The 72089-nt window shown below is 34.4% G+C and overlaps 4 protein-coding genes across 7 annotated transcripts; all 4 read right to left on the reverse strand.

The window, feature by feature from the left end:
- Positions 1–18051: 18051 nt before the first annotated feature.
- Positions 18052–19763, reverse strand: LOC131858545 (disease resistance protein RPV1-like). The gene is made up of 2 exons (XM_059211818.1): positions 18330–19763; positions 18052–18177 (listed from the first exon to the last, which is right to left on the reverse strand). The coding sequence occupies exons 1-2, from the start codon at positions 19761–19763 to the stop codon at positions 18052–18054; spliced, it is 1560 nt and encodes a 519-aa protein (XP_059067801.1).
- A 6-nt stretch (positions 19764–19769) lies between these two features.
- LOC131074486 (disease resistance protein Roq1-like) lies at positions 19770–21264 on the reverse strand. The gene is made up of 2 exons (XM_059211253.1): positions 20163–21264; positions 19770–20069 (listed from the first exon to the last, which is right to left on the reverse strand). Exons 1-2 carry the CDS (start codon positions 21254–21256, stop codon positions 20048–20050), a joined length of 1116 nt encoding a protein of 371 aa, XP_059067236.1. The 5' UTR covers positions 21257–21264; the 3' UTR covers positions 19770–20047.
- A 14057-nt stretch (positions 21265–35321) lies between these two features.
- LOC131074488 (disease resistance protein TAO1) lies at positions 35322–39590 on the reverse strand. Of its 4 annotated transcripts, none has more exons than XM_058011111.2 (5): positions 38706–39590; positions 37552–38572; positions 37059–37403; positions 35691–36918; positions 35322–35602 (listed from the first exon to the last, which is right to left on the reverse strand). In XM_058011111.2, exons 4-5 carry the CDS (start codon positions 36738–36740, stop codon positions 35363–35365), a joined length of 1290 nt encoding a protein of 429 aa, XP_057867094.2. In that variant the 5' UTR covers positions 36741–36918; positions 37059–37403; positions 37552–38572; positions 38706–39590; the 3' UTR covers positions 35322–35362. The 4 variants fall into 4 exon arrangements, with proteins under 4 accessions (XP_057867094.2, XP_057867093.2, XP_057867096.2 ...); XM_058011110.2 differs by having other exon boundaries at positions 35691–36954; XM_058011113.2 differs by having other exon boundaries at positions 35322–35593; positions 35691–37403.
- Positions 37654–38070, reverse strand: LOC131858546 (disease resistance protein L6-like). The gene has a single exon (XM_059211819.1). It carries the CDS (start codon positions 38068–38070, stop codon positions 37654–37656), a length of 417 nt encoding a protein of 138 aa, XP_059067802.1.
- Positions 39591–72089: the final 32499 nt, after the last annotated feature.

Genomic DNA, 72089 nt, shown 5'->3' on the forward strand with positions numbered 1-72089 from the left:
GTCATTTCATGGCCCCATTCGAATGAATAAGTAACTCACAAACTTGAAATTGTAGTAAAAATGGTTTAAATACCAAATGTGTCATTAAAAATGTAAACCAATTTTTTTATGAATAGAAAATTAAGGTGATAATAGAATTTAAACCCATGAAATATAAACAAAAAAACTCAAACCCTAAAACCCTAAAGAAAGCATTAAATACAATAAAAATAGCAAAAACATTACTCAAATGTCTTTTGAAATGATGAAGCTAGAGCGAGGAGGTGGTAGTTGGAAAAGCTTGGTGGCAAGAGGTGATAATTGGGTGTTTATTCTTGAGCCAAATCAATATTTTCCACTACTGCAAGTAAATTCGTGTTCATAACCATTTTTTTAAATAAATACTACTATAAAATGGGGAGCCATTTGTAAATGTGTGCCTGTTCTGAAAGGGTCCTTGTTTAGGTAAGGATCCTGAACCATTGGCTACAAGAGGGTGTTAGAGAAGAAATAATACAAGTTATCTTTTGCAAGAAATATCAAGTGGAGGAATTTTGTGGCTTAGGTGATATTCACTTGGAAGAGTCCTTTTGGAAAGAGTTTATCTATAATATTCTTTTTGATGTAATGTAATGAGTTTCTAAAATTGAAATACATTATTTTATGTTGATCAACGTGAGGTGGTGTTGTAATAGTAGTTGTGGCTCATCATACATGACATGTCTACATGGAGCTATTGTGACAACCACTAGACAAGGTATATAAATGAAGAACTAACAAACCCCATTTGTGTTTAGCACTTTCTATAACCATGATCATTAATGAAGGTGCACTTACAATAGTACTAGTCAATATGTATCCTGATCTAAAGGCTAGATAATGTCTTTAAAGAAGAAAAAATGTACTACAAGAAATATTAAGTGAAGCTATGTTTGTATGTGCTATTGCAAGTGAGAATTCGATAATGATGGTTATATTATAAATATATTGTAAAGGTTATAACTATTGATTCATAGTGTTTGATAGTGGTATAGTTACAAGGAGATTATAATAGTGACAACACCATAATTGGTGATAATTGTAGTATGTTAACATATATGTTTGATATATGGCTACATGGATCTTAGTATTTAATATATCAGTTGTATCATTAAATGGTTGGTATTACCATGAATATATTTCTATATAACTATTTGTATGAATATGTCAAGGTTACAATGTAATAAACACTAGAGATAGGTGTACATTGTTGGTGTGTAAAAACTTGAGTGATTGCAAAAGAAGGGAATGTTGAACATTGAAACTCCATAAAAGGTTTTCCAAAGACCTTGTTGTATTGAATCATTGTTGATTCTAAATGATACAATTGTTAGTGTCTTTTGGTGGTAGGTATTCTCTTGCAAGGGTTCATTAAAACAATGAAAATTGATTTTTGTTGAATACTATAGTTGTGTGTGCCTTGATAGACATGCATGGAAAATGTGGAACCATACACAATGCATGTAAATTATTTGACAATTTATCTCAAAGGAATTTAACCTCATGAAATACTAATTCTACTATGTATAACAACATCCTCCCCATCAATACCAGAATGAAAGCTTTAGATAAGAGATGTACTTCCATAAAAGTTTGATGTTTGCGAATTTTGTTTATCATTAAATGGAAAATTCCTTTATCGCTTGAAAAGCTTTTCTTAATAGTCAATTCTATCACCACCGATATAGCTATATAGTGAAATATTTACACACAAACTTAATAAACTCACTAGCCAATTTTGAACATGAACATTTATTTAAATGATAAGGCACCCCCTTTGTATTTCTCTTATATACAATTAAATTAACTCTTCAAGATTCATATTTTGATTGATTAAATTATAATAGATTATTCCACTCATATGAAATTGAATGTCTATTTTTAAAATTGATTATTCTTTCCAATAAAATATTATTGAATATCATACAAAAATATAAATATTAATACATTAACAAGATTTACTATACATAAGAAAATGTATAAATATTAATAGATTATCAAGATTTATTATATATAAAAAAATATTAAATATTTTTAAAATATATTATCGAAAATTACATTGAAAATTAAAATGCTATTAAAAATACATAACTAGATCAGCTATTGGATAACAGTGGTTGAAATTTTTACTAATTCATTTATATATTAACAATATTAATTTGATAAAAGCACCTGTAAAAATCCAAAAGCCTCCGCAACTCTCTCCTCTTTTACCTCTTCATAAAATATAAATCTATTTCTACTTAAAATATAAAGTATTTGGAGATTCACAATTCACAACAATACATAAAAGAATGCAGCAGGAATAGGATGGCCATTTGAGGGATGGTTTACACTTGATTTCGTACATATAATTGTTTCGTAATTTTTTTATTTTTTTTTGAGAACTATTTTAAAGAAATTAAGGTGAATATTTATTTCTAGTTGTTTCTATATATTATAAATATCTAATTGTACACTACAATTATAATTTTTTTACTTAATCTTAAAAAAAAATTATATAATATAATAGCTCTTTTAAATATTACTTATAGTTTCAATATATTATCTCGTATAGATTTTAATTTTTTTATGATTAATGTATAATGTATAATTAAGCAAAGAATAAAATAATGCTAAAATATAACATAATAATATATTATATTAATAAAATATAATAATATGTAATGTTAAAATAAATGATATAATTTATACTACATATTATAATATACTAATTTACTAGCTTATAGATATTTAATAATATATATAGAATAAGCCAAGAGGTATCCTTCTAGAGCTATTTTTTTATTAATTTATCGGCATTAAAATGCAATAGGTGCCTCGAAAAGGATACCTTTGGGCTTATTCTATATATAAACATGACATAAATTAATTTCAAAATATATATTGTTGTATAATTTCAATTCTAGATCTAAAAATATACTTAGGATTGGGATCAAAATAGTAGCCCTATTTTATTAAGGATTTGGGTTCATTTTGGTTTACTATTAGGGTTAGGGTTTTATTTGGTTTAGAGTTACAATTTGATTAGGTTTATTGTAAGAGTTAGTGTATTGATTCAATTTAGGGTTAGGGTTTGCTTTGGGTTAGTTTAATTTTGTTTCAAGTTAATTTTTATTAGGTTTCTTGTAAGAGTTAGTAGATGATTTAATTTAGGGTTAGGATATGATTTGGTTTAGTTGGGGTTAGGGTTCAATTTAGTTTAGTGTTTCAAGTTAGGGTTCAATATGGTGATAATGTTACTCTTTGATTTGGTTTAGTGTTAGGTTTAGGGTTTGATTTGGTTTATTCTTTAAATAGATTTAGGTTTCAAGTTCAATTTTGTTTTAAGGTTAGGCTATAATGATTTAGGGTTAGGGTTCAATTAAATATATAATTAGCTTAAGAGTTTGGATTTGATTTGTAGTTTAGTGTTTAATTTTGTTTCAAGTTAGGGTTCAATATGGTGTTAATGTTATTATTTCATTTGGTTTAGTGGCAGGGTTTGATTTGATTAGAGTTAGATGATTAAATATATATAATTTCAAATTATATATTGTAGTTATTCTATAATTTCATCTTTAAAATTCAACAACGAATAGGGTTCAATTTGGTTTTCTATTGATTATAGAATTAAATTGGTTTAAGAGTTTGGATTTGATTTGTAGTTTATTGTATAATTTTGTTTGAAGTTAGGGTATTATATGACGGTAAGTGATATTTTCTAGAGTTAGATGATTAAATATATATCATTTCAAATTATATATTGTAGCTATTCTATAATTTCATCTTTAAAATTCAACAAATAATAGGGTTCAATTTGGTTTTCTATTGATTATAGAATTAGATTGGGTCAAGAGTTTGGATTTGATTTGTAGTTTATTGTATAATTTTGTTTGAAGTTGGGGTATTATATGATGGTAAGTGATATTGACTATAGAATTAAATTGGTTTAAGAGTTTGGATTTGATTTGTAGTTTATTGTATAATTTTGTTTGAAGTTAGGGTATTATAAGATGGTAAGTGATATTGTTTTGTTAAATTCCACAGAATGTACATTTTTTTAGTTTGTGATATTGATATTAGGGTAGTTTGATCTTGAATCCTCTTATAGCATTGGTTAGTTTTTTGATGCATAAACTATATTAATGATCTCGTCAAGCACATATTGACAGTAAGATATATATCTAAATTGTAATTAATATTAATGATCTCAAATGCATATTGTTCTTAAGATAATAACATGAATTGGAAGACTTGACATAAATTAATTTTATTTTAATTTGTTTTTGTTTAAATCGAGGGTTCAATGTGATTTAGTGTAGCATTTGATTTGTATTTCGGATTTTTTTTTAGTTGTGTTTACAAAATCTTTAGTGTTATTAAATTATAACCATTATGTTGGGATCCAAGAACACTGAGAGTTGGGGGGGGGGGGGGTGAATCAGTGTTCTGCCATTAAGATAATATTTTATCCTTTTATACCATACACATATAAATCGGTAAACAAATAAACATATAACTTGAATCAAATAAACCATCCACATGAATGAACACCATAACACATAGAATTTATATGTGGAAAACCTCAAAGAGGAAAAACCACGGTGGGATTTGTGACCCACAATATCAGTTCACTGGCCATATGAAAAGATATTACATATAATGGGGACCTACACATGCAGAAAGGCACACTGCCTAGAGCACACTACTCATCACTAAAGAGTCTCACTGACTACAAGCTTCTGTTGAAGTTAAACCATGAAAATAAACTCACAAAATGCATCTGCTATGCCAAATAGAGTTATGGTTCTAGCTCTGCTCTATACTGGATCATAAGCCCTGAACACTACTACCGGTATCACCTTCCCTCCAAGAGTGTCTTACAAAACATTTATAGATCATTGCATGATATAACATTCGCATACAAATGATCTACATACACATTCTTCGCATCAACAATTCTGCTATTATTCTTCTATGTCACACTTATCAAAATGACCTAGCAAACTAACCTATATACCCATTACAAACAATATGCCTTATGTCGGCTTACAATAAATTACAAAAGATATTCAATGTCGGCCTTGACAATAATTACAAAATAATTTTCTAAATAAATCTTCGTTGATGTCGGCTTCCTTGAAGTACTTGATGCCGGTGTCAGTGTCGGTGTAACCCTAGATACTCCAATGTTGGTGTCTGCCAGTAAATGCCTCCTAATGAGGGTATATGGCTTCCATCTGGTCTTGTTGCCATCAATGACAACAAAATGAATCTGATGAGTGTCAATTGCCAACAATCTCCCCCTTTGGCATTGATGGCAACACTCATGTGAAAAATAGATTCCCTATTGGTTCAACTGAAGTATGCTCCCCCTAAGCAATACACTCCTTCTGATATTCTTATGTCCTTCCCATATGTTCCTGTCTAATATTTTTCATATATATACACTCCCCCTTTGGCATAAATGGCAAGGAATGGTGAAAGAATTAAAAGAATTGAAAGAATTTAATAAATATTGTTTGTTTTACCAGAGCTTGACTAACTTAAAAATATTTGGGTAAGTCGTATCCAGCAACTGTAGGTATGTATCCCAGCCGGTTTTGAAAGTTTCAGATATGGATGCTAGTCCACTTAGTAAATGTGTCAGTGTTTCCTTCTCTTTGACTTCTGTCGATGTGGGTTTAGCAATCATGTCCATACACTCTCTTTAATGTATACCAAGTGAATCCAATCTAGGACTCACCAATCCTCTAAGACTCCTTGCTCTCTTAATGATTTTATCTCTCTCCTTCTCAAAAGAAAAAATTTGGTTCTCCAAGGACAAAATTTGTCCATCAACAGATGTTGTCAGTGAGGTCAATCCATCAAAAGAATTAGCAATATTTGCAACCTTGACATGTAATTCCTTTAGTCTTCTATCTACATTTGTTGTAAGAGTTTCTATGTTACAACAAAGCCTGTGGATATTTGTACACTGTTTCAAGCAATTCTCAATAAGAATGAGTTTAGCTTCAATTTTATTTTTCTCTGTTTCAGTGATCTCGTCAAAGGCAACTTTATTAGCCACAGTAAATATTTCTAAAGCCTATCGGTCTGATATCTACTGTAGTGATTGAAAATTGTTAGATGCTTTGTTAGTGTTTTAAGCTTGCCGGAAGGGCTTGCTTCATTCTCAATCTGACAATTAGGGATTAATTTATGCAACACTATAACTGATTGATCTATTATTCCCTTATCTACAGATCCTTCCTTTAATAGTTTCTGAGTAGCCATCATCATTAATTTTTAGTTGGACTCATCTCAGTGACTAATTTCTTATCAACTTGAGACGTGTCAATTGCCAAAACCTTTGTTGGGGAATCAATATGAACTGTCGGTGTAGACTCAATTCCCTTTATCTTATCTTCTTTAGCACTAGTGGCTTCACCACTTGGTGCAGTGTCAATTACTGCCAGTGAAGTATTATCCACAATATTCACAATATCTTATACATTGTCTTCCTCAAAAATAGTTTGTGCCGGTACAGACTGTACACTTTCCTTTATTGCCGGTTGTGTCTGTATATCTATAGTTACTACCGGTTTAGTCAAGATTGGAGTTGAACTTTCCAAAATACCTTTCCCTTTTTTTTTATTTGGAATAGTGGAAGTTGTTGCCTTAACAAACTCTTCATGAGATGTAAGAAAGCATGGATTCTTCTAGAAGAATTTTGTCCAACCCTCACTAGTCTCATTTATCACCTCATTAACTTTGCCCATCATTAGGCTTATTTGTCAGGGTTTACTATTGAAAACTGTCATATTAGTAACATCAATACATCTCTTCATTTTATCATTACTAATAGAACCACATAAAGTCAAAAGTTCTACCTCTTTGATCTCCCTATCTCTCTTGACTGCATCAAGTCTTCTAGCATCTATTTTATTGTACAATGACAGAGGTATTTCCTTCAAAATTTCTACTAAGGATTTCTTATAGATATCTATATGCAACAAAATTGCCTCTTCTATCTCATTTTGCTCACTTTCTTCTAAATCCTCATAATACATAGATACCTTTTTCAAAATTCCATCCTTTGTAATTTCATCAATTAATTCAACACAGGTCATTTTGTTCTTACCGGACTTAGTATCATCATTCTTCTTCTTTTTGCTTGGGGTTGCCAGAGTAGATGTAACCGGTTTTCTCTTTTGTATAGGCTTCCTTGCCGGAGGTGGCGGTGCAGTAGGTTTAGTTGCCTTTCTAACAAGTCTCCTCATAGGCTCCACCTTCTTCTGCTCTATCGGTGGTTGATCTACTTTCTTCCTTTATACCCTTCTGAAAGCTAGAGGTTCATTGTCCTCAGGGTCAGAATCAGAAGTGATGGTAGAAATGTAAGCTTTAGGCTTCTTTACTTCTACAATACTAGCCATTGTTGGTTCTGCTATCGGTTTGGATCCAGAACCCAGTTGAGTGTCTATATTATGAATTACATCATGTATATATGTTGACATCTTGTCTATTTTTTTCTCCCTTCTCTTCCTATTGAAGCCATTTTTTACTTCAAAGGCCTTCTCTTATGTCGTGCCAAAATGCTCCGTTTTGTCATCCAATGGGGCATCTAGTAGCATTTTTGCATAGAGGTCCATAATGTTATCATCCACCTCATATCCAAGTTCTATAACCCGTATGTTCCTTGGTTCAACTGCTTCCATGAGGGTTTCATCTATCTTCACCATGAAACAGATATCGGTGGAGTATTTCTCCACAATGTTCTTTGATAACCTCTCCCTCTGCCTCATGTTTTCTTGGAATGTTTTAAAATAACCCCAAAGTTTCTCATCTCTGTCTATACCAAGACCGATGATTGCTTCCTTGATTTGCCTACCTACCGATATGTCATTTTTATAGTCTTATGTTGGGTGAATCTTCAACAATGATAAAATCAACTCTCCAGCTCTCTTCTGCTCCTCTAGGGGAATATGCAATATTTGCAATGAATTTGCCAACCCCTAAGGCCTATGCCTCAGTTACCAATGGAATTTCTTGTCGGTGGAGTTACTAGTGTGGTTGCATTTCCACTTGGTTCTTCAGATTTTCCAACCCATCTCTTGGTGTGATCTTGTTGTATTTCATCTACCTTCTGCTTTCCTTTCTCATTATCTTTATCATTGCTACTCGGTTGAATCTTGCTTCTGCAGTACTCGGCAATATGACCTATTTTTTTGCATGCATAACATGTAACATTGTTCTTTTGAATTGCTTTAACATATCTGGTGTCATTCCTTGACCTACAATGATTAGCAAAATGTCCAAACTTTCCACACGCATGACATTTAACTTTCATTCTGCAATCTTATAATCTATGACCATATTTCTTGCAATTTGTGCATTGACTAGGAACAGAATTGTAGTTTTGATTTGCTCTATTTCTACATTGTTTAGCCATATGCCCAAATTTATTACAAACAAAGCATCTAGAATTGAATTTATAAGCATTAGATTTCCTTACCAGTTTCCTTTGTTCTGACGAGTTCTACATATCGTTTGTCTGATCTTCATTTGCAGTATCGGAGCTTTCACCTTGTACAAATCCAAGTCCTCTAGAATCATTAATCTGCCTTTGTCTTTTCAATAAGTCATCCAGTTGTGCAACACTAATCCTCAATTTTTCTTTATACTCACTTGCAGTAGTCAAATCATCTCTAAGAGTATTTATTTGTTGTTCAAGCTCTTGTTCATTGTTCCGGGAGTGTGCCAAATTAGTTCTCAACATATTATTCTCATGAGTCAATCTGTCACATTCATCAAATTTGTTCTTCAAAGATATAACAAGATTATCTTCCTTCTTCTTTCTGTTCTCAATATATTTTCATAACCTCATAGTCAGGTCTTGCATTTCATTCTTCATGAGCATGTTTGCTTGACTTAGTTTCTAACATTGTTCCTTAAGTGCATTTTTCTCCTCATCATCCGAGTTTTGCAAAAGTTTCTTTCTCTTGGCTTGAGCTGATGATGACCTTTCTTGCAAGACAAGGATGAATTCATTTGTAGACAATTCATCTTGCAATTTTAAATTCTTCATCCTTTCAACATCATATTCCTCAAGAGCCATCTCAAGTTTCTTTTCCATAGCCATGTTCAAAGATTTCGGTTTCAGGATCTTCCTCAAGCTGTTAAACTTCTTCTGAGGTACCAAGATCTGATACCAATTATTGGGATCCAAGAACACTGAGAGGGGGGGGTGAATCAGTTTTATGCCGATAAGATAAGATTTTACCCTTTTATACCATACACATATAAACCAATAAACAAATAAACATATAAATTGAAGCAAATAAACCATCCACATGAATGAACACCATAACACATAAAATTTATACATGGAAAACCTCAAAGAGGAAAAACCGCAATGGGATTTGTGACCCACAATATCAATTCACTGGCTATATGAAAAGATATTACATATAATGGGGACCTGCACATGCAGGAAGGCACACTGCCTAGAGAACACTACTCATCACTAAAGAGTCTCACTGACTACAAGCTTCTGCTGAAGTAAAACCATGAAAATAAACTCACAAAATGCATCTGCTATGCCAAATAGAGTTCTGGTTCTAGCTCTGCTCTGTACCGGTTCATAAGCCATGAACACTACTACTGGTATCAGCTTCCCTCCAAGAACAAAACATGTACAGATCATTGCATGATATAATAGTCGCATACAAATGATCTACATACATATTCTTCGCATCAACAGTTCTGATATTATTCTCCTATGTCACACTTATCAAAATGACCTAGCAGACTGACCTATATACCCATTACAAACAATATGCCTTATATTGGCTTATAATAAATTTAGAAAGATATTCAATGTCAGCCTTGAGAATAATAACAAAATGATTTTCTAAATAAATCTTCCTTGATGTCGGCTTCCTTGAAGTACTTGATGTCGGTGTTGGTGTTGGTGTCGGTGTAACCCTGAATACTCCAATGTCGATGTCTGTCAGTAAATGCCTCTTAATACCATTATATGACTTCCATCTGATCTTGTTGTCATCAGTGACAAAAAGTGAATCCGATGAGTGTCAATTACCAACACATTATTGCACTACTACCTCAATATGATATGTGGTATAGTTGTTTGGCTTATATTTAATATAAGTCAAACAATTATTTTAACACTTTTTAATAGTACGTGGCAAACATTCATGAAAAATTGTAAAGAAATGTTCGCTATTTAGTTGTCAGTTATTTCATATATATTTTTTGCACATGGCTATGAAAACTATAATTAAATCCAGCATTTTTTTGAAAATGATATATTTCACAATTAAAATTGTTGTCCTTTCAACTTAAATAAATGAGGATTAATATATGTCATAAGTTATGTTAATTTTAGCACAATTAATACAATTTAAGTTAAGGATTAGAGTTGCCACCATTACCTCACTATGACATGTGGTATAGTTTGATTTTTGTGTTAGAGATATCCTTTCAACTTAGAATACGCCTTAAATATTCGTGAGAAGTTATAAAAAAATGTTTGAAATTTAGCTATGAATTACTTCATATATTTAAACCCACACATTATTGAAAACAATATTTGTCACAATTAATATTGTTGTCCTTTTTAATTTACATAAATGAGTAAACTTATGTGTCATAAATTATGTCAATTTTAAAACAATCAGTATAATTTAAGTCAGGTTGTAATTTTTAACATTTCAAAAAAAGGAATATGCAATTAAAATTATAGAAGCTTCTTTAAAATATAATTGTAAAATCAAATGAAACTAATTTAACAACCTATGTTAAATAATTCATTGCATGTGGCACTTTATTCTAGTTTGAGTCACTATCATTTTGAGGTTGAATGATAGTTCTTGGAATCAAATCTTGCTCTGTAGGATTGATGATGTCAAACCAAATTAAATATTGCTCGTGTTTTCGATCTCCTTCATGATTCTAGTGAAACACTCTAAGACAATTCTTGCACATTTGTCTAGAGGGGCTTCGAAAATATTATTTGAGTTTATCGAGGTGTTTGGGCTCTCCACAATGATCTATGATTCATTTTGTGAAGCATCCATATTTTGCAATATTTGCTGAAAATTAAAAATATTAAATTAATGCTAGACATATGAAAGTCCTTTGAAGCGATTTTCAAATGTCACCAAATTATTAAAATTATGCAAAAAATTATAGACAAGGTTTACAAAATTATTTCATAAAGATATAGTTATATTTTATATTTGATTAAGATACAAATGAAATACAAGAAAATATTTAAAATACACTCAACATTAGAAACAAACATAATGCTAATAAATTATTCCACATAAACATTTATGCATGGTAGTAAATGTCAAACAAAATTTATGAAATATTATAAAAATTAAACATAGTCACATTTACAATGCTCAATAGTTTGACAACTTTGTCAATTAATTTTTGCATAGTAATTTCAGTTGGCTCTCAACCATGGATGCACCGGTATCAAATGTCTACCTTCAGCATCATCAAGAATGGTACAAACTCTAATTGTTACATTGGACTTCACAGTGTACAAGGTAGGTATAACACAATTTGCATGTATCAATTGAAATGATGGCGTAACCTGATACAATGTGAATCTTATGGAGTACCCTAGCTTAAGAGTAGTAAGAAACCATTCTTCAGGTGGGCCCGTGTGGTAACTAATTCGTGACAAACCTTTTAGCAATCTCATGAATCTCATATTGAGTTGATCAGTTAATGTGTGTTTATCAATTTTCGTTGTTTGTCTAATGGTGATCTTCCATTTGCATCCTACCAGGTACAAATCTCGTATCTCATGGTATAAATCTACCGACCAGCCACGAAAGTCTATAATCTCAATCTCTAGATTATGAAACTCTACATCCAAACCCATTTTGACATAACATTCATATTGAAAGTTAAAAAATAGTGCATAATTGTCAAAATTTATTACTTTAATCCCCGTTCCACCCTGGCTAACTTTTTTGACCATTTTATCTCTGATTCAATAGTGCGCGCTTAATTATTTTATACGAAGAAGGACATTAACTGGAAGGCACGGATGATATTTTGACAACCATTTGGACACTCATGATGAACGCACATAATCTGACATATTCCTGACGTGCATTGAAATTATTATTAGCTTCATAGTATGTTAAAATTGGAAAGTTTAATTATTTTATAAAATAATTAGAAAAATTCATGTAAATGATAATAAACATTCAATAAATGCATGTTATCAAAGTAACTCAAAAGGGAGCATTTCAACATATTTTTATTCATTCATTTTATCTTAACTATAAAAAATTATTATAATTTTTAGTTATAAAAACTTTATTAGTTTTCACATTACCATTAATCATGAAATTTTATTTATTTTCTACATCAAATAGAAATTCCCATAATGATAGTAAACATTTTTTTTAAGTGCAAGTTAACAGATTAGCTCAAAATGAAGCTTAACAACACTTGTCTAAGCATTCAATTTTGTTCAAAGAAACTAAAGAATGATACAAGGATGCATAGGTGTGTTTGGCAATTGATATAAATTTGAAAGGGTTACGTCAAGTTTCTTCTAAAACTTTGAGTTTGTATTCATCATCTTTGCACTTAGCAAGTTGTCTACCATTTTTCATTTTCTCATAACGGTCATATGTGAACAGGGGCATCATTCTTAGACTCTAGAGATTTTACACAATAAATTGCCACAAATGTCAACCCTATTCTTTCTCTAGGTCCTATATCAATTGTTTCCTTTGAAGAGTTAATCCTTGAAATTTATGTCTGGTTAATGCCCATGTCAATCTCAATGGTAGTTGAACCGTTCTGCCTTTCTGAATAGGTGTTACTGGAATTGAACTCGGAAGATGATCTTCAAAAAGTAATCCAGAATAGTTATCAAACTAAACCATCACATAAGTGGGTGGTTTAGGTGGAGCACTTCCTGGTTTGTAGACAACTCTCGAATATATCCCAACGCTCCATTTACAAGATCAGCTTGAATCCAAAGATTTGAAGTCAACATGATCCTTGAATTCTTATTGATCAATAATTCTAGTTCAAGTTTATCATTTGAACAATCTTCTACTATATTAACACTCCCTGCTTGATGCAGGAGCACCGCTCTAGTTCTTACCGATTGGGCAGTTTTCAATGGAATTGTTTGAGATCATGGCATTTCTTCATGTTTGAGTGTTTAGCATTGTAGTTTTGGGTTTATTCCCTTGTGTTTGTGGTCTATATCATATTTGAGTTTCACAGCATTTGGCTTCGTTTCTGGTAAGATGTGGATTTCGGTATTGTCCCGATTGATGTGTTCTTACAGGTTAGTCTGGCAGCGTGTTGAGGGAAGATGATTTTGGGTTGTGGTTGATCTTCATGACTTGCAGATCGTTAGAGGTGTTCCTTTGGGTCTTGGCCAATATTCCTAGAAGTTTGTGCATCATTTTATGTTTTGGATTTGTTCTTAAGTGATTGAGCCGACATGTTACCGTTGCACGTTTCATAAACCAGTTGGTCTTTGGGCCGACTTGATTGAGTTGTAACTATTTGCTGATGGTATAAATGGAAGCTTGTGAATCATTTGAGGATATAGTAGTAAGAAGATTGAAGATAGGGCTTCCAGATTGGGCGAAGATGTAGAACCAATGAGAATCTGATCCAGTAGCACTGAAGTTGGAAGGTTGAGGTCTGAATTAGGATAGAACTGACAGACTATTACCGGAGGCCGACTTGATATGTAGATGATCTACGGATCTTGTAATTGCATTGTAAGCATCAATTGTATCTTGGACTGTCATCCAACATGTGGCATGTATAATTCTTCAGATTATAATAAGATTCATTCACATTGTTTACTGGCTATGTGTTATGTATAGTTACTGGTTGTTCTTTATGTTGTTCCTGGCACCTTGTTACCGGTTACCGATATTTTTTGCATGGTTTATGTCTTAAGCTGTAAGGTTGGGTTGTCCTTCATTAGATCTCCCTCCCTTGACTGCGTCAAATGGTATTAAAGCTAGTTCGTGAACCTATTGTTGGACAGAGTGTTGTTTGTGCACCGGTTGGTTGGAGAGAAGATTGAGGTAACTTGTGGACTTGTTCAGATCGTCGAATATGATGAAGAGAAAGGTTTGTAGGTAGACCACCGATCCTAGAGCTTGATCTTGAGGCAATTAGTGGGTGGAGACTTGAATAGATCACCGATTGAGGCAGGCTCCAGTTTGGACCGATAGATCATTGTGGAGAGGCAACTAGAAGCTATGGTTAGATCATTGAATCCCCTGAGGCAGTTGTAAGTACCTACTGACCGATCTCTGAACCAGAGAAAGTGATGGGACTCACTTTTTAATTAACCCTAAGAGTTTAATGCAGGAGCACTGGTCTAGTTCTTACCGGTTGGGCAATTTTCAATGGAATTGTTTGAGATCGTGGTATTTCTTCATGTTTGAGTGTTTAGCATTGTGGTTTTGGGTTTATTCCCTTGTGTTCATGGTCTTATCATATTCGAGTTTCATAACTTTTGGCTTTGTTTCCGGTAAGGTGTGGATTTTGATATTGTCCTGGTTGATGTGTTCTTACCGGTTAGTCTAACCATGTGTTGAGCAAAGATGATTTTGGGTTGTGGTTGATCTTTGTGACTTGCGGATCGCTAGAGGTGTTGCTTTGGGTCTTGGTCGGTATCCTTGAAAGTCTGCACATCATTTTATGTTTTGGATTTGTTCTTAAGTGATTAGGCCGACATGTTACCATTGCATGTTTCATAAATCGGTTGGTCTTTGGGCTAACTTGATTGAGTTGTAATTATTTGCGGATGGTATAAATGGAAGTTTGCGAATCATTTGAGATTATAGAAGTAAAAAGATTGAAGATAGAGCTTCGAGATTTGGCGAAGATGTAGAACTGGTGTGATTCTGATCCGATAGGATAGAAGTCGGAAGGCTGAGGTTCAGATTAGAATAGAATCGATAGACTGTTACCGGAGGCCGACTTGATATGTAGATGATCTGCGGATCTTGTAATTGCATTGTAAGCATCAATTGTATCCTGGACTACGATCTAGCATGTGGCATGTATAATTCTTTAGATTGTAATAAGATTCATTCACATTGTTTATCAGTTATGTGTTTTGTGTTATTACCAGTTGTTCTTTCTGCTATTTCTAGCACCTTGTTATTTGATATGTGCCTTCTCCTCCCGAAAGCTTGAGAATCTTGTTCCTTCTAGTTTGGAAAAATCTTGTATCAAAATTCTCAATTTTGAATGCACCATAAAGACTCCTATATTGAATGTCACCACTCTTGTTGGTGCAAGTAATAGAACAGGAGAAGGGGAATCTGGCATTGTTGCATTCTCAAGAACCTAACTAATGGCACCAATTAGATATGACTTTCTCGTCCCTATTGTTCCTTGAATTATCATGAACAATGGCACTCCAATGTGATTCCTCTAGTAGTGTGTCATAATTATGTCAACTATTTTTTGTTGCTTATTACTCAGGGTTGCGTAGTTGATACATTGGGGTATATCATCATCTATTAGGCAGTCTTGATTTTTCATGTTAATTATGAAATTGGTTGCCCCTTTTGTGTACTCTTCACCTTAGTAATCGACAGACCAATTTGTATGCCTATCAATGTCTCTTCTACCCAACATATCTATTTATGAAAACTGTATATTTTATCCCCAATGCAACCTAGATATAATTTCCCATTCATGCTCTAATTTCCTCGGATAGTCTCATTATCATCAGTTTTAGAATCAATTGTACTTCCAAAGTTTTCTTCATTTGTTATTCATTCCACGTGCCAAGGATTGTAATTGAATGATTCCCACTATGCAATTATAGTTTCATCATTATTACCGATATCTCTTTCTATTTCATGGAATGGTTTGTAGAGCATTAACTCTGATAAACAAAAGTCAATCCATTTGTCTGACCCATGTTGAGGAATGCAAACAAACCTAGGAAAAACTCTCACAATTGTTTCTCTCTCTCTTGGCTCCCATTTGTTGTTTCTTCTTCTTTTAGGATTATACATCCATGATCTAGTTGCATCAATTAAGGAAACACCTTCCATACACAATGGCCTTGTTCTGTATCCAGCTATGAAAGACTTTGTCCATTCTTCATTTCTTTCATCATTGGTTATAGTCACTAGCTTGAACACTTCACGTGAAATATTTAGGTTAACAAATTTTCTACTTCTTTCTACCAATGGAAGTTCTAGTAGCATGTGACATGTTCCTTGTGCTTGGATGTCCCTTTCTATCACCATCTCAGTCTTAAGCCTTTTGTATGCTTGGGCAGCTAAATCATCAGGATTTTCCATGTTGGAGAGACACATCAATATTTGATGGTATGTTTCTACTAAATAAGTATATAGTCTTTTATAATGTTAGTGTTGATTTTTCAAAAATCAACACTAACATTATGAAAGACTATACTTATATATTATAACCCTTTCCCTAACTTCATTTATCAAATTAATAGTAATCTTAATTGTAACCCTAACCCTAGTTCTAACTAAAACTAATTTTAACCCTAAGCTTGATTCTAAAATTAACAATAGCAATTCTAATTGAAACCCTAACCTTGATACTAACACTAATATGTGAAAATCGATAATGTTTAAGAAAGTAAAAAGAGAAATGTAATAATTTGGAGTTACTTTCTGAGGAGTCAATTGAAGACTACTTAATATCAATGATAATGCAGTTGTGAAAAACAAAACGAGATGTGTACATCTCAAAGATGCTATTTCATTAAACATTGACTAAACATTTCCTCTATTCTCATCAATATATTCACGAATTTCTAACCCTAACCCTATTGAAACCCTAGCCATAATTTAACCGTAATACATACCTTAATCATATCTCTCATTCTAATTTTAACCTTGACCCTAATTTTCTCTTTTGTTAATTGGTGAATTGATATATATAATTTACATTTTTCCAATTGCATTATTTTGACATGTTTTGAAAATAATTGTACATAATAATCATCCAAATGATTTTATAAAATTTTTGAAAAAATAATATAATTGTAAACCGAACTAAATAATTTTAAGAATACAACAAAACTTTAACACTAATAAATTATTATCTATTATAATAATAGAATATTATTATCATTTTAAATAATACCATCTTTGATCTTGATAATACTATTAATAATGACATATTGGTGACAGTATTAAAAAAAATTTAGAAACTAATTTCAACAATAATATGAATGAAGTACATTTTTTTACTAAAATCTCAAAAGAAACGTTATGTTATGTCTCCACTCAGCCTTGATGAAGTTTGGTAAACTATACTACATTTATTCTGAATTGTGTTGGCCTTAAGTATTATAACTAAAGTAATATTACTTCTAAAATTTGTGAGAAGTACTGGTTAATATATATGGACTTTGGATGTCTACTATAAATTGTCTAAAAGTTAAATTATCCTTTATCATGGCCACCGCATGTTCTATAATTACTTTCAAAAGATAATCAAGGAAGACTTCATGGTGCCAAGTATCCACTGTGTTCTCACAAGAGACAAAGCTGATATCATTAATAAATATAGCCAAGAAAAAGAGGAATAAACAAATTAGCGGGCAGGATTGGTTGATATTATTTCCTAAAATATCCATGAAAAAATATTTAATATATAAAATGTTATAGAAAATTACATTAGAAACTGGAATGCTATTGAATAAAGATACTAATATAATTAACAATATCAACTTGACAAAAGCACCTGTAAATGTCTGAAAGCCTCCACAACTCTCTTCTCTTCTCCCGTCACAACCAATGCTTTCTCCACTTCTCCTTTTACCTCTTCAACTGCTCCATATGGGTGATTTATCTTTACCGTTGGTTGGGGAAGTCGAATGTAATTGTGCATCGTGGAATATTGTGTGATGATAGCTGTCCATACCCATTTACCCTCCTCCAACTCCGTAGGCTCACCCCACATAGTTGCATTACTGTGGTTGAAATACAATCTAGTATTTGGAGATTTACAATTCATAACAAAACAGAAAAGAATTCAGCAGGCAGAGGATTGCCGTTTGATGGATGGTCTAGAGCTGATCTTCTGGTTAGCAAAGGAGTCAACCACGGAGAGATTGGAAAAGTCAAAGGAGTTTAGAAGTGAGGCCGCATCAGGGACCGCCTGCGTCCATATTTATGTTTCGTTGGGCCATATCTGCAAATTCTTTGCAAATCAACACGCAATTCTTTGCAAATAAACACATTCAGTCAATGCACAATCAACTGAAAATAATAGAAATTACATATGCCTAATATTCTATTAATTATCATTACCTGCATGCTTCGAATGCATCCTTCAACAACTGATATGCTGATTGCTTTGAGATCCAGTCGACTCAATCTTTCCATGCCCTCCAAACTTTCTATACCTGCCTCCTTCCACCTCGTATGCACTCTCAGCAACACCAATTCTCTGCAATGTTCCAAACCTGCTATTTTCTTCACTCCATGGCACTCTCTCAGTTCGAAGTGTCGGAGAAAATTGTATTGTGCAAAATTGGGAAGTGCATCCAACTCAGGGCACCCAGTTATTCTCATTGTTTGAATTCTTACCAGACTATAAATACCCCTTATGTTCCTCAGGATTTTACACCTTTCCAATTCTATCCTCTTCACTGTCATTGGTAGCACATCTATCTCTGTTAGATGCTTATTGAGCGAAAGCATGAGAGATTCAAGGGCTGGACAACAATCTTCGGAGATGGAAATCTTGCACACTTTAATCAAACGTAGATTTATACTCTTAAGGTTGCGGAAAGAAGAAGAAAATGGCCTCGCTCCAAGATCCAATTCGCTGATTGAGCATTGAGATATTTCCAGTGTTTGAAGATTAATTAACAGCCTAAATGATTTTGATAAGGATTTAACTCCTGAACTGAATATTTGTAAATTCTCTAAGAGATTAAGACACCCCAAAGATTCAGGTAGACATTCCAGTTTGTAACAATTATAAATTTCAAGAGAAGTCAAGGAAGACAAATCTCCAATAGATGTTGGTAGGCTTGTCAACAACTCACTTCCAATGCTCAACTTTTGCAACTTACTCAGTTGGCCGATGTTCCATGGTACCTCCCTTAACTTCTTACATTGCAACCACCTTTGTTGTTTAAATAGATAAAGCTCTGTCAATGAGGCCAAATTTGTTACATGACGAGGCAACTCTTCCAATCGCTCACAACCAGAGAGCTTCAAATACTCTAGCCCTGTCATGTTTTCAAGAATGTCTGACTCTAAGATGAGGTTAGAACATGCTTCTAAGTTGAGCTGTTGCAGGAGTGTGAGCTCCTTGAAAGAGACTGGCAACATCCTCAATTTTTTGCAATTGGACAAATCAAGATGCCTCAAACTTCTCAAATTACCAAAATTGTTGGGTAGTAATGATAGCTCTCCACAATGATTTAACTCCAGGTGCTCCAACGATTGAAGAAGACAAAATTCATCCGGCAGACTCCTCAGACCCCAAAACTCGCTCCGACCTCTCATGGCTATCTTTTTCAATTGTCTGAGACATCCTATTGACTCTGGAAATCTTTGGAAGTGTGAGCACTCAGAAATCAGCAACTCTCTTAATTGCACAGGAGCCTGCAACAAATTCTCAATGAGATTAACTAAGAGCAAACAATAATAAAAAATATTGAAGTCAAGCAGCTCATTAAAGACGATACTTGCATTCCTGTCAGTCTCCCATAGTTCTTCTAAGTGATGCATCACACCCAACCTTTCGTAGATTTCTAAAACCCTCAAATTTTCCAATGAATTCAAAAGCCAAAGATTTCTCTGCTTGATGTCAAAGCAGCGAAGCCATACCAGCTCCCTTGATAGATCACCAATCACTTGAATATAATAATTTCCTCTAACTTGAAGAAGTTTTAATCCCAACGAAGAGGATGGCAGGCTACGAAATCCTCTGCTCGTGTTAACTATGACCTCTCCACCCTGGGAACATCGAAGAATCTCCTCAACCTCGCTTGTTGATTCTGCTCTTGTAGCCTTTATTGCTCGAATGGCAATTCCCTTTATAATACAAACAAAAAATAAATGAAAAAATTATGGAAACGTTAAGCTTCTTGGAAGCAAGAATGAAACAGATATAGGTAGTAACATTACCTGCATTTCATTGTCAACATTAAAATCTGGTTGGGAGACCAAAGTCTGTAGGGTGACTGACGATTTGATATTTCTCTTCCCAAATCTCTTAAGTGATCATGCATTCTTATACGATCACCATCATCAACTTCAACAAGACACTTATTCAACAGACTTTCCCAACTACACAACCCACTCCCAGTTGATCCATCCCATGCTGCAATGGCTGAAGTTTTTTCCTCTCCAATGAAGAAACAAGCTACATCCAAAAATGCTTCTTTCTCTTCATGGTCTAAAGCATCATAGCTTATTTTTAGCCTATTTTTAATATCATCAGGCAGTATTCTAACGATCTTTTGTAATTGATTCTCCCAATAATCTTTGTTGAATTTGCCATATAACTGTCCTCCATATACTTTGAGAGACAATGGTAAGCCCTGACAAACATTTATGAATTTTTCTACAAGCTTCTCAAATCCATTGAGTGGACATGGTTTTAAGAAAGCATGCCAACAAAAAAGTTGCTTGGCATGAAGTGGATCTATTGATTTCATTTTATATATAGACGAGATGCCCCAACATTGAAGTACTTCAAGTTTTCTTGTAGTGACTACAATCAAACTATCTGATCCTAGATTATCTTTTTCAGGTACTAGAGCATCCAATTGATCTACACTATCCACATCATCTAGAACAAGAAGCACCCGAACAGATCTCATGCGAGAGGCAAGAATACCCTTCCCTTCTTCTATATTTTCAACTGATACACCTTGAAGACCGAGATCCTCTAGGAGTTTTTGCTGTTTCTTATGTAATGCACTTTTAGAATCAGCATCTCTAATATCTAATAAAAAACTGGACTTTTCCATATTTTTATACTTATTATTATATATCTGCTTAGCAAGAGTGGTTTTGCCAGAGCCACCCATGCCCCAAATTCCCACGATTTGCACAGTGTAATGGTTTTCTGCAGACTGAAGTGTTGTTCTTTCAAAATCCTTGACAGCTTCATCTAGACCAACTGGATGTTTAGCAACTACAAATGGTACAATTTTTACTACTTTCAAGACACGAATAACAATATTCTTGACCAGCATCCCCTCGTCACTGAACATATCAACAAATTGAAACAGGGCAAACATCGTTTAACATGACATGTATACAGAAAAATAAGAAAAAAAATGAAAACCACTGAATGCAGAGAAGAGTAAGTGCTGAAGACACTACTCACTTCTTGTTATTAAGGATCTCGCCGACATTGTAGGAAACTCTGTTGACTGCATTCTTCCACTCCTGGATCTTTTCTGAGCTGTATCTACCCTTCTTTGTGTGTCTGGAGAACGCATCAGCATACATTCCTTTCTCATGTCGGATGTCACCAGGCTGAAGATGGTAGAAAATAGGAATAATCTGGGTACCAGTTTTAAGCATATATGAAAGTTCAGCCAAACAAGTTTTAAGGATGGAATTGTTTGTCAATTCCATCCCACCTTTTATTTTGTTGTCACTGAGCAAATTAGTTATTTTCATATATGCGGTGGATGAGATGTACGTTGCATCACTAATTAATAACAGGACATGAGTTTACAATAATGGAAACACTGATCCTACAGCTTTACTAGTCGAAACAATTTTAAAAATGGCAACAATTGATGGTGCCAAAGCAGTCTTATAGGACAAAGAAATTGGAAAGAAAGTCAAGCGAGTGCATGTCAATTCCATGATTATGCCTTTTAACTCTCGGTTTTTTTGTTTCAATATTAGTGTTTTACGAAATAAATAAACAACCTAGATGAAAATTATTTAACTCCATATGTACGTCTTCTTTAATGAAAAGATCGTAGATTGGTGTTTTCTGAATTGGTAATCTACAATAATGTGATTCTCTATGTTTGAAATTGATTCTGATTCTATACTTCAATTAAATTCTTACACTCGGGATTATAAAAATGAAAGCACAATTATTAATATGTAAGAAAAATGCTAGAAAATATTTATTTTATTTGTAAACTATCTCCTTTTTATCATAATTGCATTTAGTTTCAATTTAGATTTCATGAATCGGGGCTATATATTGCTTGGCTTACACTTGCCCTTGTCTATTGAGGTAAATCAAACCCAAAATCTTCCCCATTTGTTTTTATGGTTTTTTCTATTAAAGAAAAGTAATGACAGTAATCATTTTTTTTTTTTTATCAATATCATTTAAAGAAGCCTTAATTGGATGTTGTTAAGAATTATATCAAGCAATGATTTTAGGAACTTCAATTTTATGTCATCAAGAAAAAAAAAACTTGTGTTCTTGCAATCATCATTAGGAGAATGTCATATTAATACGGCCCAAGATTGAGTGGATAGGCGAGAGCAAGCTTAGATTCTTGTTTCTTGTGACTACAATGCCTTGGTGGGACATGATGTTTTGGCTTGGACTAGCAGTGATTTGTTTGTGAAGTACTATGTTTTTGCAGGATATAGGTAGCTTGGTAGGCAAATGTTTGGTGACACTAAGGTCCCTTGGTGGAAACATTTTTGGTACAATTTTTCGTGGCTCAAATGCAACTTCTTCATGTAGTTGGTGGCTCAAAATCGGTATCTTACTTGGGACAATTTGTGCAAGTGTGAGTTTTTGGGCCCCTCGATGTGTGTGTTGTGTCGTAATAATGATGAAAGTGTTTCTCATCTCTTTTTCCAATGTTCTTTCTCTAGGGAGATTTGGCAATTTTGGTGTGGGTGTGTGGAACAAGGCCTGTTGGCATGTCTCTTCTTTGGCTAAGTTTTTTTACCATTGGGGCAAGGCCCTTTTTACGACCTATTTCCTTCAATTTGCTTGGGCTCTTGGCTCCTCCTTTATTATCTAGAATATCTAGTTGGAGAGGAATCGAAGGATTTTTCAAGATGTGATGTTGGTGGCTCCTCTCTTGTGGTCGAAAATTCTTCATTCTTTCAAAGAAACTGTTTCGACAAAATGTGATTTGATGAAAATATTGGATCCTCGAGATGTTGGTTGTTGCAATCATCTTCATCTTCCTCCACAACAAGAACAGATCCTGAGATTTAGATGTAGACATTCTCTTTGGAAGATTAATAGGGAGGGGTGCTGGTCTCGTTCTCCTCCGGGATTTTTCAAGCTCAACATGGATGATTCTTCTTGGGGAAACCCTAGTCATGCTAGTATTGGTGGAGTTGGTCGAGATAGTTCTAAGACTGTGCAGTCTATCTTTTCTGTTTAGAAGGGTCTTCATACTAACAATTTGATGGAGGCTCTTGCCATTTATTCTAGTTTTTCCATAATACATAAAACAAATGCCGACATATAGGATAATGCCTTAGTTTTCTTCTCCATGTTAGATTTTATGGTATGCAGCATTACAAGTCTAGTATACAAAACGAGGACTGAGAATGTTGACTCCCTGATGTGCAATGGTCAGTGGATCATACGTAATCGAATGATATTAACAGTAAATGAGGTATGCATTCAAAATTGGTGTACAAATTATTAAAATAGAGCAAACTTTGCTTTACTGTAGTGTAGAAAATAGAGTAGGAATATAGAACACTCCAATTTTGAATGGATAGTATAGAACTACTCACAAAAATAGATATAACTCTTGCCCAAGTTTATCTCATAGCAAGGTGTAATGCACAAGGATTATCCATATAGAAATAGCTATGATACTAGGGGTAATTCTTCACAAACTAGACTTGATAGATTGAAAATAAACGGTCCTCACATTCTTTTCATAGCTAAAACAAAAGAGTTTCTTTGACAACCAGGTAAGCTTTGACACCAAAAAAATCTTAAACAATATTTCCCTTCAGTGGACCACATATTCAACTAATATTTCCCTTCTTAACACCTAACATATGCCATATGGTCTTTTCTCAAAATGTAACTATTTGGCTTTCACGCATATACCTTCTTCTGCTAAATGATCAATGCATATGTAGGATTAACATAACAAAGGGTATTGTGTAAGGATATACCTTGATATTCTTATGAACTATATGACAAATATCATTATCTTAAAAAATATAACCATTATTCCAATTTCCTCTCACAAACTATTGCTACATGTTTTCGATGGTTGAAGCAAGATTTAAAGTAAATTGAGTGTTTTAAAAAATATCATATTAAATAGCTCAATTTAATAGAGGATTATAATGTAAATGTTTATATGGAAGTAAAAGTTAAGTGGAAGGTGAAAATATTAATGGTTAAAAATTAGTGTCTATTATTTTAGATATGAAATGGATAGGTGGAGAATTTTTGTAACAAGGGGTTGGTGGAGTTAGAATGACGCCATATCCTGGAGTGTTTAATTTATAATGAGATTCATATCAAGTACGAAGAAAACTTGAATGTCAACAATCTAACTATCTTGTTTAGGGAAAAAAAATTTACACACAAATATGACTGAAGGAAGTAGAATGAATCTTTACAAATTTGTTTTTCTGTCATTTTAATTTCCTTCATTTGGGAGCATTGCAATTCATTTCAGCCATGCCAAAACATTGTTGGACTTCCCTTCTTTGCTTGAGCTATTTTTTTTAAGTAATTCAAACAAAGGATGTCTTCCTGTGTTTTTAGACCATGGTTGTCAAAAGATTGGTAATATTACTAGTATAGGAGATTGGTACTGACACTAAAATAGGAGAAGGGGGTACTTGGGGATTACAATTTTTTAAATATAATCCAATAATTTATAAGTTTTCTACATTATAACTGAAAATATCATGACATTGGACTTTCAAGACAAGAACATTATCAAAGCTTAACATTAACTTTAAAGTTTTAACACACAAATACCATTGTGTCAAATAGTCAAAGTTCACGAATCGTACTATTATTACATATTTCAATATTTGATTTCAATATTAAATTTCAAAAATGTTGATAGCCCAATAAGTTGATATGCATACAAAAGATAAAAATTAGAAATAAAAAATATATTGTCTACACTTCTATGTCATCCACGTATGTGTCCTCAGCTATGATGCTCTCCAAATACTCATCACTCTCAAGCTTGAGTTCCTTTGTTGGTAGTAGAACAAAAGGTAAATCACTAAGGTCATATGCTTCAACCACTTCATCACGAAGGTTGCAACTTCTGCATCAAGTGAAATCTAGTTTTATTTTGCTAAAGAACCCTCCTTGTACCTAGGGTTTACATTAGAGAGAGGGAGCGAAGTGAACTATGATTGTACAACAAGTTCTCCACTTTCTTTGAACCTGATTGGTTACTCTTTAGTGAATGAATAAAACCATAATTACTCCAATTTCTCTCACAAGATGAAGAGTTGTCTACTTGTGAGAGAAACCTTATTTCAAATGACTGCAATTTAGGAATTTCTCCTCCTTGGTTCCACCACAACTCTATAGGGTCTTTCTTTGCATGCATATCATATAAAGCTTCCATGAAAAAAAAATCACCATGCCCACATGAAAACTTATTCCGTTGTGTCCTTATAATTGAAGCATCCTCAACTCGACCATAAGTATTTTATATTGCAGCCCGAAATCCCTTCATTACCTCTCTATCCTCATATGGATCCCTCTTATTGGTCACTTGTATATCATACCATTTATTATTTAAGGCATAGGCAACACAATGAAGGAGTGTGTTAAGTTTGTTTCATCTTCCATGTATCTTTTCTTCTACCAGAAAGATCTCTTGCATCTATTATTTTCTTAAGTTCTCTTTCACACATGGAATCTATTTCTTCATAAATTTCTCCCAAACATGGCTTGTCTAAATTTTGAAATTTTATCACCTTACACATGGGCTTAATAAAGTCCATATCAAATTTAACATCAGCCCAAAAATGGCCATCAAGGACCATGCCTCTCACCTCAACTATAGTATTCGATATAGATTGTCTTTAAGTTGTCAATACATCACTGGCTATTTTGGAACACAAAGCTCCATTGACTTCACAAAGACACTTAAGAAGAATAAAAAAAGAAGCCAACCATGTATCAATAGGTTTGAAAAGTTCCATTAGAAGTTACCAATATCTTTCAGTGCATTATTCAACGAACACACATAACATGGTGTCCAAAATATATGCCTATACCTTTTTTCCACCACCCATGCTTACTACTTTACAAATAAAGGCATCATTTGTAACAAATTGGACTACATATGATGCTCCCACCTCCTCTATTGTCACATAGTTGGTTATGAAGAAAGTTTGCATTTTTCTCTTGCCTTGAACAATCTATTGCCTTCAAAAATTAAGGTCATTTGTTGCATGTTACCATGATATTATTAACTAGTGGACAACTTTTAACATTTGTGTTAGAAAATAGGATATTAGAATATTAATCATTATTAAAAAGTATAAATTAAATGAAATAATAATCATGCATGCATAAATGTACACATTACACAAGATATACATGGGGAAAACCCTTTCAACTAAAAAACCCATAAAGCATCATTTTATTAAAACTATTACAAATGCAGCCTATCAAAATATAGACTAGAACTTGGGGACACTCTTCCATTACTTCCACATGGCTAATAATATCTCTTGTGCATGGTCTTATAGCTCACCATAAAGCTCCAAATTCACATGCCTCTCAAATGAGAGAGAACCTCCTTAATTATAGGAGGAAGGGTGACTTCACTAGTCACACCTTTTCAAATAGCCCCCCATTGAAAAATAATTAATAATCTAGTTGTTATTAGATTATAATTATTTCAAATGGAATATGCTTGTAAAGCATACACTATATAATATAACCTTATGCTAGCACTCGCACCAAAAGGAGGTGCAATAGTTATGCCAATAGTAATTTATGCAGAGATTCTTATGAATTTGATAAGAGCTATAATATAATTGACAAAATCTATAAGATCAAGCATATATTGTAGACGAATCAAATAAATACATAAACTTTAAAAGAAGAAAATAAAACATAAGTAAAGATAACAATAAAGTTAACATCCTATAGACTCATTGATAATTTGACCAAATGTGTACAATTCCTAGCAAAAAATCACCTAGAATTAAGCTTTTCTAATTTCTTTTATTCTTGATCATTTCAATCCTCTAAAGACATCCATATATGGGTTGGGTTGAACTCCTATCAAAGAAGAAACCAAAAATTCTCACAAGATCTTAGATGAAAGTATGTCAATATTTGTTCCTATCAAAGTCTTCATGACCATTTACAAAGATGTATCTGAACTCCTTTCAAAGAAGAAATCAAGACTTCTCACATTATATTAGATCAAAATATGTCAATATTAGATTCCTTTGTTTCATGCAATTATATTGTTAAGTAATTGTTGAATATCCTCCAATGTTACCTTACTTTTGAGACATTTTTAAAAAGTGCAATTTAAGACTTTTCGAGTGGAGGGAAATCAAAGAGATTTATGGCTCACATGTGTAATTTTATTTTTTATATTGTGAAACAATGACAATAGTATCTTTAAAAAGGAAACATAACTACAATTTCATATCATACCAAACTCAAATATCTCAAGGAGATGGAAAAAGAAACTATATGACATTGATTCTTGTTTTGGGGCCATTGAAAATTCTATTGGTCGCTTATTAAAGGTTGATGGAACCACCTCCTCCATGGGTCTTTCTACCTTTACACGCATTATTAATGATATTTAAATCTTCATACCTCTTGATAGAGATGTCATTTTCATGGTTGGGGATAGGCCATGGACTCAGTCATTAGATTATGAAGATCTCCCCTTTCAATGTCATTGTTTCTTCTCTACTAGTCACTTGGACACAAATTATTATTTCTCACACTAGAAAGGCACTACCACTTGGCGGAAGGATGCTAATGGTGATCACTTGACTACCCTAGCTTTGGATTCTTCATTTGATGACTATTCACAAGCTGATGATGACTCCTTCCATGATGATGTTTTGTTTCCTGCTACTAGTGTGGCCTCTTTAGGCCATATGGATACTACTCTACCTCTTGTTGTTGGTGTCACCAACTCTAGCCTCATGTACCTTACTTCGTCAGTACTTCTTGTTTTTCTCTAGCCTTTAGTGGATGAAGTATTGCCTAGTCAACGTTATGTTCCTTGTGATGACAACCTCACTAAGGGGATTCCTCTTGCTCCTCTTTGTGATGGCATTCCAAATGATAGTATTGTCTAGACTCTTGTTCACTAATGGGGGAAAGATCATTCTTCCTCCTCTTTCCAAACTCTTCCTCAAGTTGTGGGTGAAGTTTCTACCCACCCTTGTTATGGGTTGCTAGTAGTTTTATTAGTGAATTGTAAGTGGTCTATTATGGCCTATGTTGTCAATTGTATGTTATTGACCAATCGTAAGTATCATTTTTCATTTATCTTTGTATAGGGTTAGCACCCATGTTTTGTTGCGTTTATAATAAAAAATATTATTAAATTTTAAGCATTGTTGAATATTATTGAAGTCCAATAATTATTTTAATTTTTTAAGTGAAAAAAAGTTCCCACCCAAAAATGCCTCCATCTATAAAAAAAATTGAATTCCTTTTCTAGCATATTTTTAAAATAAACTAAAAACAAAATCTTGTTTTCCTTTTGTGAATGATTATTCAAAAAAACTAATAATGAATTAGGAATACATAAGTATTCTCATCACAAGCATGGACCAAAAGAGAGAACATTATAAATACTTTAATTTTTTCCCTTAGCATAATTTGCAATTTAATAAAAGATTTTGTTTGACTTTTACAAAGTGAAAATGTGGAATTCTCCAAGGAAAATAAACTTCAATAAATTTAAAATCTGGAACTTCTAATTTTTCTTATGTGAAAAAATCCAAAATATTATAATAGCATTTGATTATCTTGCTCTAACATAATTTTGAAGAAAAATAGATGAAAAATAGTTGAAAAAATAAGTATCCCTAGTATAGATAGGGATTACTATTATAGTTCCTATTTTACAAAAACATTTATTTATGTTACTAAAAATTAAAGCGCATATTCCTTCTTAATCAATATACAAAAATGTCGGTCCTCGTGTGTAAAATAGATGAACAAACCAACCTATTCATACGTATTGAGAAATAACCATGAAGAAAACAAATTGCTTGCAAAATACAAATATTTCAACACAAGTTTCCCAAAAAGGAATTCAATTCATTAATAATTCATTAATGCCATTTAACTTATTTAACAATTCAAAGAAGCTTGCTCCCTAAGAAAACTGGATTGTCACTATCCATATGGGTTGCAACATACTTACAGGTCACATGTTTGTTATCTATATCTAGATCTCTTAAGTCCACAACTACTTTCTCAAATATGGCTAGGATATACTTTAAGAATTGGTCCTTGGAAAATGAGTACCTATTATGCACATTATTAATAATGAAAAATTGTTGGTATGAAAGAAGATATAATAGAAAGATGTCACCCCCACCCTAACCCTTTTATACTAGTTGGGTGACTTGGTCAACAGATGAGCATCCATATTCACCACACTAAGAAAGATCTATATATAGTAATCGATTGTTACAATAGTTGTTATTATGAGATGGAAAAAATCAATCCACTTTATTAATGAATAAGAATGCTCCTAACCTTATCCATGTGCCCTTGTGGAATTACAAAGATGGATAAAGATGCATTGTTTTTGTGTGATTAATAAAGATTGAATTGATCAGTCAAATGTGGGTTTCAAATAACTCTTTTTGTTTCTCCCTTAATCAATAGTTATAGTTTGAGCTTCAACTCTCTACCTCCACATTTCCAACTACTAAGAGAGGAGCTTGATGTTCTTTCTATTTTGTTTTATATTTGACCCCAACAACTCCCTCACATAGCCTACTCTATTTTGTCCAAATTGAACAACTAGCAACTAACTTTCTATATTGACAAAGAAAAATTCATAATATGTCGATACTCTGATTTTCTAGGCAAACCATCTCTATGAATTTTCTTGTGATTATATTATTGGCAGAAGGACTTAGAATTCATTTTATAAAATTAATGACTGTTAAAAATAGGGTTTTCTCATTTCTCTTCTCTCCAAATGAATCGACATTCCTCATCTGAAGAAGTATAAATTCAAAGTAGCCACTTGTGCCTAACCTATCGAATGGTGCATATGGAATACATGTCACGCAACTACAAAGTGAACATCTCAGTTGATGATGGGGAGTTGCCATTCATAGAACACATAACAGATGACATCCTAGGACGAGTTTTCAACACTCATTGTTACCAGGACAGAAAGAGCATCAAGAGGCTAATTGGAGATGAAATCCTATTTTCATAGGTAAGGTGTATTATCTTCCCATCTCAATTGATCTCCATCTTCTTATCGAATGCTTTAGATTTGTTGCAATCTTTCTCAATGTTGGAGTTGATAGCACACAAGGTAGTTAGGGATGTTTTCCTCCTTGGAAACAAACTTCTCATGGCAGTTCAATAGCATGATTTATGGAAGGGTCAAGCCCACATTGGGGTTATTTTCCCTCGACACTTTCTACTTAATGGGCATGCATTTCTCTTAGTTTATGATAATATTAAACACACACTCGAGATGCAGAGCTATAGATATGTATAACATGCTATGGAACGACATCATAGGGTGCTTGGACAAGATTTAATTGATAATGTTCAGAAGAAGATCAATGCTCTGTTAGTGCTATTGGGCCATGATCACATTGAAGCTCCTCCTGTTGCAGATGACGCCCCATCGCATGTCCAACCTCTGTTCCCAGACCTCAACACTCCAACAGAAAGACCTACACCGGCTCATAATGTAGCAGATAATGCAAGCACCTCATACCACCCACAAACAGAAGAGATTGTAAATATTATGGAACAACAAGGAGAAAATGAAATTCAACCAGATGTAATGGAAGAATAAAATCAGGTGTTGTTATTCTTCATTTTGTTCGATAGAGGATGTTAATAGTTTTTTATCTATCTAGTTCGACAGTGTAGACACGTAAAATCCTATTTTGTATCGTATGCTCACAAGAACCTACTTGTATCCTCAAACATTCATTATCATATTAATATATAACTAGCAAAATCACCTTGGTGTGCAATGGGTACGTCGAAGAGGTGTGGATATTGAAATAGGGGAGCATTCTAAAAATTCCTCAATATTACAACTAAATAGCATGGAGAGCATAAAACATGTAAATTGAAGAGACGAGTGGCAATAATGTTCAGCAAACTGCCATATTGCAAATCATAAGTGTTAATAATTTTCACAAATAAAAATAATTTACTACATGAAGATCAATTGTTTATCTCCAATATCAAATCATTCACCTGAAAATATGATCAATGTCCAATAGATTGTTAGATTGGAGGTAATTCTATAGAAGACAATTATTTAAACACTTCATATACTATGACAAAATATGAGAATAAAGAAATATTTTCTAATACTACATAATACATGGTTGATATGTTTTGAAAGATAATTACTTTGAAATGAACGAGATATCTAGAATAATAGTAAATTATTTAAGAATTGTAGCATTCAAGTAAAGGTCATAGAGACATTACTCACATAATATTGTAGATATTAAGCTTCATTTTTAAAAAACTAGAGGTCTAAAGATAGTGACGCATAAATGAATCACATAAAGATGATAAGATCAATTTTATTTTTTATTTTTTTAAGACATAGGTTGAAATTTGTAAACTATAGAAATTGGTAAATAAACAATAATAAAGTAATAGAATGCATCTAAGAAAATAAAATTTTCCATCAATTGAGCCTGTTAAATTTTATTAGATGCATAGTTGATTATCCTTCTATTATTTATTTGATAATTAGGATAAATAGTTTAAATGTTAATAAGTATATGTTGATGGTGAGATAAATGGTTAGGTGCTTCTAAGAAGAGGTGAACAAGATTCTAAAGGTTCAAGATACAAAGTTTGAGAGCATGGAGCAAGTTCAAAATAATATCTAACAAAATTAAGGTTGCATGTATGAAAATATTCAAAATTTCAAGATAAATAATAGAATTTAATATTAGATCACATGAAAAACTTTTTTAAAAAGCATATTTTTAATCACATATAAAGCTAAATACTTTATATTTGTGTATCTCAATTGTATTATCTAAAATAATTATATGATGCTTATTATTCTCTAATACATTATGACCTTTAAATGATAAATAGTTTAAATATTAATAGTGTATATGTTGATGGTGAGATAAATGATTAGGTACTTCTAACAACTATCATTCTTATATATTAAAGGTGAACAAGTTCAAGATGCAAAGTTCGAGATCATGGAGCAAGTTCAAAATAATATCTAATAAAATAAGATTGTAGGTGTGATAATCATAACTACTACTATGATACTAAACCAAAACAAAATGTAGAATTATCAATCTAACATAGCTTCAAAATATCAAGAGATATAATAAAATTTAATATTAGATTGCCTGACAAGTTGAAATAACATTTTTTTACCACATATAAAACTAAATACTTGTAACCTCTTTATCAAATTTATTATATAAATTTGTATATTTCAATTATGTTACCTAAAATAATTATATGGTGCTTATTACTATTTTACATTATGACATTGAAATGATAAATAGTTTAAATGTTAATAATTTATATGTTGATGGTGGATTAAATGATTAGGTGCTTCTAAAAACTATCATTGTTAGATGTTAGAGGTAAACATATAAAATTTTGAAATACAAATTCAAGATCATGGAGCAAGTTCAAATAATATCTAATAAAATTAAGGTTGCGGGTATAAAAATCATAATTGCAATTACGAGACCAAACCAAAATAAAATGTAGGACTGCCAATCTAACAAAGCTACAAAATTTTGATATAAATAATAGAATTTAATATTAAATCAAATACCAAGTTAAAAAAGCATCTTTTTAATCACATTTAAAATTAAATATTTTTAACCTCTTATCAATTATATTACATATTTATGTATCTCAATTATATTATATTTTCAATTATATCATATAAAATATTATATGTTGCTTTTTATATAATAAATTTATCTAAATGTTTATAGAAAGTATAATTAACATCTCCAAAACAAAATTATTTAATAATTAAATAGAAAATAATAAATTCTAATTATATTATTTATATTTAAAAATTTATTTAAAATATAAAAAATCAATACATAAATATAAATATTTTATTATTATTATATTTTATTAATGAGCCATTAAAAAATGTTAAACATATGCAACTACCAAGACTTTGAATGATGGGCTTGTTAATAATTAATAAAAAATAGGTTATCACTCACTCGGTCCAGAAAAAAGGAAGGGAAAGCACTTTGTCAAGAAGTTTGAGGAGCAATTATGCCCTTCACGGTAATGTGGCGGGGGACAGATGCATAGCGTGTCAAATAGAGACTAGTTCGCGGTTCTAATGAATTATATGTCGTTGATTTTCTCTATGAGGTCGTCCATCTCATATAGAGACACCTTTGGCGAACAAGCTTATAGCCTTTTAAATAAATAAATAAATTTAAAAAAAAACTTTTAAAAGTAATATTTGCATAGAAATACTATCATGATAAAATAAAATTTGTTAAAAAGGCAATTTTAAAGTCAATATTTCTATTATGTACATTGTATAATGTTACATATGTTATATAGAAAAAGTTGTTAAAATAATTTTTTTTTATCTATTTTTAAATATTTTTAAATTTTTCCTTTTTCTTGGCTTCGCCAAAATATTTGCTTGTTAATATATAGCACCAATGGAAGTCCTCCTTAACTCACTCTATATTTGAGTAGAATCTATTGTTATTAGTGTGTTAGTTATGGTAAGGGATATGGATAGATGAAAACTACATCAAATGTGATAATTAGTCATTTTTCTAGTACTAAATCCATTGTTCTTGGCCAATGGTACTTAACATTATAAGAAATAGTCACCTTCTAAGATAGAGTTTGTTCTACTTCATTCAAAATAGCATGTCTATCCCCTAATACTGTCATTTCTTATTCTTTTACATTCATATTTATCAATAGATTGGTTCTATACTTGTCTATCATTTAGTGTTATGTGATTTATAATTATATCATAAAATGCTAAAAAAATGGAAATCTTCACTTCAACTTTGGATATCACCCATGACATATTTGAGTCTATCTAAAGATAATGATGCGTTAAACACTTTGAAGAATTAGTTTTCTTTTTAAATCTGCAATAAAAATAAATTATGACAATAACTCTCACACATCACATGAAGGGAATCATTAGGTAGGCAATATCATGGCATGTAATTCAAAATTTGGTGTTAAGTATCAATAAAAATAGATAAATATACTCATAGGTATTAAGAGTAGAGAGGAAATTTTCATTAAAAAAAATTTCTCAAGTATTGATGAAGACAATAAAAAGGGATGAGTTGGTGAAAGACATGGGAGGATTGTAATTGAAGGAGAAAGGTAAATATTATGGACAAAATTGTTTGAAATGTATATATTTGATACCCTTTCCATCATTGATGAATTCACTTCGGCTTCATACATATATCAAGTGTTTGACAACCTTGTTATATAGCATCACTTGAATACTGACATATGAACTTTACAATATAGAGAATTTGGATGTCATAAGGAAGGTTCCTTTTGTAAGTGTAGTATGAAATCTTGCGTATGCAATAGTTTACATAATACCAAACATTTTTCAAGTTGTGGGAATGCTAAGTAAGTTCATTATACGACAAAGAAAATAAAAATAAATACATGTAAAATGAGTGTCCAAGACTCCAAGTACTTGAAAGGAACTTTGAACAATTGCTTGATTTGTCATGGTACTCATGATATTGGTGAAGTGTTGAGTGTGCATTGATCTATTTATTCTTGTTGGGTTGGAGATTTTTATAAGAAGATATGTATTTATTCCTTTTTGTGAAGCATTAAGTTGGCCACAACACATTCTTGTAAGGAATCAATGTTGTCAAAGAGGTTTAGTAATAACTTATTGGTTTTAATAGTTAAATAGTGTTAAAATATGATTCGCTTAGAGTACAATTTATTCGTCGACGAATCTTACTTACCATTTAAGAACAAAACATATTGATGTGCAATATCATTTTATAATATAGATAGTTGAGAAAAAGAAAGTCTTAACTGGAAAAAAATAATAGTCAAACAAACATTATAGATTCTTTAGTACAACATGTACGTAATATCAAAAATTACATTGAAAAAATGAAATGCTATTAAAAATATATAACTATGAGATTTATATTTTTTTATTAATTTATTTATATATAAATATAATTAACAATATTAATTTGATAAAAACACCTGTAAATGCCTGAAAGCCTCCATAACTCTCCTCTTCTCCCGTCACAACCAATCCTTTCTCCACTTCTCCTTTTACCATTTCTCCACCAAATAAATAAATCTTTAATAGAAAGTCAAAAGAGTTGAGAAGCGAGGCCGCATCAGGGACCGCCCGCGTGCCTATTCCTGTTTCATCGGGCCATTTCTGCAAATTCTTTGCGAAACAACACATTCGGTCAATGCACAATCAACTCAAAATAATTAAAATTATATTTGCCTAATATTCTATTAATTATTATTACCTGCATGCTTCGAATGCACCCTTCAACACCTGATTTGCTGGCTGCTCTGAGATCCACGTGCATCAATCTTTCCATGCGCTCCAAACTTTGTATACCCGCCTCCTCCCACCTCGTATGCACTCTCAGCCTCTCCAATGCTCTGCAATGTTCCAAACCTGCTATTTTCTTATCTCCGTAGCAGCCTGTCAGTACAAAGTCTCGGAGAGAAGTTGATTGTGCAAAACTGGGAAGCGCATCCAACTCAGGGCACCCAATTATCCACAGCGTTTGAATGTTTACCAAACGATCAAGGCCCCTTATGTTCCTCACCATATCACACCCCAGCAATTCTATCCTCTTCACTGTGGTTGGTAGGACATCTATCTCTGTTAGATGCTTATTGTACCAAAGCCTGAGAGATTCAAGGCCTGGACAACAATCTTCGAAGATGGGAATCTTGCACACTTCAATCTTACGTAGATTTATCCCCTTAAGGTTGCGCAAAGAAGAAGAAATTGGCCTCGCTCCAAGATCCAATTCGCTGATTGAGCATTCGGATATTCCCAGTGTTTGAAGATTAATTAGCTGCCTAACTGATTTTGGTAAGGATTTAACTCCTGATGTCCTTACTTGTAAATTCTCTAAGAGATTAAGACACCCCAAAGATTCAGGTAGGCATTTCAGTTTGTGACACTTATCAATTTCAAGATAAGTCAAGGAAGACAAATCTCCAATAGATGTTGGCAGGCTTGTCAACAACTCACTTCCGATGCTGATCTTTTGTAACTTGCTCAGTTGGCCGATGTTCCATGGTACCTCCCTTAAGTTCTCTATATTAGATACATAAAGCTCTGTCAATGAGGCCTGATTTGTTATGTGACGAGGCAACTCTTCCAATTGCCTGCAACCATCGAGGTTCAAATACTCTAGCTCTGTCATGTTTTCAAAAATGACTAACTCTAAGATGAGGTTAGAACATCCTTCTAAGTTGAGGTATTGCATGAGTGCAAGGTCCTTGAAAGAGATTGACAAATTCCTCAATTCCACGCAATTCAACAAATCAAGGTGCATCAGATTACTCAAATCACCAAAACTGGTGGGTAGTGATGATAGCTCTCCACATGAAGTTAACTCCAGGTGCTCCAAAGATTGAAGAAGACAAAATTCATCCGGCAGACTCCTCACCTTGCTCCCACCTCTCACAACTATCTTTTTCAAATGCCCAAGGCATCCAATTGACTCTGGAAATCTTTGGAATTTTGAGCACTGAGAAATCGGCGACTCTCTTAATTGCACAGGAGCAAATTCTCAATGAGATCGACTAAACACGGACAACAATAAAAATATTGAAGTAAAGCTTTAAAGCAACTCATTTAAGAAGAGACTTACATTGCTGTTAGTCTCCCATAGTTCTTCTAAGTAATGCTCCCCACCCAGCCTTTCGCGGAGTTCTAAAACTCTCAAATTTTTCAATGAATTCAATGACCAAAGATTTCTCTGCTCAATGTCAAGCCAGCGGAGCCATACCAGATCTCTTGATAGATCACCAATCACTAGATTATAATAATTTCCACTGACCCAAAGAAGTTTTAATCCCAGTGAAGAGGATGACAAGCTACGAAATCCTCTGCTCGTGTTAACTATGATCTCTCCACCCTGGCAACATTGAGGAATCTGCTCAGCCTCGCTTGTTGATTCAGCTCTTGTAGCCTTTATTGCTCGAATGGCAATTCCCTTTGCAATACAAACAAAAATGAAATGAAAAAAATTGTGGAAACATTAAGCTTCATAAAGCAAAAATGAAATAAATATAGGTAGAGAAATCTTCATGGAAGCAAAAATGAAACAGATATAGATAGAGAAATAATAGTATTAACACTACCTGCATTTCATTGTCAAGAAATCTGGTGGGGAGACCAAAGTCTGCAGGGCAATTGATGATTTGCTATTTCTCTTCCCAAATCTTTTAAGTGATCATGCATTCTTATTCATCAACTTCAACAGAACACTTATTCAAGAGACTTTCCCAACTGCACAGTCCACTCCCAGTTGATCCGTCCCAAGCTGCAATGGCTGAAGTTTTTTCCTCTCCAATGAAGAAACAAGCTGCATCCAAAAATGCTTCTTTCTCTTCATGGTCTAAAGCATCGTAACTTACTTTTAGCCTATTTTTAATATCATCAGGTAGTATTCTAATGATCTTTTGTAATTGATTCTCCCAATAATCTTTGTTGAATTTGCCATATAACTGTCCTCCAAACGCTCTGAGAGACAATGGTAAGCCATGGCAAACTTTCATGAATTCTTCTACAAGTTTCTCAAATCCATTGAGTGGACTTGGTTTTAAGAAAGCATGCCAGCCAAAAAGCTGCTTGGCATGAAGTGGATCTAATGCTTTCATTTTATAATAGGACGAGATGCCCCGACATTGAAGTAGTTCAAGTTAATCCAACTACCCCATCCAAGACTATCTTTCTCAGGCACTAGAGCATCCAATTGATCTACATTGTCCACATCATCCAGAACAATGTCAAACGAGAGGCAAGAATACCCTTCCCTATTCTTCCCTTGTTCTATATTGTCAACCAATACACCTTGAAGACCAAGATCCTCTAAGAGTTTTTGCTGTTTCTTATGTAATGCACTTTTGGAATCAGCATCTCTAATATCTAATAAAAAACTGGACTTTTCCATATTTATATATTTATTATTATAAATCTGCTTAGCAAAATTCCCACTATTTGCACAGCGCAATGGTTTTTTTTGTAGACTGAAGTGTTGTTCTTTCAAAGTCTATGACAGCTTCATCTAAACCAACTGGATGTTCGGCAACTACAAATGGCACATTTTTTATTACTTTCAACACACGATTAACAATATTCTTGACCAGTCTCCCCTCGTCACTGAACATATCAACAAAATGAAACAGGGCAAACATCGTTTACCATGACATGTATACAGAAAAATAAGGAAAAAAATGAAAACCACTGAATGCAGAAAAGAGTAAGTGCTGAAGAAAAATTATGTACTACTCACTCCTTGTTATTAAGGATCTCGCCGACATTGTAGGAAACTATGTTGACTGCATTCTTCCACTCCTAGATCTTTTCTGAGCTGTATCTACCCTTCTTTTTTGTGTCTGGAGAACGCATCATCATACATTCCTTTTTCACGTCGGATGTCACCAGGCTGAAGATAGTAGAAAATAGGAATAATTTGGGTACCAGTGTTAAGCATATATGAAAGTTCAACCAAACACCAGGGGGATTGTGCATAGCTCTGTGAAAATATAGCTATATGAAGCGAAGCACTATGCATTGCTTCTCCAATTTCTTTGGGCAAATAATCCCCCAATTGAAACTCTTCTTTATCAAGAAAAACCCTAAATCCCATGGCAGAGAGGGTGTTATAGAGAGTAGCCGCAAGGGTTTGTTTGACATCAGGGCCACGATGGTTGATAAACACATCGTAGGGCAGTTTTTTCCCTGACATTGAGGATGTAGCAGAAGTAGATGGAGATGAAACGATCCCCTGAAAAGCATTTGTATCCAGAGTAGTAGAGGTACATGTATATGGCGTGGAATGGGATTGAGTTGAACAGAGAGAAAGAAAGAAAGAAACCCAATTGAAACAGGATGAAAACAGGATGCCTACACAACACGCCATGGAATCGGTAAAGCAATTTCTTCAGATGCGTTTGTATGCTCATTGTCTGCTTGACGACCACTGCTTGTAAAGCCATGGAATCGGGTTTAAGCTTTGACAGCAAGAAACAATAAAAGATAAATTAGAACGAAGGAAGGTGAAATGATATCTATGTATTTGCAAGAAAATCCTGATACAGATTAGGGATGATCACTGTCACTTGAGGAAGAAACGCAGAAGGATCTCAGTTGGTACAGCAGCAAAAGTGAATTATGATGGTGGGGCACAACGCGTAAAATGAACGCGGTTTGCCTCGAAAGCTGAATTATGTTTTTATGTTTATTCTATCTATTCATTTACGTCTGGTGGGGCACAACGTGGAAAATGAACTATTTTTCGTTTCTTTATGTTTATTCAATCCATTTGGTTATGGGAAAATAGATATTTTTGTTGTATAATTATGGGGAAGAGGATTTAGTAGTAGTACAATTTAATTTTGTGTCTTTCAAAATCTTATGTGTTAATGTCCAACAATTTTAATAAATTTGCATGACTTTTACGACTAGTTGATTGTTTGAATGTAAGGTTTGACCTTGTCATTATAATTTTGATGAGTTTATTGCATGTAGTAGTTAAAGGTGTCTCAAGCACCACTTTCTAAACCTTCTATCCATCATAGCCAATTAGCAAACTCCATCTTCGATTTTTCTTAATTAATAGTTGAACATATTCTCACAAAAATAATCTACATAAATACTTAAATATGAGAGAATTTATATATTAAATTATACAACTAAATAAATATAATATAATTTCTACATATAATGCTAATTAAAATATTAATTCTATTATTATTTGTATTTAATTTTAAAATATATTATTAAATTTAGTGAAAGATAATAAAATTATATTCATTATTACATATTATACGAGATATAGTGTACACTATTTAATATAAATGTTATATGCATAATATATTTTTATAAATAGTACCACTAAAATTAAATATAAATGTAATAAATATATAATTGGTGTATATAATTGTATGTGGTGAAAAATGATGATGATAACCATTGCAAAACCACAAAGATCCAACCACAACAAAACCCTAGTCCTACAATAAAGCATTCACCATACACCAATGAAGATATCTAAGAACATGCAAATCAACAAATTGAACAATAATATCATTCACATGTCAAATTGGGTTTCAATCTCCATTGATCTTGCTTGATATATTTGCTCTTAGATTTTGTATGTTCACAAGAGCTCAACAAATAATGGATTGTGGTTGTGAAGTCGCTTGATTGCAAAAAGGCTTGATTGCATAACTTGTACTGATTAGCTAGGGTTGTGAATGAATGAGAGAATCCTCTTATATAGAAGATGGTTTAGAAAATGGAGGGATAAGATTAAGAGGTGAAAGAAATAAATGGTCGGCTAGGATTAAAGGGTACATAGAAGAAATAATAAAATAATGAAGGGGGTAGGTAGAGGAAAATTAAGAGATAAATGACATGTGTCATTAAAAGAAAAAGCTAATGAATTAATTAAATAAATAAATATTTATTTAACTAATAGAGGAAGTGGGGCAAATTAAATAAATAAAATATTTATTTAATTTAGGAGAAGATAATTTAAATAAATAAAAATATTTATTTAAATGAAGAAAGGCTAGAACAGGCTAAATGAATTAAATAATTAAATAAGAATTTATTTAATTAATAGAAGACTTAGGATGAAGTAATTAAATAAATAAAAATATTTATTTAATTAAACGGGACAATTTTAGGTGTCTACAATAATATCTCTATATTTACATAATAATAATATTTATAAATTCTCTCCCCAATTGTTAGACTTACTTAGGCTCTTTCTTGGTTCTTTCATATTTTCTTATAATTTTTAGTGTGCCCCCTTTATCTTTCACGCTTGCCCCTCTATCTCTATCTTCTAATCTCTCTCTCTCCCTCTCTATCTATATTTTCCTCTCTCTAATTGTCTATATCACTTCATGCATTTTTATTAGAGCATATTTAATGAGAAGAATATTGATATTTTATATTTTTTAAACATTTATTTTTAAAAAATATTATGTAAGTTAAAATAATGTTGAGAAAAAAGGTGTCATTTCTTCTTTTTTTTTTGTATTTAAATTAATTTGTATCTAGAATTTGTTAGTCAAATTTTATTATAGCCTATTTTAATCTAACATTGTCCACACTTATAAACCATTTGATAACTTGGATTAGGTCACTTAATGTCCTCTTCATTACAAATTCAAATCCTAAGTTCTAAAATTTAAATCTAGTGACTACAAACCTAAATTTATAGGCATTTTATGGGTCATTTATACCTCTTTATCTATTTTGATATATCTCCCTCTCTCCCCCTCTCTTCTCTCATCCATCTCTCATCTTCTCTATCTCTATCTCCCTATTTCTCTTTCTATCTCCCTCTCACTCCTCTCCATCTCTTTCTAACCATATATATCTCTACCTATCTCTTTATCTCTCTATCTATTTCCCTATCCCTCTTTATATCTATATATTTCCCTCTATCTATATTTCTCCCTCCCCCTCTCTCCACCCCTTCTCTCTCTATCTCTCTCCATCTCTCCCCATCACTCCCTTCCTCACTCCTTCCCTATCCCATATCTATCTCTCTATCTCTACGACTCTCTCCCTTTCTCTTCCCATATATATATATATATATATATATATATATATATATATATATATATATATATATATATCTCTCTTTAACTTCCCATGTATCTTTTCCTCTCCCTTTTTTCACTCCCTCTCTTTTTCTATCCTTATTTTTCTTTCCCTCTCTCTATCCCCCCTCTCTCTGTCTCTATTTGTCTCTATCCACTCTCTCTTTGTTTTTTGTCTTTATCTATCTCTTGGTCTCCCTCTCACTATCTATTTATCACTCCCCCTCTCCCTCTCCCTCTATATCTCTATATCTCTATATCTCTCCCTCTCTATCTCCTTATCTCTCTGTATTTGTATCTCTCCCTCAATCTCTCTCTACCTCTATCCATTTCTCTCCCTTCCTCAGGCTCCATGTATCTTCATTTATACCTATATCTTCATCTTCCCCCCTCTATCTTTAAAAATGTCCCCATATCCATCCCTCTCCCTCTCTCTCCTTCTCCTCTTCCTAGACCTCTATATCTATATATTTTTCCTCTCTATATCTACATCTCCATATTTCTTCTTTCATCTCTTCCTCTATCTCTACCTCTTTATATCTCCATCTCTCTCTACCCCCACATGTTTTCCTCTCTCTGCCTTTCCCAATTTATAAGTTTTGTTTAAATCATGTTTGTATCCCTATCTCTATATTTGCATCTTTCTCACTCTCACATGCACACTCCATGTTTCTCCCACCCTATCTCTATATCTCTCTCACTAACACATATGCACTCAGTCATTATTTCTGGACTTTGCTATCTCTATCTCTATATCTATTTCTCACTCTTTCTATTACCTCTCTCTCTCTCTCTCTCTCTCTCTCTCTCTCTCTCTCTCTCTCTCTCTCTCTCTCTCTCTCTCTATATATATATATATATATATGCATGCATGCATGCATACATACATACATACATATATATATATATACATTCACCATATGAACACCATGTTTTTCATGTGGAAACCCAAATAGGGAAAAACCACGGTGGGAATTGGTACCCACAAGAATTGTGTGCTCTTTCAGAATGTGCCATGTTAGGAGCCTAGCCTGGTTAGGAGCTTACAAAGATGCCCTGTTAGGAGCAGACCCTGTTAGGAGTCACCTAGTTAAGGGATTTACCTCAACCCTATTAGGAGCTTTGACCTGTTAGGATCAACCTCACAAGAGGATTTAGAAATCAGTTGTTGAGTCACCCTATTAGGGGATTTACAATATAAGGCCTATTGGGACCTATTCACTTAAGGGATTTTATTTGTTGCAACTGTTAGGGAACAACAATGAATGATTTGGGTTTTGCACTACATTGCTTGCTTGGTTAGATCTGATTATGCTACAACTCTGCAACACTGGCATATCTCTCATACTCTGGTTCAGCTTCACTCTCTTCTCAAAAATCACTGACCGACCCAACAAACATTAACAATACCAACATAAATAACTTTTATAACTAGGTCGGCAACTAAACCCTAGAAACATCAAGGTTTTATAATACAAATCATCATAGATCATTACATCATTTTACAAGACAATATCAACCGTAGAATGATCATAAGTTGTCATAGCAAGTCGATCTGATAGGTTGTTAATCCACAAAACATTCTTCCAAGGGCTTCGTTGATTCGCAAGAAATTCCATCTTCAAACATGCCAAAACAATAATTCAACAATTTACGTGGGATGTACCACATCACCTCCAACATTTGAACTTGATGTAGATCACCGCCAAACCAAAAATCATCATCAGTTAAGAAAATTCTTTACCAATCCTTAAACCCTAGCAAAACATATCAGAAATCATAAACATGACTTCCGGTTGACAAAACATCATGCAGTTTCGGTCAGATACATGTTACAATGATACAAACTCACATTCCAAACCACAAAGTCTCAACCATCACCAATCTCCAAATACAATCAAAACTTTTCCATGTTTACTAGTTAAGGTCCTAATTCCCAGTTTCCTATTTCTTTACCAATAAGATCTTTCTAGTAGGCCAAAAAGACTTAGATGACAAAATACGACATAATTAAACATCAAAAGTAATGAATAAACATCATTTGCCATCAATGACAACATAAATAACTTATCAAAGTCATCCAATCATGCCATCTCAATCTCTTCATCACAGTCTCATCACCAACAGTCTTTTACCCATTCAGTCATCATTCTCCATCTGCATCAGTTATGACAGTCATGCCAACACTATCAACCTTCTGAAAATACTTGTTATATCTTCTCCTTCTTCCATTCTCAAGTTCTTGTATTTGTGCTTACCTGTTAGCTTCTTTGATAATTTAACTATGTCATTTCCTTCATAGGTATCCCTCAACTTTTCCTAAACCTCATAAGCAGTATTCAATGAAATAACCTTTGTTAATTTAGTCTTTAATAAAGCACTAAAGATAGCATACCTTGCCTTTTCATTTTCTTCATAAGCTTGAATCTCATCTGGAGTGGCAAGACCATTTTTCAACTGTACATACTTAGTTTCCACTACTTTCCAAGTGTTATACCCAAGGAGATCAGGTAACCTCTCATCTTCACTTTCTAGAAGCTATAGTTGGATCCTTCAAAGATAGGAATATTTAGTTTATATGCCATCGGATCAAGATCTACCTCAAGTGGTTAAGATCTTTTCCAAGGAACCAAGGCTCTGGTACCAATTGTTAAATATTTAGGCAACTGAGAGGGGGGGTGAATCAATTGACAATAAAAAAATAATTCAATACTTTCACAGATCTGGAATAACCAACAAAACTAATTAAAACATATATAAAATGGAAGCACATACACAAAATAGATCACACAATGAACACAAGATATGACGTGGAAAACCCAAGAAGGGAAAAACCACGAAGAATGTTAGTTCTCAACATATATCACTAGTTAAGGTGACACCAATTAAGGTGATTTTTACAAAACATGGCTCACTAGTAGAATGCTCAATACAGGAGGGCTCACTGCCCAGAAAAAGGCTCACTACTAAAGGAATAATAAAAGAAAAAGAGAATAGACCACTGTGACACAATGTGTAATACTGGAACTTCTTTTGGTGTCTTTCAGCAACAACACACTTCACATATCAACAACAATTGGATTTTTCTTTTTCAATTTCGCGTATCTTTCATTGTTTTCATACATTCAAATCATCCTTTTATTTATACTACCTCCGAGAAACATAATCTTCTAAGTCAGCCAAGATAGATATTTGAAATAGGACAACACTAAACATTCTAGTGGTGGAAGGGAATGAGAAGTGGACCAAACCACAACACATTTTATCAGACAAATCAACACATTACATCCATCACAAATACCGAACCCAAATCATAACTCATTCTACACAAATGTCGTTACACATTCTTGAATTTCGGATCGAATTGGAACCAAGATACTCATGAATTCAATCAATCAATACCATATCTGACAAAAAGAGAAATCTGGATCACCATCAACATGAACAAACAAAATATCAACTATAACACATCTTCCGGAGCACAAATCATTCTGGGAACACATCTTCTGGATCACCAACTTAAGAACCAATACCAAAACAATATGTCGACATCAATGACAACTATCAACATCGTAAATGCAACAATCACAACCATCAACATCATACCTGCAACAATTAATGCATTTTCAAATTAAATAATTTAATTCATCTCAAATAAGAAATTAGGTTTTATTAAAATATTCTAGAGATTAATCTTCAGTGTTTTCGGATTATATTGTGTATGAGTTTATTTCATCAACATTTCATATCACACTTCATGATCCATCATTAGATTATTCTAACTTTTGCATGCTCTCTATTTGTCATCCTGATGATGGATCATGAAGTGTGATCTGAAACATTGATGAAATAAACTCATACACAATCTAATCTGGAAATACTGAAGATTAATCTCATGGATTGTGGAAACTTGATGTCTACTATATTCTAGAGAATCAAGATTTGATCCCAAATGGGATTTCATTTTGAATTTTGGAAGCATATTTATGATGAAAATTTGGAAAAATAGCTTGTTCGGGTTTTGGACAAATTTTGGTGAAGTTACTACTAGGAGATCAAAGTTCAAGATTTTCAATTTTGTGTGTAATTATTGTTGTTGCAATTGGACACCATACTTGTCATTTTCATCATGTAGTGTTGTAAATTGTACTCTTTTAATTATTGTGTCCAATTTCACACTCTCCTAGCACTTATTTTAGTTTTCCCATTCCTCGATATTTTGGGATCATTTCTTGCATTGAATTAATCCTCAATCCAAGAATATGAGTCCTATCCTATTTTAAACTTCAATGCATTTCTATTTGGACCCTTATTTTAAGTCTATTTGGGGTTATATCCTATTTTAAATTTCAAACCAATTTTCCCCCCACTTAAATGTTGTCAATCCTAATATAAATTACACATCCAATATCAAGGCCCTATTATCTTGATTTTCTTAAAATTTAATCCTATTTTGTTGACACATTGACAACTATTGCTACTGTCTAACACCTTTTGGTTGAAATTTCAAGAGAATAATGTGTCAATTTTGACATTTCCAGATTTATTCTCAAAGTCGCAGCTTTGAGAATAAATCTAGAAATGTCAAGTTGTGATTAATTTCAACATCTACAAGTTTGGTTTCAAGAGCAATCATTATTCTTCAAGAGAAAATATGAACTTTCAAGGAGAACTACGCTACAATAAGGCATCTTCAAGTATGCTTTAATGATGGATTTTATGATGATTTATCACATGTTTTTGCATCAACACATGGATGACTTATCTAAAGAGCATTGGATCAATAATTGAAGGTATAATCATTTCATTTAAGCATTTCGTTTCAAATTTAACAGTTGTCCTGCAAGGGTAATATTTCTCTTTCTAATCATCATTATTGTAGGGTTAATTCTAACCCATGGTTTGACTTAGGCAAGCCCCTATACAACCCAACACCATTTTTCTCCTCTTTTGTGTATTTGCAGGCTCATAAATAGGTTTCAAGCTTAGACAGAAGGTACAGGAGCACAATACGGACATAGACAGAGGTAGTGAGACAAATTTTAGTAGAACAGAGGTGGACACTGATAACTAGCACCTCTGCCCACCTGGACTAGGGTTCCTATCACCTCTATCAACCTGGACTAGGGCACCTAGTGCCATAGTCTAGGTATTTCAACCTAAGGTTTGACTAGAAGGTGGCTTGGAGACTCTTGAGACCAATTGGATTCTTGTTCTGCACCTAGAGAGATTTTAGGACCAAGGTACCTATCTACAATGTCTAGTTGGTTTGGGCTCGAAATTCTATCACAAGTTCCTCTCTGCATCCCCCTTCCAATTTTGTACATCTTGGTTCATTTCGAGATCTATATTTGTTTGTTTATGTTATTTATTGTCAATTTTGTGATATTTAACCTAATTCTTTGCATCACTTCTTATCCAATCAATTAAACACAAAAAGAGAACAATCAAACCATCAAGTGCCCAAATATCTTAAGGGTTTGTAACTGGGCCTATTGGTTGTTCTCCAATGTAATTGGTGGGATTGGATTGATTCCTAGTTTGCATGTTTAGAATATTGAATCCCATTTCCACTACAATACACATCCTTTTAGGATTGATTTCATGTGTCATTTAAAATCCATTTTGCTTTTAATTTCAAATTGGGGACTTGGCAAGATTGAGAGAACTTGAAATGAAGCATAGAATAAGAGCAACCAAGGAGGCATCTATTATACAAATATATAGCAAATTTTATTTTGTGTTCATAGGTGTATGAAGCTACAAGCTTAATATTACAATTTAATCCATCATGAAGATCAACATTTTTGAAGTCTCATAACCTCGAATTATATTGAAGCCACATTGTTTTACTTTGTTGTCCCAATTCATATGTGTGTGTATATTTATCTTATGTATAACAAACCTTGTTGTTGTAACAAGAGGTCTTGAGATCCTTGTTGCACTATCATTTTAGTTTTGTAATCATTTTATTGAAGATCAATAAAAGAAGTTCCATTCACATTCATAATGTGTAGCTATTAAGAGTGTTTTTTGTTTAGCTATTTGAGGTGGGGGAGTACCCTTCATCACTTACTCAAAAACATCCCAAGATACTAATCATGCATTTTGGACTGAATCTTCTTTTAAAATACTGAATACAATTGAATGAAAACAATTGTACATGATTACTCTTAAAAGAGCTCATATGATATCACATAGTCTCTAAAATTATTTTTTGGGTCGAATCTAAATCCAACAAGAATTCAAAAGTAAATTGATGTATTACTTTCAACACAATGTTTATTCTACCTAACCTAGTAACAAATACTAAAGCATAATTTCAAAGTACAATTAAGTCTAAGTTTTAGACTAAGATATAATTCTTATTGTACTTTCACTTAAAATAAAAGTAAAAATTTAGAGGTTAGTTGTCCCCCTATAAAACTTTGACATATCCCCATTTCTAAACCTAAGAGAACAAATTAGGTTTTATATTATATTAAATATTGTGTTATTTTAACTAATGCGAGATAATATTTTTCCAATTTTTATGATGTGAAAATGGGTAATGGACTCATAATCTACTTAAAATAGACATATGTAAAAAATCACAATGTAAACATATCAAGCACAATAAAACCATTTCTCGAAATAGACAGTAAATGAAATGAAAAATATGTGATATGATATTGTCCTAATAATGAAGATAACTTGTATAAAAGAATGCTAATTAAATATAAGGTTGAGTTTAACACTACTAAAACTATTCTCAAATTTATTTGATATTTTGTGAAATACAATATTGATTACTTTTCTACATACAAAATTTCTATCAACATGATTTCAATGTTTAGTTGAGATTCACATACATACTTTAATTGAAAGAACATAATGTATATGATACATATTTAGAGATATCTATATTGCTGTTGGCTATTAGTGAGGAGATTGAGAGGTCAAATCTAGTGACTTGAATTTTTCTAGTATGACATGATAATGTGTCATCTAATTCTTTCAAAATAGCATTGTATAGTAGCAAGGATGATGAAAATTTAAGCTACTGTAATACCCCTAGAAGCATGATGTAAACTCATCTATTCAAAATAGAAAGTACATGTTATTAAATGACAAAATATTACTGTCATTTTGACGTGAGTATGAACTTTAAATATGCCATATTCTATTTAGTATGGAAAAAAAGAACTAAATAGTATTTAAATGTAAAGATAGCCAAATAGGAGAAAGTTATATAGATTTCCTAGGCTCAACTTATGCAACTTGTTGTAATCACTTTCTTCTATATGCTTACAATTATATGTTGACATCTTTAATATAAAATGTTAAATTTATTTCCCATCTCTATTACTAATTGTTAATGATTATTTTTTTAGACTATAGTATATCAATTTAAGATTTGTTGTACCACAATTTATATTGTGTAAAGGAATCGGTTTGACAAAGCAATGTGTTATTGAGAGAAGACATTAGAGCACCTCAATTTCTTACATTTTTATCATTGTATGAAGTATTATGTGTCACTCCAAATATGAGCAGGCGTGATATAAAGAGCACATATTAGCAAACAATGCTCTAGAACGCATATCATCAAATTGTGCTCTAATATCATCTTGATTCAAAAAACAATACACTGGGATATTTTTGTTCAGGAAGTGTAAGAAACTCTTTCAAACCATGAACTTCGTCATGATTATGAATACCAACTTATCAACAAATTAGAATAAAAGTGACATGAGTGGAGTTAAAAAAGGAGTTTCAGAACATCATTAATCCCTTCGTAACATAACCAATGATTAAGCAACTCATATTATGAAGCTCGATAGATTACAAAAAAATAAGTATACCCTTGAAGGACATATGAAGTGTAATGTGAAGTATAATAGACCAAGATACTCGTGGCTATCCAACCACCTAAAACTCAAGATGTATAAGGGAAGTGTTTAAGAAACAACTAAATGTCTCCTTTGTATCAAATGTGTTTTAAGTGGATGCATACACACTTCTGACCAAATTGCTTGAACCCACCTATATAACATGAAAGCCAAACAATTTGCATGCAACAAGTTCTACATAGACCTTCAAAGTTAGAGAAGGAACTATCACTATCACATTAATACATTATGCCATACCAAAATTACTACATGAAATCTCAAGTATGATAACTATTAGTTAGAACTGAGTTAATGAAACTCTTTCAAAGAAGATGAAACCAACTGTTCACTTACCATAGATAACAATGAATTCATTCACTAACTAATTCCCTCTCTCTTTTATTTTTTTTTAATCCAGTTTATTGGACAAAAGGGTTAGATGTTTCACCAAATACAATGAATGACTCTCCAACCCTATAAATTCACAGCGAACTCCTAATCCTGCCAACGTGGGAGATTTGCGTCAGATGCTGTAGTCACTACAACCTCGATATGCAAAATGTACAAGCGTACACAAAGCATGTGAACTGTTTGACAAAATGTCTGTAAAAATTGTTTGACAAAATGTCTGTGTAAAATTGTTTGACAAAATGTTTGTATAACAATTATTTGATAAATTTGCAACAATCCAACGTTTTCGACGCCTGTGGGTCTTTGCATAAAAAAAGAAAAAGAATTCTTTTTCTGCGCTGGCTTGGCATAAAGAAATAGAAATAACAGATTTTTATGAACAGCAACATTTGGCAAGCCATGCCCAGCTCCTTCTTATACCTATAGGGGTTTGAAATGGCAAGGCGTTGAAACTTTTAAGCAAATGTAATTAGCAGATGTAAAGTACCCAACATGGGAAAAGGTGTGTGAATTATTGATAGTCTGTCTCAAATAAAGGTGTTTCATGAACAGCCATAGCAGGTGGCAATCACTTGGGTAAAAATTTATCAGGTTGCATAGACAAGGGGTGCGTGTGCGGTATTAGTGCACTAGCAGGTCACATAAGGAAAGGAATGGTATACTAATAATTTGCACAGGTATGGCCTGAAGACCAACAAACTGTTTGACAAAATGCCTTAAAGAATTGTATTGTCATATTTAGAATTGAAAAAGGTTGATACCGCAAGTCAAAGTCATAGTGAGGAAAATAGTGAACTGAGCCTATATAAATAAGCATTCAAAGCATACAATGGTAGAGACACGTTTTCTAATTTGAAAAGGTGTGTAACATCTATAGTAGGTACATTCCTATTATTGGAAATTGCTAGGAAATAATAGAAGTCTGCATGCGCCCAAAGGTGGATAGAGTTTTCAAACTAATAATTAATGTGAAAGATGGCATTTGTCACAGATCCTCATTTTTTTTTCCTTACAATATACCAAACGATTCTATTATATATATATCTTATTCTTACATTAATGTTTGCTTATCTACATCTTTTCACAGGAGAAGAATGCAACACATAACACAATAGATTACGTGGTTCATCATTAAAGGTCACATCCACGGAAAAGCAGAGAAATATCTTATATTAACCAATATCTAATACACCAATGCATGGACTATACACATCTATTTATACATTCATATGCAGCTATTAAATGAAGAGTTGGGAGAAGCCAAAAGGTCATATGACCATTAGACTTCACATTCTCAACAATCTCCACCTAAAATCCAACCAGCACAATCATGAATAGTGGCATCCCCTGCATTTCCACTTCTTAACATCACATTGCAACTAGGTCCGTCAAAGATTTTAACTTCACCAAAGACTGTTCAAAGACACTACGAATTAACCTTCTCCAAATCAAATCAGAATTAATAATTCTCTTGTCAAAAACATCTTCAAATACTACCTTTTCAGACACGAGCTTATACATTAATTCACAATAAGAAACACTGCGTTATGCAAATTCGAAATATGCTCCTCCTTCCTCTACAGAAGAACCCTTGATCACATACACAACATCCATAAATCCTGCAGGGTAGCACTTATCACATCTGACTTTTCCATCAATAAGAATTATTTCAAAAAAAATTGTAGATTGAATCTTGATTTATCTGAGGGTTCAAAACACTTAGTCCCTACAACTTCAGACCAGCTCGCTCCTTTGCCACAGGTCTCACTGGAATTGGGAGCAGGTAAGTTTAGTACGCCAGGACACCATACACCACACACAAATCATTATGTTACAGAAGGGAAAAATGTCATCTGCCCTTATGCTTGCAACGTCCTCCTTTACCAACAACCTGGAGAAGTTTTGAAAAAAAGCAAAAGACCTTTTCGAATTCAAGAATTTGGTCCTCCATGATCACAACCGACCAATGATCAAAGGTTCCCGATGGCAGAAAATAACAACATTCTTGAGATGTCAGGGCTTCTCTGCAAAAGTCCTAGGGACTAAATATTTTTCCTCTTATCTATATTATTCTCCAAATCGCACAACTCGTCAAAATTACTCTTGAGATGCTTCAGGTCCTTGTCAACATGAACCACATCAAAGCCCCCTTCATAGCCAACAACAAGCTTCTTCCACTTGTCTGAATTCTCTGACCCTTCTCCCTTCACAATTCACTCTGTGGACCCGGTGGTCAAATTCATCACATGAACTCTCCTACCACATTATTATTGTTAATATTACACTTTTACCTCCTCCGACTTTTCTTGTGATTGTTCCCTTTGTCATCATCTGATCTTTTAGGCCTCTCGGGCCTCTTCTTAGCTACAGTTGTAGCACCGTGTGGGGCAAAAGTCCCCCTAGGAAACATCGCAGGAGGCTTAAGCAGAATCCGACATGACAATAGAATGCCCCTTGTATCATCCTTAAAATCCATTTCATCTCTTTTCTCATCAAAAAAGTCCCACTCTTTCTCTAATTTCTCTTTTTCCAATCTCAACCCTTCTCCTTCTTTTTCTATTTCTTGCTTTCTACCTCACCAATTTTTTATTTCTTCTTTTAATTCAATCTGCATTTTTTTTACCGCTCATGTCTTTCTGTTTCTGTGACTTTTAAGTTTTTCCTCCACGTCACTTTTCACGAGTTCATGGATGCTCAAACCATTTATTTGAGCTATAGTTGCATCAAGAGTTGAGAATGAAACAAACCCAACATCTTCCTCCATTGGAGCTTCTGGTTCCTTTACTACTTCCTCGTCCTTTTTTGTATTAACTTCTATATCAGACACCTTAACTTCATCCCACTAATGTACATGATGTTTCGTTTCAGCTTTCACTTGCACAACATCACTCTCTATCAGGTCTAATTCTTCAAATTTTAAAGTACTAAGAAATTATTCAATGATTGAATTGGCTTCATCATCTGAAACTATGCACAAATTTAGCTAGACCCATTAAAACATACTTGAAGTATGGAGAGGCAAGAAATGTCAAACTATTATCCAGCTCCCAAACTTCACCCTCTTCCATCTTTGGTCAATCTGACTAAGCTTTGATACCAATTTTTAATTTTAAACGAGCAGAGAACATATTAAATAACATAAAATAGCTAGACTAAACATAGACAAACATAAAACAACACATAACACAATCAATTACGTTGTTCACCATTAAAGACTACATCCACGAGAAAGCGGGAAACTTTCTTGTATTAACCAATATCCAATACACCAATACATGGACTATACACGTCCATTTATACATTAATATGTAGCTATGAAATTTGAAGAGTTGGGAGAAGCCAAAAGATCATGTGACCGTTGGACTTCACGTTCCCAACAAAGATCACAACTTGCACTTGTAAAGACCTTGAAATCCTCAATATTATTTTTCTTTTCAACTCCCATCCTAAGAACACCCCATGCCTTCTACATTTTACCTTTCTTCCCAACTGCATTCAAGTCCATGATGCCCAACATCACTCTTGATTAAAGCATAACTGGGAGACAGTTTGTGGCCTCTATGATAGCAAATGCGTTGGTGCTAGAAATTGTGTGCTTGGTACAGCACACACCCCAAAGACTATACCTAAAAATCTAGACCAAGAAAGAGAGGAAACACTAATAAATGAGCCCATCATGAACATGCTAATTTGCCCAGGTAATCGCTTCTACCACCTTGATGATTACGTCATGAGCCTCATTGTCCCATGGCTGAAACAATGAGAAAATATATTTTTAATGGGAATGCACTCCAAACTGGAAGGCCATTGAGATGGCTTCCCCACACCCTTTAGCCTGCTTGTGGAAAAATTGATAGACCTTCTCACCTCCAACTTCTTAAAAAGACCCCCCCCCACCACTTTGGTCAAGTCCAAGGTAGAGCCTAAGAGCAAGTAAAGTGGCTGAAAAATGTCTCGTCATGGTCAAACAAACATTTCTTTTGTAGGCCAAACCGAACACTTAAGGAGGATAATCAGTGTTAGTAAGGTCCTTGAGACTCGACCAAAGAGAAGGATCATTTCCCAATATTTCAATCACTGCTTGGGATACTCCATTATTATGTAAAACAATTGTCCTCGTATTTGATTCTCTGTAAACATGCTTGACCGAATAATCATCAAAATTCCCAACATCTCCTATTTTCTTTAACCATCCTCTCAATTTTGAATTTTAAATATCTTTCTTATTCATTGCATTAATAATAATTTGTGAATCTCCTTCAAAATCTATCTTGTCATATTCTTTCAATTTGCAATTTTGTGTTCCTCTAACAAAGGCCTCAATCTCTATCTCATTATTCATGGCAAATCCAATCTTCTTGGAGTGTGCCTAGATCAAGAAACCAATCTCATTTTGGATAATGGCATCAATATCCACTTTCTTAGGATTCCCCTTCAATGCTCCATCCAAGTTAAGCTTCACTCTACCTTATGTCGAGGTTGACCATCTTGCATCCACTAGATCCTATTGCTTTAGGTATTTTCTAACCATCCTAGCATTTCATCAATTCATTGTCGCATGAAATAAATGTTCATGTTTTCAATTGTCCTCGATTTGCATTGAGGGGCTCATATATTCTAGTCTCCAAATTCTTGATTACCAAGCACACATCTGGAACCTTATCATTTAAGACAGGTTTGTTTCTCTCACCACAAGTAGCTCACCACCAATGAGGGGTTGATAATCCATATATCTACCCATAATGCATTTTTATTGAATGTCGAGACCAACTTTGCACTAATTACAATAGATCACCTTGTCTCAAGCCCACCCACCCCAACTTCTTTATTAACCAATTCTAGCATTATTAACCAATTCTAGCATCATGTAACAAAGAGACATAAGAGTAAGAGATGGTTTGTCGTCTCTTCACTTTATTTACATAGCAAGCGATGATGTGGGTCTGGGATCCCAATATGTAGGAGATGCTCACCAATTAAAATTTTCTTATGTAAGGCAATCCACAAAAAGGCACCCGTCTTCAAAAGAATTGTTCAGTCCCAACATGCCCATGCTACCCACCCAACATCATGATGTCTTTCTTTTCAAATCAAGTAATCCAATCTTGTCGTATATTCTCTCAAGCTTGATCCAAACCAAAAATTTATAATCCTCATTTATGGTTGGAGAAACCTTACGTTTTGCTATTCTATATTGAAAACTTCTTTAACTTCCCTAGGATTCAAGAGATCCTCCAGATCAATCCATTCACAATATTCGCCAACATCACCCAATATTATAATAATGTACTTCCTCACCTTTAAGACTAGTATCTGCCTAATGACATCTCTCCATGCAACTAGGACTTGCCAATTATCCAACAAAGGGAAACCTTCCCAAGAACCCTCCCAAAAATTTGTTTTTCTACCATTGTTAATTTTCCAATACATATGTTCAGTGATGAGTTGTTTGCACTCCCAAATAAATTTTTATATTGTCAAGCCACCTTCAGAGTTGGCAACCATCAAAATATGTTTTGAGTTATTGTTGTTCAAATATTTATTTTGTAATATCCTACACCAGAGTTGATCAAGATCTCTATACATTTCCAATACTAGTTTGGCTCGTAGAGCCATGTTTTGATTATTTAATCTCCTTAGTCTGGTTCCACCGTCCATCATCCAATAATCCAAGGGTGGTTCGGTGATGATCCTAGGTGGTGGATTAGCCACTTGTGTTATTTATTGGACATTAGGCATTGTGTAATCACCCTCATTGGGATAATCCACTTAGGTTCCACCCTTGGAGACAATTATTGGAGGGATTCAATATATTGATGGCTTTGTTGCATGACAATGTGCTCTGATGAGGAACTAGGCCTATCAACCAATTGCCTTGGAACGCATGCTAAAATATTATTTGCATTGTCCAACATTAATCTAACCCTTAAAGCATGATCATTCATTTGTGTATGTGACCCCTTGAATAATGGATCAGTCCCTTCCCTTTTCTCCTCTACCATTTGAAAATTCTCTGAAGATTCCCTTCTCCCTATTACCTTGAGCTTTGAGGGATAATTCTTGATCAAATCTTCAATTTGATCATACTCTACATAATTTGACAACTTGTGAGGAGTCCCCAAATCATGGATGAAGCGCTTGGGAACACAACTTCTAATCGTGTCCACTTTCATCACGTGGGGCATCAATTTAGCATTAAAAAACTCCAGCCCTTCCTTGGTAGTGATGTGGAAATCGAAAAAGAAAAGTGTAGGAGGAAATAAATACCCCTTCTTCATATTCCTTGAATGGATTTTGTTAGCCTCATTTAACTGTCACATTATTTTCAAGAATGCAATTATTTTATATGCTAGCCTTAGTATTATATGTGGTGCAATTGGGGCACCATATAACTTTAGCATTGTGCAATCTCAATACAAGAACCAATCTCCCCAATTTTGATTTAACTTCAACTCAATATATTGATCCCTAGGTCTCAAAGATATTTTCACCTTTTTTTAGAGCATCTTGTCAACTAGGTGACCCAAATTTCTCAACACCTCCCTAACAAAGAGTTCTTCAAAATGGTTTTCCTTATTACAATGTTTGTCCCAGATGTATGTCCATTCCTAGATTGACATCATCTTCTTTTAGGAACCATGAGTCCTCACTTGAAGGGGACCTTCCACACCTTTGCACCATTGAAGAGTAGAATACAACATAAAATAGAATACCTCTTATAATAGATAATGTCATTATCTTTCTTTAATGCTCTCAAAATTGTGTGTATATCATTAGCAACATAAGTTGCATAATCATGTGGCCTATTTTGATCCCATTTCTGGATGTCAACTGCTACCACCATCAAATGAATCAACATTTGAGTTTGGGCATCTGCACCCAAGACATGATAGAGCACAAAGTATATCTTGATGAAATAGTCCTCAAATATGTAATAGTTGAAGGGCTCAACATCAAGGTTTGTGAATCTCTCGAGTTCTTTGGTTGATCTCATTAGTCTAAAATTTGGTAGCCATTTCACTATATAGCTAACCTTCAATCTATCATACTCTCTCTTTAGTTTCTCAAAGTCTATAGGTTCTTGGGCATTGTGATTCAAGTTAAAAAACATGCATATGTATTGCTTGTCTAGATGTGTTAGGCATTATCCCTTAGGATTAAAAAGTGCTCTTTTATCTAGGTCATAAGCTTTTACAATAGCTCTAATCAAGTCTCCATTGATGAAAATATTTGGCACAACTAGCCGATCAAATTAATACTCCATGCATTGCAAATAAGCACCTTGCCCATGCAATTTTAAAATCAATAACTGAATATCTTCACACCATGAATTGGTATAAAGAGATACATGTAGCAATCATTCTTGTAAACAATGTTGTCTCACAAAATTGATGCACCATGTTCACATCTACTCCTCTTCGAAGATTCATGCAATTAGGCAATTGTGTCCTCATCTAAGCTCCTTTTGACTCCCCTTGAAGGCTTGGCCATGGTGTGAGGGTTAAGTTTTTTATAAAAGCAACAAATAGGGCTAGGTTTTCTTAGGAAACATTAAAATTTGAATCTCACAAAGAATGCAGAGGCTAAAAAGGCTTTCTACAATTCAATCCTTGCTAATATATTATCAAAAACCTAGAATAAACCTTTTATGAGAGAGAAAATGTGTATGTATAAGAGCGTTTCACTTACAATTTCATTATCCACATAATGTTGAACACAATGTACCACTGAGAGGGGGGTGAATCAATGGTACCTAAAGTCTTTTCTCTTTAAACAAAGCTTTGAGTACCGATTAACAACCTAAACACTAAACAATCAAATCGGTAAGCTATGAGAGGATATCAAAAGAGGCCAACACACAAATGCATAATCCACAACACCAGATGTATGAGGAAAACCCACTATGGGAAAAACCTTAGTGAGAAAAGTTGTTGGACAATACTGCTCCAATCCAGCCTCACAATGAAACAATAGATTACAATGATTTAGGGCACCAACCCAAGGAGCACCAACCCCTACTAATTTAGGCCACCAACCCAAAGAGCACCAACCCCTACACCAAGCACCAACTTGGTGTAATATATTGAAATACAGTTTTAATGGAATGATAACACCTAGTTGCAAATGAGTTCTGCAACACCTAATCAGTGGATGTTTGTCGATTATCAACTTCCTCTTTTTCACCAATCCTTCTGTTGATTATCAAATTGCTCTCTCTGATCTCTTATCGATTTCTCTCTACCTCTCTTCTCTTTCTCAGAGCCTCACCCTACACAGTATCACACTCGGATGCCTTCATGACCTTTCAATACCTACCGGTATGCTTGACTATTAAGACTATAACAGTTTACCAGTTACTCTATCTCTACCAGATAGAACCTCTCACTAGTTCAGCCTACTAACACACACTCTAACTCTTTGTGAAAGAACTCTTAGGTAGATAGTTGTTTTTCTTTCTCATGATCTCTTCTTCCTCTCAAATTGCATCCAGTATCAATCATTTCTAGTCTTGAGTTGACATATTTATCTATGAGGGTTCCTGCCAAAAGGAACATTCAAATGGTGGCGTGTTAGGGTTTTCCTTCACCAACTCAATTCATATCAGATCTGATCTGATCTGATTGTCTGGAATGGTGATCTGCATCATATGAAACAACACCACCATCTCCTTGCTTTTCAATGTGCGTTTTCTATTTTTGGATGTCTAGACATGCTTTTATGTGTTTCTTTGTTAATTGTCATTAATGACTCTGTTGTTTCTTTCAGCCAACAAATATAAGGATCAAATCATCCTGCAAGGTTGTTTCAATCACCTTGCCACTTTGTCTTCCTCGAGCCGCAACATCCTACCATTGTCCCATGATTTGTGGGTTCATCATTAATGTCGACCTGTTTGTCAGACAACTACATCAATGAATACTTCACCGACCTTGCATGCTCAACACCCGGTGTCCACTTGTCATCCATGTCGACATCCACCTCTGCTCAAACTATTAAGTTGGTTTGACATCCTTCACTGACCAAGACTCACTACCAGTTCAACACACCTTACCGATATAACCTGACTTCACTGGTGGACATTCATACCTGTTGACCTCTTCTCTGTCGGTGGATCAACTTGGCCTTCCATCAAACATGTTGGTCCATCCACTGAATCCATTTACTGATTGCATTATTCTTCTCTCTGTCTATCAGTGATCACATCCCTTTGTTCTTCTTTTCTTGCTTGTCGGTGGGCTTTACCAGTAGATGCAGCACTTCATGTGTACTGGTAACATACCTTTACTATCTACTTACACACTCCATCATTCATATTGGTTGGTATCATTACTTGCTTCACCTATACCAGTCATCGTTTCTTACTCACTGGTGACCATTCCATGCCGGTTGACATCAATGACAATATAATTCCAAGAATCTCCCCCTTTGGCATTGATGTCAACACACTTTGATGTCAAAACACTCTGGTCCTTCACCCGCCTATCTGACCATTCTCCCCCTTTGACAACAATGATAAAGGGTCAGGGCATCCTTCCATCTAAATCATTCTCCATCAGTTATACAATGTATTCTCCCCTTCCGTAATCATGAAATTCTCTTGGGTATTCCTACAAAAATTTCAGTTTTCTATCATTTGTGCTTCTAGTACACCCAAAGGTTTAAGCATGTCGGTACTGCATTATAAACACTTTATATCCCCCTGTGTCTAGAATATGGTCCAAGAAATGGGGTATTGACAATGCACTACCCCCGAACTATAGATCTCCTTCCAAACTTAAGTGCATGAGGTAGGTGACACAACTCCCAACTTGTGTCTTAAGTACTCAAAAGTGATTACCGGTAACGGTTTGGTGAAGATGTATGTCGCTTGTTCTCCTGTAGGAACATATTCCATTATGACTTCTTGTCCTTCAACCTTCTCTCTAAGAAAATGACACTTGATGGCTATATGCTTTTTCCTTGAATGCATCACCGAGTTCTTTGATATGTTGATGGCATTTGAATTGTCACACCAGATGGGAATAGGGTCAGAGAGATCCACATGTATGTCTTTGAGGGTCTGCTTCATCCAAAGCATCTAAGAGCAGCATGTGGCAACAACAATCTTATATTCTTCTTCAGTAGTAGATAGGGAGACTGGATCCTGCTTCTTTCTATGCCATGAGACCAACCATTCACCTAGGAAGAATGCACCACCACTTGTGCTCTTCTGGTCATCAATGCAACCTTCCCAATCAGCATCACTATATCCTTCCAAGATGAATTTCCCTTTTTTAGGGTACCATAATCCATAAGTGAGTGTCCCTTGCAGCTACCTAAAAATTCTTCTTACTGCATTCATATGTGATTGCTTAGGTGTTGCTTGAAATCTAGCCACTATACACACTGCCTGCACTATCTGGTCTAGAACCAGTAAGATACAATAAACTGCCTATCATGGATATATATAATGTTTGATCCACTACCAGTGAATCATCATTCTTGCTCAGTTTGCTTCTGGTCATCATGGGGGTACATAATGGTTTGCAATCCTCCATTTGAAACTTCTTTAGCATTCCCTTTGCATACTTGGTTTGTGAGATGAAGATTCCCTTATCTAGCTCTGATATCTACAAACCAATAAATTATGTCAACTCTCCAAACATTGACATCTCAGACTCTAACTGCATCTTATCAGCAAAATCTTTGCAAAGAGTGTCCTTGTTGCCTCCAAAAATGATGTCATCTATGTACACAACTGTCATCTACGTACACAACCACAATGATCATATGGTTTCCATCTGCCTTGATGTATAGATTGTTGTCTGCACTCCCATTTTTGAATCCTTTCTCCTTCAAGTACATAGCTAGCCTTGAATACCAAGCTCTAAGAGCCTGCTTTAAACCATACAGGGATTTCTTCAATTGACACACAAAGGTTTCATCATCATGCAACAAAAACCCATCTGGTTGCTCCATGTACACTTCTTCTTCCAAATTTTCATTGAGGAAGGCATATTTTACATCCATTTGATATACCTTATAACCCTTGTAGGCTGAAAAAGCTAGAAACATCCTGATTGCTTCTAGTCTAGCTACCGGTGCTTCTTCAAAATCAATGGCCTCTACTTGAGACTAACCTTTGCACACAAGTCTAGCTTTATGCCTAACAATTTTACCTTCTTCATTCATCTTGTTCTGGTAGACCCATTTGGTGCCAATGATGATCTTGTCTTTTGGTCTAGGGACTAATTCCCAAGTTTTGTTCTTCTCGATCTGATGCAACTCTTCTTCCATGGAATCCATCTATCTCTAACTTTTGTTGGCCTCATTGAATTTCTTAGGTTCCACTTCAATCATGAGGCAAAAATTGACTTGTTCGTCATTACGGGCAAGTCTTCTTCTAGTCTGCACACCATCACTCTTATTGCCTAAAATCTGCTCTTCCGGGTGATTTTTCTACACATAACGCTTAGGGACCTTATTGGATACTTCTTCTGGTTCATTCTCTAACTGAATTTCTTCACCTTCATCATCAGAGTCATCATATCGGTTCACTTGTTCATGTCTTCCTTTATGCATATCCTCATCAACTCTTACATGCTTACTCTCAATTACTCTTCTAAGTCTTTTGTTGTAGCATTTTTAGGCCTTACTGTTAGTTGACTAACCAAGGAAGATCCCTCCATCACTCCTAGAGTCAAAACTACCTAAACCATCCATGTCTCTCTTGATAAAACATTTGCTTCCAAATACCTTGAAGTACTTGACTGATGGTTTTCGGTCATACCACAACTCATAAGGTATCATTCTAATGTTTGTTCTTAGTTGAACCCGATTCAGTGTATATGCTTCAGTATGAACCGCTTCCTTCCAATACATATCCATCAAACTTGTCTCATTTAACAAGGTTCCGGTCATCTCCTTGACTGTCCTATTCTTCCTTTCTACCACACCATTTTGTTGTGGTGTCATGGGGGCTGAATATTGCCTTCTGATTCCATGTCTTTCACAGTAATCTTCAAACTCATTTGATGTGAACTCTCCACCCCAGTTGGATCTTAGGCATTTCAATTTGCACCCACTTTCCTTTTCTATCATCTTCCGAAAGATCTTGAATCTATCAAATTCTTGAGATTTATCTTGTAGGAAAGTGACCCATGTCTTTCTTGAATAGTCTTCAATGAAGAGCATAAAGTATCTTTCACCAACAAGAGCTCTTGTCCTAGCTGGACCACACAAATTTGTATGTACGAGTTCATTGTCTTGAAGATCACTTTAGTCTGCTTCCCTTTCACACATTCGTCACAAAATGTGCTTACCAGTTTGATGATTGGTGGTATATTTCTCACACAACCCTTTTTGCTTACTACAACTAGATTATCAAAATTTATGTGGCCTAATCTCCTATGTCGCAACCAGCTTTCATCCACTTATGCCAACATGAATTGGGATTCAAAACATTATTTTAGATTGTATACATTTCCATTTGTCCTCTTACCTTCAGCTACAACCTAGCTGGTACTCTCCTTCTTTATCTGGCAGTCGGTAGAGTCAAAGGTGAATTTATAACCTTTGTCACATATCTAACTTACACTCAACAAATTGTGATTCAGGTCTTCCACATAATATACATCGTGTGCTTTCAATTTTCCATCAATTTTTAGAGTACCTTATCCCTTTATTTTGATGGATGAGTTGTCTCCAAACCTCACTGAGCCACCATTCCAATCTTCAAGCTTGATAAAATTATTTTTATCACTAGTCATGTGGTTGGAACAACCACTGTTAACAACCCACAAGTTTCTTATTTCTGCATGTAGTGTAGTCTACACTATCAGACTTGATTCTGCTTTGACCTTTTTTTTTCTCAACCCAAACCGGTTGAGTTTCCTTCTTGTCAACTGCAATTTTATGCTCTAGTATGACTACCGGTTCCTATTTAGGAGTTGCCCTCTTCTACTTGATTTTCTTTTTTTACAATGCTTTGTAATATGTCCAAACTTGTGACAACTATAACACTTTACATTCATATTAAATGATGAGTTTGAAAAATTATTGTAGAAAACTGGTTGACTTCTCCTACACTCATAACTTCTATGACCCGATCCATTACATTGATAGCAAATGACATTCATCTCCCAGAGTGCAGAAAAAGAGTTTCTATTTTCATAACTTACAATGGGCTTATTCATTAATCTACAGTTATCTAATATATGTCCAGATTTGTTACACCGGTAGCAATAACCATGAATGTTTGGAACATACCGGTTAGGTTGCCTCAGTCCTACAAATGTCTATTTCACTGGGGGTCTTCCTCTCATGTTGCTAACTCTAGTGAACCCTTCATGTTCAACCTTTGCATTCCTCCTAAGATGTGCATTTCAGTACATTGAGTGTGGCCTTTGGTTCATTGATTGTGTATATCAATTTGTGTGGCAGTTTCTAACAGCTTCTGCATAAGTCTTCTTACCAGTATCCTTGCTTACTGTGAATGTCTTCTTCTCTTCACCTTCACTTGAAGAAGTGAATTGTATCTCCTTAACGGATGTATCTTTGTTGTTTGAGCTTTGTCCTTCTTCAAATCCTAAGCCACCGGTATCTTTACATTGCTTTTGTTTGCTCAACATCTTGTCTGAGGCCTCTATTCTACCCTCATATTTGCTTCTCACTTTCAATTCATCCTTACTCTTTTCAAGCTCCTTTCTGAGTTTCACTATTTCTTCTTCCAGATCTTGAGGCTCATTTTCCTTCTTTATTAGATCAGAGGATGTAACTTCACATATCCTCTTGGCTTCTTCCAACTAGAGTTTCAAGTCAGAGATAATTTGATTGAACTCATCCAAGGATTGCTTCAAGTGATCTTGTTCTTCTATTGCAGTAAGCTTGACCTTCTTGAGTTCTCTTCTTGTCTTACTTAACTCCTCAAGAGAACTTATGAGCTCACCTTCTAGATCCACTTCAGCTTTAATATCCTCTTCTTCCTCATCTTCACCAACCGGTTCATCTAGAGCCATAAAGAGATTAACTTCTCTTTCATTCTCATGGCAGTCATCATCTGATGCTCTTTCTTCATCTATGGAATCATCCTTAATGGTACATAAGTTATTCTACTTCTAGTAGCTTCTTCTTACTTGTCAGTAGACATTCCTTTCTTTGTCTTTACCGGTAGATCTGCCAAAACTTCTTTGCTCATCTCCATTGGTTTCATTATAAGGATATTTTGCACCAAAGTGTCCAACTTTACCATAGTTAAATCATTTGAGTGGTAAGTTTCCTTTATTCTTACCGAATCCTCTCTTGATCTTTTTGAAAAAATTTGCTACCTCTACATCCGAGTCTTCACTGGATCCTTTATGAGCACCCTCTTCCTTGCCCTTTTTGATTGAGTTGAAAGTTGCCTCTTTCCTTGAAGATACTTCACCGGTTGTCCTTATTTTATAGGTAGTTAGAGAGCCAAATAGTTCATCCATTGTGAAGGTTTCCTGATCCTTGGCTTCCTCTATAGCAAAAACCTTAGTATCATACTTAGATTTGAGAGATCTAAGTACCTTCTTGACAATAGTCTCATCAGCAATTTCCTCTCCAAGTCCTCTGATGGTGTTCATAGTTGCATCTACTCTGTGAAGGTAGTCTTCAATCTTTTCTTTATCTATCATCTTTATGCCTTCAAGTTGACCTCTTAGTGATTGCAGATTGGCCTCTTTGACTTTGGCATCTCCTTCAAATAATCTTTGTAATTTATCCCAAGTCTCCTTAGCGAATGCACAGTGCATGACCTTGGAAAAACCTTGGTGAGAAATGCTCATGGAGACTATTGCTCTAATCCAGCCTCATAATAAAACAACAGATTACAATGATTTAGGGAACCAACCCAAGGAGCACCAACCCCTACTGATTTAGGGCACCAACCCCTGCACCAATAACCAACTCGGTATAGTATATTGAAAACAAATTTTAATGGAATGATAGCACCTATTTGCAAATGAGTTCTACAACACCTGATAAATGGATGTATGTCAGTTATCAACTTCCTCTTTTTCACAAGTCCTTCTATTGGTTATCAGATTACTCTCTTTGATCTCTTACCGGTTTCTCTATGTTTCTCTTCTCTTTCTTAGAGCATCACCCTACATAGTATCACACTTAGATGCCTTCCCAACCTTGCAATACCTACTGGTATGCTTGACTGTTAAGACTATAATTGTTTACCGCTTACTCTGTTTCTATCAGTAGAACCTCTCACTGATTCAGCCTGCTAACACACACTCTATCTCTTTGTGAAAGAACTCTTAGGCAGATAGTTGTTTTTTTTTGCTTGGGCTCTCTTCTTCCTCTCAATTTGCATCCAGCATCGATCGTTTCCAGTCTCGAGTTGACATATTTATCAGTGAGGGTTCCCGCCAAAAGTAACATTCAAACGGTGGCGTGTTAGGGTTTTCCTTCACCAACCCAATCTGTATCTGATCTAATTTGATCTGATTGTCTAGAATGGCGATCTGCATCACATCAAACAACACCGCCATCTCCTCTCTTTTCAATGTGCATTTTCTATTTTTGGATGTCTACGACATTCTTTTATGTGTTTCTCTACCAATCACCATTAATGACTTTGTTGTTTCTTTCAACCAACGAATACAAGGACCAGATCATCCTGCAAGATTGTTTCAATCACCTTGCCACTCTATCTTCCTCGAGCCGCAACATCCTGCCATCATCCCATGATTTACGGGTTCATCAGTAATGTCGACCTATTCGTCAGACAACTACATCAATGAATACTTCACCGACCTCTACGAGCTTGACACCCGGTGTCCACTTATCATCCATGTCGACATCGACCTTTGCTCAGACTGCAAAGTCGGTTTGACATCCTTCACCGACCAAGACTCACGTCCGGTTCAACACACCTTACCGGTATAACCTAACTTCATCAGTGGACATTCATGCATGCTGACCTCTTCTCTCTCGGTGGATCAACTTGGCCTTCCATCAAACATGCTGTTCCATCCACTGAATCCATTTGCCGACTGCATTGTTCTTCTCTCTATCTATTGGTGATCGCATCCCTCTATTCTTCTTTGCTTGATTTCCAATGGGCTTTATCGATAGATGCACCACTTCATGTGTAATGATAACATACCTTTACTGTCTACTTACACACTCCATCCTTCATACTGGTTGACATCATTACTTGCTTCACCTATATCGATCACCACTTCTTACTCACCGCTGACCATTCTATGTCAATTGACATCAATGACAATATAATGCCAACGCATAAACCCTAAAAAACACTAGAAAAACCTTTGAGAGCTTGACTTATGTTGATACTTAGCACAAGAAACTTCTTGACACCCAAGAAATGGTTAAGTAATTCACGAGATGTGTCAATTTCAAGCGTCTATAACATTTATATTTTTAAATTTGTGGAATTGTTAGGTTAGGATATTTTGGATTTATAGACTCTTAGATGTTGGAATTTGGATTTTTACATTAGGTATTTATGTAGACATCTGAATTTATCCATACCCAACTACATAAAACTTTATCCCATTTTGACTATTAATTAAATAAATATTATTTATTTATCTAATCAATTCATCCCCATTCTTAGCCCTAATTAAATAAATGTACTTTTATTCAATGAAGTCCTATCTTTGTCCTCCTATCCAACAAAAAAAATATTCAATATCCCCCTTTCATATCTTAATCATATTTGTTAATTAATTTTAATTAACTTACTAAATTAATTTAATACACATGACTAAGCATGATTAATTTTATTAGTCATAACCCAATCCAAATTATTCTAAAAAAGTTACATCAAAATCTTGACTAGCCACTATCCTTAAATAATCCCAACTCTTTATTTAGTCTATGTAACTCCCACATGTGTAAGAGGTCACATGTCTTCATGTTGTATCCCCATGTGATCTCTCACACATATCCATCGCTTATTCTCATATCATCTGTCACACATGTGTGAGAGGATACTTATATAAATTTATCTTCCCAAGGTGTCATCACACGTGTGAGAGGAAATTTATCCAAAAATATTCTATCTAGGTTTCTGTGGTGGGAGAAAAAGTGACACTAAGCAAACATGCCCTAATCTCACTTTCAACCACACACTTGTGGAATACGAAAGAGCCTAGAGGTATCACACAATTGCCTACTTCTTTTTGTGGAAGAGAGAGCCACGGGCTACCTATTAGGATTTCTATTCCTTTGTTGCAATTGAAAGATGAAATGATGCAAGTTCAATCCCTAACCCCAAAGTGCAAGTATGAACTAATAACAAGATTGCAGAATTGAACTTAAACAATGGAAAGCTGTAAACACAAGGAAAAGACAAGAATGCAAATGCGTACCCGGAGTTAAAATCTGACTGAAAATGTTCGAGACGGGGGCACGGGCGCCACTGTCCTGATTCTGCCCCTGAAACTGCTCCGGAAACTGCTATTTTGCAAAGTTGTCAAAAATGCTGAAAACTACTGTCAAAAGGACCAAGGCGCCCAGCGCCCCTGTCCTGGCAGGACCAGGGTGCCCCACGCCCCTGTCCTGGTCTTTTTCTCTGAGATTTGGTGTGAAGTTCGGTCTCCGTCTGCTTCTTCCGGATCTGTAACTTGCGGCGTCGTCCGAATCCCGAAACCTGCACTTATATCTGAAAAGGTGTGGTGGGCGGCTATATAGGGTTTTGCCTTAGTCAAACCCCCGCTTCGGTGATTTCCACCTCCACGAATAGCCAAGTTGTATTGTAAAATGTATTGTGTGTGCAGACCTAGTGTGTGTGCAAGGTCCTAAAATGCAAGAAAGCAAACTAGAGCAACCTAGAAAGTAAACCCTAATTGCTTGTAAATGATAATGTAAATGCTCTAAATCAAGATGCAAAGTGATCTAAAGCATGAATAAAGGATATATTGAAGCTTATGCAAAGACATGAAAACAACATGAAATCATACCCAACCCTCAAGGGAGGAGTACAAGCCAATCTTCAGTCGGTAATCTCCTATTGTTCTTCAATGTCTTCCAAGCCCTAAATGAATGAAATTGATGAATGCTTGATGGATGGATGTTGAATGTTATTGAAGTCTTCAAAGATCTGCTCTTTCGCTGCATAGAAGGTCCTCGAAAGCCAAAATTCGGATCCTTTCAAATGAAGAAAGAGAGCTCTTATATATGAAACCCTAGGTCTTAATTTCATCTTTTGGCTGACCTAGAGATTGAATATCCCGCCAATTTCTTGGGGTTAAGCTTTATTTTATGATTGGATCGCGCTCCTAAAATTTTGGGAAAAATGTCCGGGACCATGTGCACTCCGGGCGCCATGGTCCTCTCCGGGCGCCATGGTCCCGACAACTTTTCACCAAATTTTCAGGGCCGTCGGATATGATGATTTTAGAGAGAATCCCGAAGTTACAAGTGATTTCGAGATGTTTTGACCCCTGAAATCAAGCCCCCAAGTTCAAAATAGGACCTAATTAAGGTTTTTGATTAAATGATGTATAGGAGGAATAAAATGAAAAGGGCACACTTTAATGAAAGGGCCCAACTTTATGATGTGGGAGATGATAAAATAGAACCTTAGACCTAATTAATTTGATTAATTAAGTGCTAAAGGGGAAATGCAATGCAAAATGCAAAATGACCAAGGCGGGTGCTAAAATAGGTGTGAAATTGTACCACCCTAGCAAATGCGTACAATTTACGACGCTACATTTAGCCCCCACTTTAGCGGTCATATGAACACTACGTGCATATGCAAGCTAAAGTACAGAAAAGTAAACATTATTTGAAAAAGGATATATCCATAAGTCTGTCGAACGAAGCCCCTAGCGATATCTGCAGTACACAGTTAGGAACCGCACCCTACAAAACACACGTTAGATCACAAAATCACCTAATGCTTACTAAGGAAGGTGATGAAAATTCGAGGGTAGCTATATGCCCCCCCCTGTTTCGGCTTGCTAATTTTAGTGAGTTGAAACAGGGTATCATGTTTACCACTTCGAATTGTTAAAGAATATTGATGACAAATGCTCACAAGAAGATTTGATATGAGATCAAAAACTAATGGAGAATCATTTGGTAAGAAAGAGGACTAAATCTCAATTCCAACACAACAAAGAGTGTGAGAATTTGGGAGTTCTCTAACACAAGATGAAGGATGTAAATGGAAACAAAATGCAAAGAGAAGAAAAGAAAGGAAAAAAGCATGAATACACACATTGGTGATCCATGAGAAGAATAGTGAGAGAGAAAACATGGACTTCTCGCCCCTAGATCTTGTCTAGGTGATCCATGGGAAAAGGACATGGAAAACTAGCCCCTAGAGTCTGTCTAGGTGATCCATGTAAGGGAGGAGAGTAAGAAAGTCTAGCCTTATGTCGCTAGTTCCACTCAACCTCGTGCATGTGTGTGTAAGGGAGGTTAGAAGCACCTCATAGGAGTCTATGCCCGAGTATGCTACAACCTATATATGTATAGTAAAAAAAGCGTGACATCTCGCTCTAAGAGTTTGTGCTCTGGTTCCGAGAATAATCACCTTGCATAAAAGAAAAACGGAGACATCTCTCTCTAAGAGTCTGTGCTCTGGTTCCGAGAATAATCCATTGCTCAAAAAGTGTAATGTTTATGTCATAAGAAAATTAGAACAAGGATAACTACCTTCATCACAAAAGAAGATACCCCAACAATGCAACAATGTCATAGATCCAAGCAATAGATTTTTGCACTCTTTAAGTAAGGATAAGATAGTTGAGTATGTGTAAAGGAGATCCTTAGAGGAGAAGAGATCTTTGTACAAAAGACACCTATCCCCGAGAGGAATTGTCTTAGACAAATATAACATCTTCTAGAATAGGATAAAGAAGAGAATAAGAATGCAATACTTCCTTCTTTTGCAAGGTGAAAGTGATTCTTAATGAAGGATGACGCTCTTTTTAACCCAATTAGGAGAGTGAATTCGTTATGGATGTATTTTACCAAGTGCAAAAGAGGTTGTAGTCAAGGACTTACACCTCTTATAAGAGAGAATCCTTGAACAAACAACAACAAATGCGTACAAGGCATAACATCAAGTAATAAAGTCCACACCATCCACAAAATAGGAAAAAGTGGATCCTTAGATAAAAATAAGGAAAGATCATTGCCTCCCAAGGATAAGGATAATGAGAAGGACTTACACAATCTTCTAGGGAGAGATTTGGACATAAGCAAAAGAAGAGATGTAGGAAATCACTCTTGTCCCCATAGGAACAAGAAAATTAGGCTATTATGTTGCTTCAAAAAATATGATTGCACTTGAAATTGTACCATCATGAATGACAATGAGCCCCTAGTAAATGAGCTACCAATGTCACATAATGATGAGCAACATAATAGCCATTAATGTTATTTAAAGACATGATAGACTAAATGAGGTATTTGAATATGACATGTTAAATGCTCAACTATAAGTGAGATCAAAAACATGTATAAAATGATAAAAATTGAAGAAGAAAAGTCACATGAAATCTTAGAAGAGGGATGAGTGTAATTTATTAGAGCCTTATCCCTAGAGGAAAGGACTTTATGATGAATAGGAGATAAAGATTCATAAGTGGATTTAGAAATTTGAGGGGATTCATAAAGAGATTTGTTCATTGCCAAGATTTCCTTATGAGGGGAATGAGAGTTGATAGAAGTAGAAGATGATTTAGTTGAAGTGAGATCATCATCACTACTAAATATAGCATTCACATTGAGAGATGGTCTTTTAGATGCTTTGGTACGTTTGCAGGGATTATAGCCAAGTCCAAAGGCATAATTCTGAAAATTAGTCTCTAGAGGAACCTTCATCCCTTGTTCATGAGTGCCACAACCATTTCCGTGATACCCATGCTTAGCAAAAATGTGAAAACCACGACCATAACGATCAGCCATTTCAGAAAGAGAAGGTGGTTTTTCATAAGACAAAGAATCAAACTCTTCATAATTAGAGGTGAGAGGAGAAGAAGTTTGAGAAGCGGCCACAAAATTATTGCTCATAGGTTCAAGTAAGACTAATTGATCTCTAGTTTCTTCCTTCTTTTTAACTTTAAGCTCTCTAGGAGGAACCCTATACTCACCTACAAAGGTGGGATTGAAATCAAGAGATCCCTAATCATCTTCTGCGAGAACCTTCTCAGGATCAAAAGCCTTTTCATGTGTAGATTCAAGTCAAGAAGGATCTTCTTCAGGAGCTTTAGACTCATCCAAAGAATTTTGATTATCAGAGGGTGGTGATTCATCCATAGGTATCTTGTTTAACGAGTCATCACTAGAAGAGGAAGACTTAGAAGAACTCCCTTTGGAAGTAGATGTTTGCAAACAGGCCTGAAGATTAGTATCACCTATCAAGGTATATGTCTTATTATTATAAATAAATTTAACTTGTCTATGCAAGGTAGAGGGGACAGCTTGCATACTATGAATCCAAGGTCTCCCTAATAACAAGTTGTATGTTAGATTTCCCAACATAACATGGATAGGAGTAGGCAAAGTAACAAGTCCCACTGTGACGGGTAAGGTGATAATACCTAATGAAGACTTAGCCACATTATCAAAGCCTCGAATGGGACGAGAGTCAGGCTCAATAAGGGATGTATCCACATTCATCTTATGCAATAGATTAATGCTACACACATTAAGGCCAGAGCCATTATCTACCAGTGTTCGTCTTATAGCAATGTCATTTATGATAACCACAATCATCAAGGGATCATATTGTTGTTGAATTTCACTAGTAGGCAACTCATCTTGGGTAAACAC

This window comes from Cryptomeria japonica, chromosome 9 (genome assembly GCF_030272615.1).
Source record: "Cryptomeria japonica chromosome 9, Sugi_1.0, whole genome shotgun sequence".
NCBI classification, from domain to species: Eukaryota; Viridiplantae; Streptophyta; class Pinopsida; order Cupressales; family Cupressaceae; genus Cryptomeria; species Cryptomeria japonica.

Excerpts from the sequence above, each read along its gene's own strand:
- LOC131858545 (XM_059211818.1), bottom strand. The coding sequence starts at position 19,763 with ATGCATCACTTAGAAGAACTATGGGAGACTGACAGGAATGCAAGTATC. Across the intron at positions 18,178-18,329 it reads GATGCATTCGAAGCATGCAG|GCGGTCCCTGATGCGGCCTC; the intron begins GTAATGATAATT and ends ATATGGACGCAG.
- LOC131074486 (XM_059211253.1), bottom strand. The coding sequence starts at position 21,256 with ATGTTCAGTGACGAGGGGATGCTGGTCAAGAATATTGTTATTCGTGTC. Across the intron at positions 20,070-20,162 it reads ATGTTGACAATGAAATGCAG|GGAATTGCCATTCGAGCAAT; the intron begins GTAATGTTACTA and ends TGTATTATAAAG.
- LOC131074488 (XM_058011112.2), bottom strand. The coding sequence starts at position 36,740 with ATGCACCTTGATTTGTTGAATTGCGTGGAATTGAGGAATTTGTCAATC. Across the intron at positions 35,603-35,690 it reads GGTGCATTCGAAGCATGCAG|AATTTGCAGAAATGGCCCGA; the intron begins GTAATAATAATT and ends TGTTTCGCAAAG.
- LOC131858546 (XM_059211819.1), bottom strand. The coding sequence starts at position 38,070 with ATGAAAGCATTAGATCCACTTCATGCCAAGCAGCTTTTTGGCTGGCAT.